Below are 60,948 nucleotides of genomic sequence, written 5' to 3'. Positions count from 1 at the left end.
AGGCCCCGGTCTGCGTGGGCGGGGCGGCCGGTCGCGATCGGCGACAGGCAGGTGCCAGGTATCTGGCGGGACTTCTGCCCTAAATCTCGCAGGAGCCAGACCGGGGAGGGGCACGACAGAAAAGCTCCAGGGCACTGCGAGGCACCGGGGGCTTCCCTAGCCTGCGGCGGTCGGGCGAGGGTGGAGTCCACCCCTGAACTGAATGTGACTGTCAGGGCGGGGTTTTCTCCCTGGCCCTTCAGGGGGTTCCTCAGAGCCTGGGAAGGAGATGGCAACAGGAAGAGTCTTTGGGAAAGGGAAGGCTGGGGATAAACTGAGACCCTGTAAGCAAAGGAAAGCCCTGGTTTTCTGCCTGAAGGTGACCGATTCTGTCATTTGTTCTGCAGCTGTGTCACCCCCAGCCTGGACAGCAGAGGACCTTTCCATTTAACCCAGTGGGCAAGTGCCTGGGGCCAGGCCAGAGCAATGTTGAGCTGGAGGATGCAGGGTGAGGCGGTGTAGGCTGAACCAACAGGCCCTGGAAGGGAAACTACTGTCCTTCCTCCATTACAGATTCGGTCTATTGGAGTAGTTGGTTAGTGAGTGGGCGGTTCCTGGTAACCCATGTTTACGTGTTAGCTGGACGGCATGAATGGGATGACCCACCTATCTCTACCACCTCTGGAAGCTGGCTCCACCCCAGCCCCTTCCTGACAGTACTTCCCCTTTTCCCCTCCATTATCACTAGCTCACCAAACACTTGTGTTCCTTTCCCAGACATAAATGGCACCCTGCAATAGAGCTTGCAATACCCGCAAGATATTCTAAAGGAAAGTTGCCCTGTTTGGAAACATGCTCCTTGCTTGTTAATGTTGTCACTCAAAAACAAAGACACCACCAAAGTTTTAGAATGATTAGGGGATGGGTGCCAATTATTTCTGCTCCAGGAAAAATAAAATGGACCAGAACACCCATTCCCCGACGCACTGGCAAGCTGCCCACTTGCAAGCAAAATCCTCTCTGCTCCTATCACCACAGCACCTCCCAATAAAAAATCCAAAGTTGAGGAAGGTTGAGAAATCAGAGGACCAAAATCAGTGTGCTGACCATTGTTTAGTATGGTTGGGATGGGGAAGCGGGGCAGTTGTAGATAAGTCCTTTGATAAGTTTCTGCTGACTCATCTTAGCTCTGACATTGGTGAAATCTGCTATGGTTTCCCCATGGACCTAGCTTCTCTTAACAGAGTACACTTTACACTGCTATGAGTTTTGCCTGTTTTCTTGTCTGTCTACTGAATTAGAGGTCAGATACAGTGTCAGTTTCATCCTTCTCATGTAAATTGGGTCATCCCTCCTCAAATCCTCCAGAGACTTTTCAGCTCAGTCTCCTTACCTGACCCTGTTACTGCCAAACCGCTTTCATCATGTTCCAGCCATGGTGATCTTGTTGTGCCTTATGCCCACCTAAGACCTTTGCAGCTGAATCTCCTATTTGGAATATGTGTCCTTCAGAGACACAAAGCTGACTCCTTGTCACCTTTGAGTAACAAAAATGTCACCTCAGACAGGCCTTTCCTAAGGCTCAATACAAAAAAACCACTGCACTCACCAACTTATAATACTCTTTTCTTTCAGTAAGTCACAATATGAAATTATTTATTTACTCATTTATCATCTATTTCTCCTCCTAGACAGTAAGCTCTGTTTCTGTCTTTCCCTCCCAATATTTTCCCACTGCTCGTCGCATGGGCTTGGGCTGCCATAATAAAATACCATAGTCTGGGTGACTTAAACAACAGAAATGTGTTCCTCACAGTTGCGGAGGCTGTAAATCTGAGCTGGAGGTGCTACCAAGGTAGGTTTCATTCTGAGATTCCTTCTCTTGGCTTGTAGGGGATGTGAGCTCTTGCTTTGAGCTCACTTGACCTCTTGTGCCTGCCTGTACTCAGAAGCACATGGTATCGGTTCTTCTTCTTTACCAAGTGCTATGGGATTTGGCCCTTCCCTTAAGTTAAGTGAGGTTAAGTTAACCAAGGTCGAGTGAGGTTAAGTCTTTGAAGACCCTGTCTCCAGTCCAGTCACATTGTGGGGAAGGGTTATTCATAATCAGTATTGGGGAAAAACATGATTCAGTCCATAACAGGTGTTTAATAAGAGTATAAATTTGTACCCTGTTGGGAATAATATGGCATGAAGGCGCAGTCAGCTGGAACACCTAAAAGGAGACTGTTTGGATCTGAAAAGGATTCTCCAAAGACCCCCTAGCGTGGGCATACGCAATGAGCACACGTGGTCTCCATAGACTGGATCCAGTCACGGGGACTCAGCCTGGCCATTTGAGAGCCACCACGACTGTCCTTGCTCTAGTGTCCCCTGACATGCTGTAGTCCCTGCTTCCCTTAGCCTCACCTGTTGGACTGGCTGTAAGGGTTTCATTCTAGCTAATAACCTGCCCTTGTGACAAATTAATAACCCGTGATGAATTAATAATCCTCCTTCAGTCTTCCATAGCTGATCTGGGGTGATTGTTATTGACTCAGTGGCCCCCCACATCAAAGTTACATTTCCAGTGCAGGATAATGAGAACTTGTGGTAGCAATTTTGACTCTAGGGCTGCTTCCCTTCTGTCACCAAAGGCAGACCTAATTATACTACCTTGCCAGGATCAATGTATCAACTAATCTGCATTAGAGAAATTTTCTGTAACAAGAATTAGCATCAAGTGCAAACTTATCATTACACGGTATCAGTCAGCTCTGGCTGCTAGAACAAAATGCCATTGCCTGTGTGGCTTAAACAGAAATTTGTTTCTACAAGTCTGGAGGCTGGGAAGTCTGAAATCAGGGAGCCAGCACACTCAGGTGAAGAGGTGAAGACCCTCTTCCTGGTTCACACATGGCTGCCTTCTTGCTGTATCATTCCATGTTAGAGAGAGGGTTAACTCTGTTCTTTTCCTCTTCTTTTAAGGGCACTACTGCCATCATAGGGGGCCTACTCTCCTTTTCTAAAAGAGCTTTTACTGAGCCTTATTCAAGGCCTTGAGTGACTTATCAAAAAAGGGGATTCTTATTCTTTCAACCTTTCAGCAAAAGTTTACTTTGCACCAAGCTCTATGCTTAGCAGCAAGCATACAAACACATGATGTAGGCATAGGCAAGGATGCGGGGATAGAGGAAGAGGAATGGGCAAGATTGTGAGAATTTGTGAAAATGGTAAATAATTGGATTGGCAAGATACGTTTGTACGCAGACAATTTTAAGTGTGCTTTCCAAGTCAATAGTCATTAACTCCGTGTGAAACATGACTGGTGTTGAAGACTTAGTGTGGAGGTATTATGTTGAAATTATATTTTTAATATGTTGGGTTAAGTAAATACATCATTAAAATTAACACTTGTTTCTTTTTTAAAATATGACTACTAGAATTTTTTAAATTATGCACACAGCTCACACTATGTTTCTAGTCAGTAACACTAACTTAGAAGAGCTGACTTTCTGAGAGAATTTTCTGCTCTGGGTAGGACCATAATGCTGAGGCCCCTTCTTCATCAGGAGACCTCCATCAGCCTCTTCGGGAGTAGAACCTGGGCATATGCTATGAGAGCCCAGAGGAAGATAGGATCCTGGGGGAGCTGACGCCTGTGGGGAACCCTGGCCAACAGAAGGAGTTAGGCAAAACAGATTACATCAACGTAACCTTCAGGGTGGCCTTGAAGGTGGCTTCTGTGACAGATAGACTAGCTGTAACTATTATAAAATTAGTCAATGTAATAAAGTTACACATTAAAAAAACTAAATCTTATTCTTCTCTGTCTGTATTTAGTACATTTTAAAATCTGCTTAGGATAAGGTTAAAGAGTTAACTATTTGATGGCCAACAGGCATATGAAAAAATGTTCAACATCACTTGTAATCAGGGAAATGCAAATCAAAACTACCATGAGATACCATCTTACACCAGTGAGAATGGCACATATTAAAAAAACTAGCAACAACAAATGTTGGCGAGGGTGTGGAGAAAAAGGAACTCTCCTGCACTGCTGGTGGGAGTGCAAACTGGTCCAACCACTATGGAGAGCTGTGTGGAGCTTCCATATGATCCAGCAATTCCACTCCTAGGTATTTACCCAAAGGACACAGAAACATCAATTCCAAAGAGCACCTGCACCCCTATGTTTATAGCAGCACTGTTTACAATAGCTAAGCTTTGGAAACAGCCCAAATGCCCAAAAATAGATGACTGGATCAAGAAGATGTGGTACATATACACCATGGAATATTACTCAGCATTCAAAAAAGATAAACACATGCAATTTGCAGCAACATGGATGGCGCTGGAAGGGATCATGCTCAGCGAAATAAGCCAGAAAGAAAAAGAAAAATACCGGATGGTCTCACTCATAGCAGGAATCTAGAAAACTTAAATAAGGGACCAGGAAAATGAATAACTATAAGAAAGTGAAAATCAAAATCAATAAAAAACTATGAACGAGAGACACTTTTGGGGGGGTGGCGGGAGGGGAGGGATTGGGGTCAAAATGGGGGGGTTGCAATTGTATGGGGAATATAAAAATAAAATTTATTTAAAAAAAAAAGAGTTAACTATTTGAATCTCAATTTATAACCTTAACATACTATTTTCTCAAACACTTCCAAATTCCTTATGGACAAGCAAAATTCTCCCAAGTCCTTAAGCAATTCCAATGATAACACTCAACACTGATCAAGTGCTTCCTATGACCAAAACAGAGTTCTCTGTGCTGACTCATTTTATACTTACATCAGTCTCATGGGGAAGGTACTATTAGTGTTTCCATTGTAAAGAAAATGGAAAGTGACTTTCCCAAGGTCATAAAATTCTCAACCTCCTACTGTCCCTAGTGACTAATGCCACTGGGGGTGACATCTGTCTAGCACTTTTGACTTCTAAGGGTGCTCAAATCTGTTCTCCCTTCATTAGGGTGAGAAGACAGTGGGTTCAGTGGGGCCCATCCTCAGGGGATCCCATAATGGGCCTGGAGACAGGGCCATATCCTTTAGATGCTTCCACTTCCCTTCCAGGCAACAAAACATGCAATCGTGGTGGTCTGTCCACCATGCCAGAGGGGCCATCTAACATTCTCCCTCTGGGAGGGAATCCCTTGGCCAAGCTACAGAGTAGAGCAGAGGTGGACCTGGGACCAGGACTCAGGCTGCTGTTTCCATCTTTAAGGCCAGCCAGGCCTGGTCACCTAGAAGGAAGGTGCGCTCTGTTCTGTTATGGCAGATGGAAGCACCCGTGTAGGCCAACTTGTGTGCACGGAGTGGCCTGGTCACTCAGTGTGGTAGTCTGACTCGCAAGGCCATCCTGACAGCGATGTAGCCTTGGGCCCGGTAAGCTGAGGAACCATGTCAGTCCTAGTGCAGGGTCCATGTGCTCAAGCCCCGCAGCATCCGGCACACAACGTCTCTTGAACGAATAACGGTGTCCTCCAACCATTTGCGTCAAGACCAGAGAAGGCACCTGGAGCACAACCCGAAGGGGCCTGCGCGCGTTCTGGCCGCGGCCGGCAAGCTTCTGGGTGTGCTGAGTCAGGGCGGGCGGGCTGGCGCGCGGCGAGGGGCGCAGGCTGGGGGAGCGCTGATCCGAGCCGGAGGCGGGAGAACAGGAGGTGGATGAGGCGAGGGGAGGGCACGGCACCTGGGAGGGGGCGCAGAAGGGAAGAAGGCCGGGGAAAGAGGACCGTGGGGGGCCGGGGCGTGCGGCGGCGCCTCGGGGAGGGGGCGCTGGAGGAGGGCGCGGCGCGCGGGCGGCGGGGGCCGCGCGGGGAGGGGGTGCGGCGCGGCTGACGTGGGCCGGGGTCGGCGCGGCGGGCTGTGGGCAGCGGCGGCGCGCGACCCCGCGTCCCCAGCGAGGACGAGCAGCGCCGCGCCCGCACCGTCCCTGACAGCCCGAGCCGCGCGCCGGAGGAGCGCAGCCCCCGAGCCGAGCTGTGGTCGGCCCCCGGCTCCTGCAGTGCCCGGCGCCGCGATGGCCGGGGCGGTGTGGCCGCGCCTCGGCGGCATCCTCTGGCTCGCCTGCCTCCTGCCCTTGGCCCCGGCGAGGGTGGCCGCAGGTAAGGCGCCGCGCGGGCCGACCCGCCGCCCTTCCCCTGCCGCAGCGCTCCGGGGCAGGTGGGGCCCAGCTCCCGGGGGGACGCCGCGCGCCCGGGCGCACCCCTCCTTCCGCCCCCCAGACCTCAGCGGCGCGCCGCGGAGGGGAATCGGGGCACCCGGAGCCCTGCGAAGCCCTGTCCCCGCTCCCGTCACCCCTCTCCTGGAAGTCGCCTTGCCGCTAGAGGGGTGTCCCCCCTCCTCCGGGGCTCCTGTTTCTATCGCCAGACCCGCTCTCCCCTTGGAGCCGCGCGCGGCGACCAGGGCATCCATCCCACCGCCTGGGGACCCCGGGGGTGTGGGGGAGCTCCGGGGAGACCAGGGCCGTGCGCGGGCAGGGCGGGAGGGGGGAAGATGAGGAGCGGTGGTGTCGGGCATCTCGCCACGGTCCCCCCAGGGGTCACGGTGAGGTTCCCCGCGAAGCAGCGTTTTCGTCTTAAAATAGCACCTTATTTGGAGAGTTTCCCCCACCCTCCTCTTGCGTGGGCTTAGGGGAAGATGTGGATTTACAGCCCAGCCTGCCATTTCCTCTCGGGGAGTGATTTCCAAAATGGACCCTGGGCACAAGGTTTCTCGCCTTGTGCCCGCCGGGTCCTGCGTTTCTCCACCCTCCGGCGCTCCCCGCCTTCCCAGCGCCAAGGCCACCGCCATCGAGCGAATTCATTTTGGCGACATCACCAGGACCCAGATTAGAGATTTGCTGGGGGACAGTTGGACAGTAATAGGAAGGAGGGCTTAAACATCCACCAATTTTCATTACGGTCTCCTCACTCCCGGGGAAGAACGGTAGAGAGAGAGGGATCGCGAATTTGTGATATAAAAGGCGCTGGGTGAAATGAAGATCTGCCCCTTAGGGATCAATAAGGAGAATTTTATGGGAATTGTGTTTGATCAGGGTCACATGTTTCCCCCTGGAAATTAATATAAAAACAGGATCTCTTGTTCATTAAGTGGCCTAAATTATCCCCCCAAAATGAATTAATTTTTGGGAAGTCGTGTAGTTCCCAGTTTGGCCTCTTGTACCTATGATATGGGCAAACTAGCTGGAAGGTAGGTTGGGGAAGGTGTTTTTTTCCTTACCTACTTCCTGAGGTCTGGGTGGGTCCTCACTGCCCCCTGCACTAGGGGTTGAAGTGAAAAGTCTACACGCTGGAACATTAATTAACACCAGGCGGCTTTATTCCAGACTTCAGCGGTACCCTTGGGAAGTGTTTTGGGCAAAGTGTGCAGTGTGAAAAGGCTGATGTAGCCATTTTCTAGAATGTCCATGGCCCTGCCTGCTCTGTTGTCATGGAAAATGTGCATGCCCCTGTTGCAGAAATAAATTCTAGCCTTTACCCAGCCAGGGGAAGAACAAGCGGTACTTCAGGAACGGTGAGGTCAGGAAAGCTTTATTACTGATGCATGAGGTCTCAGTCCTGGGTAGACCCATAAGGTTTGAGCACTGGTCTAGAGACAAAGAGTTTCTTTCATACGCTGCCAGACCTTGTTTAGATATGCTTATTAAGGAAGCAAACTTATTATTTACTTTACATTTCCAAGTCTATGACTCTTTAACCGGGAAAGATTTCTTTTTCTTAACAGCTCCCTTTCACCCCAAGCAGAAGTGCTGGAGGCCTGCTAAGTGGGGGTTCCTACCATGGTCAGGGGGAGGTTCCTTTCATGGGTCAAGTTTTGTGACAGTTGCCACTTCATTCTTTGCTTTGGCCCTTTCAGCTCTGGTCGCCTGTGGAACCCCTAAGCCTTGGCTTGCTCTTATTCTCCAAGGCCATGTCACCTGATCTCCCAAACCTATAAAGATGGATTTGGAGGGGAGGGGCACTAGAACCTTGGTTTGTTTACTTCATGGTCCATTTCAAACCTGATACCCCGGGCACTTGGAGAAACCTGAGTAGGAGGGGCAATATCACCATGGGATTGCGAATCTGCTATCAAAAAAAAAAAAAAAAATTGAGAAAAAGTGCCCTGGGCACCTCCTTGTGTGTGGACCCTGTGTTCTCCCTAGGGCTGGGTCAGTGTCTGCACAAATCTGGTGCAAGCACACTCTCTCCCCACCCCCACTTTATCCCTCCTTCCAGCCCAGCCCGGCTGCCCTCCTGATTCCATTCCCCTGGCAACAGACCTTCTTGCAGACATGGGCCCCTGTCTTTCTCACTGCAGATGCAGGGGTGGCCATTAGCATGCAGCCACCTGCTGGCTTGCCTCAGGCCAGAGCTCCTGGCCTGGGGGGGGGTGGGGTTGGGCAGGAGGGAGTGGGAGAAGGGAGAAGATGGCTTCCCAGCTAGCACCTCTTTCCTCACACTGGCCAAATGCTGCCTCCCAGCCATAGGGAGGGAGGACAGAGCTCAACCCTGTCTTGCAGATTTGCTCAGGGTTCAGCCAGCAATATTTTCCAAAGGGGACTTAGGAATCTCAGGTTCTTCAATGCAAAATACACGTTACATATTTTATGTATCTTGGGGAAGCTTCTGCCAAAGTGTCTAGAAAAGTACCTTTTCCAATACTAGATGGAGCATATCCCAAATATGGCCCCAAGGAAACGGATTCAGAATGGGAATATGTGACAGGGTGACAGGAAGGGTTGGGGCCCGAGTCCCCAGTGGGGTCAGCAGTGTTGCACACTGAGGACATACCTGCTTGGCTCCCAGTATTGCTGAGTCCAGCAGGTCTCTCCTGAACTCCCTGAGGCAGGAGGCATGTCCTGCATTTCTTGGTCTCCTCAGCATCTGTGGGGTGGGGTCCAAGGAAGATGCGCCATCAGTACCACCAGGGGAGTGGTTACATGGGCAGCCCCAGGTGGGCTGGTACCTCTGCACATCCTTCTCTCTGAGTGCCACTCAGCAGTTGCTGTGTTGAACACCTTTTGCTCCTTTGCTTCAGACTCATGGTGCAGAGAAAAACTTCTAGCTTGGCTAGTAATCATTTAAATGCAAATTAGACACATGGTTCCTTTTCTGGTGTCAAGCACTCTGCTAGCAAAAGAGCTTGCAGTGCAGTGAAAGAGCCTGGGAAATCTTGATCCCAATGTGGAGATGTGACAACTGTATGTTCCGGCTGCTGGGAGAGGAGTTCCAGGAAGGCTTCCTGAAAGAGGTTACATCCATGGACAGGTAGGTAGAAAGGGCAGTGGGAACTGACCACATGTGCAAAGGCCCTGAGGCATGTGTGTGGGGGAAATATAGGAGTTAAAGTGGCCAGCCACAGTACAGATGTGTATACCTGGGCTCCGTCCTGAGTCTGTTCTATGATCACAATAACTGTAAAAGAGAGAAATAGGAGCCAGCCAGCCTGTGAGGTGGCTCCTTGCCACGCCCCCTGATAAAATACAGCCTTTGTTTCTGGGCCCCTAGGCCTGTATGAACTCCACCTCACCACTGATGGCCCTGCCACCACTGGGACAGAGGTTTCCATAACAGCCAGCCTGGTGGCCAACGACAACGGCAGCGTGGTCCTGCCCTCAGACACCCACTTCTACCACTTCCATTGGATTCACACGCCACTGCTGCTCACTGGGAAGACTGACGAGGCTCTCAGCTCGACCATCCGTGCTGTGGGGAATGTGCCCGGGGACTTTCCAGTGTCCGTCTGGGTCACTGCTGCTAACTGCTGGATGTGCCGGCCTGTGGCCAGGAGCTTTCTTGTCCTCCCCTTTACAGGTGAGGATCTTTCTCTTTTGGTCCTTTGCTTCAGACTCATGGTGCAGAGAAAAACTTCTAGCCTGGCTAGTAATCACATAAATGCAAATTAGACACATGGTTCCTTTTCTGGTGTCAAGTTAACAATGGATCAGAAAAGCCATAATACCCACATCTGGCAGGCTTGTGCTGAAATGCACATTCTAAGCATATTATTGCTACTGGGGCTATAAATACGGTCCTTGGAGAACAGACGATACATGTGTCAGTGGTTATAAATTAGTGTAGTATTTGGTCTATTAGTTCTCTGTCCCCCCCCCACCTTTTTTCTCTTCCTCTCCCTCTCACCTTTTCCAAGAATTTCTTGCTCTCTTGAAGTTTGCAAATTAATTCTGAATTTATCTTGAGGAAATAAACATCCATTTGGGTAATATTATCTGCACAGGGATGTTCATTGCAGTGGTGTTTATAATAACAGAAGAAAATTTGAAAAAGCTAAGTATGCAACTATAAAAGGACTGGCTGCATATATTGATATAGTTTATGTAATGAATAATTATGACCTTTATAAGGGATTTGTTAGTCTTGGGGGACTACTCATCCTTGTAAAATTTCAAAAAGTAAAACACAAAATTCTATCATCAATTCGATCAACTGTGTTTAATATACATATACATCAACACCCACAAACTAGTGTGCAATTCTACAAAACGTCAACAGTGAATGTGTCTGAAGGATGGGAATTTCTTTTCTTGTCATTCTCCTTTTCAACATTTTCCAAATGAGCTTTGCTGAACATGCTTAACTTTCTGCTTTTGTTGTGAAAAAAAAAAAAATCTGCATTTAAATTTTAGAGGAGGGGCCTCCCTGGTGACACAAAGGGTTAAGTCTCAGCACTGTCAAGCTATAGACAGCCACTGCAGCATGAGTTTGATCCCCGGCAAGGGAATTAACCCACATGGCACAGCAGACCTCTCCTATCTTGCCCGCTGCTCCCCTCAGCAGTATATTTCAGTACATCTGCCTGTTCTGCTTCCTACTCTGTCTCTGGTGAATCATCTCAGCCCCTGCACCTCTGGCCTACAACCCAGTTCTTGTATGCATAAATAAATAAAGTAAATATTTAAAAAAATAAATTTATAAGGACCACAGGATGGTGGTCCTTACCCAGCCTGTCATATTGATGAGATGCATCAGAACTGCTAATACTCGCCTAATACTTTGGTATATTTCCCAAGAGTTACTTTCAAAGCTGTGCATTTCCTGCTGGTCCTAGGAATCTTTTGGTCAGAAAGTTCAGTGTCCTAGTAAGAGGAGGGCAGGAGTGACGCCATGATGAATCTTTACCAGTGTCCATGAAGTGGGTGACACTTTGGGAGACTGCACCTGCATGTTCAGTGACCTGAGGTGCCTTGGGCCCCTACCCAGCTCTGCCAACCAGGTCAGGTGGAAAGTGGCTGCTCTGCCAGCTGGCACACAAGGCCACTCCTGGACTCTGCCCCTTGGAGGACTCACCTCCCTTGGTCTCTCTCTCTCTCTCCCAGAGTTCCTGGTAGGGAAACTTGTGGTCACCCAGAACACCTCCCTGCCCTGGCCCAGCTCCTACCTCACCAAAACAGTTCTTAAGGTCTCCTTCCTCCTCCACGACCCGAGCAACTTTTTCAAGACTGCTTCGTTTCTCTACAGCTGGGACTTCGGGGATGGGTATGTTCTTCTTATTCCCTTTGCACCTTAAAGCCTTGGTTGTGGCTGATGGCTCCATCATTCACGCACGCTGCTCAGTGCTTTCCCACCTTCACTGGCTCTCTTGCTTGCTCTAAACTGTTGTTGAATGCCTGCTGTGTGCCAGACTTGGGGTGCATGGGGACATACAGCAGAGGAGATGGAGGTAGGTGGGATTGTTCTCCATCTGACTCTGGAGGCACTCAGCCACCTGATGGTAGGTGACAGGTAGAGCGCAGGTGTCCTGGCCTCCTTTCACCTTGGGAAGGGGGTTTGCACAGAGCCCAGACAGCCCACAGACACCCCAAGGTTATGCAACAGTAGTGCTCAGTGGAGCCCCCTCTCTCCACTTGGGTTCCCCCCACCTCTTGACTGCTGCTCTCATTGCTTTCATGGCTGACCCTAGGAGCCCATCTGGGCAAGGAGGGTACACGGGAAAGATTACTGAGCCTTTGATGAGCTTGAGAAACTGGTTTGTGAGCTTGAGGTTCAGGTGTTTCTCTGGAAGCCTAAGAAACTTCTGGTTGAAAGGAAGCCAAAATTTGGAATGCAGAAAATATGGGATGGAGTGGGAAGGAATTGAGAGAAGCATGTTGGGCCAGCCTCTTTGCTTTGGGAGACATGCTTGTCCCTCTTGCAGCACCCTGCTAAGCTCCTAGCAGTGGGGAGCACTTCCTCCAGGGAGGGTGCGTGCATGTACACACACACACACACACGCGCGCACACACACACGACCTCATGCAAATGTCACGATCAAATGGAGGCAATAGATGTCAGCAACTAGGGTATTGTCATGCTCCTCTGAGAAATGGGACCAGTAATATGTGACTCAGGGGATGCATAGAATTGACATTCAAAGATAGGGCTGCTGGCTCCTAGGCCAGGGCTCCAACCACCATGCCCTGTTGCTTCTCCAAAACAGATGTCAGGAAAGCCATCGGTGGCTTGTACTTTAAAAGCTACAAGTAACTTGCAGCAACAGAAGATAATTCAATGAATAGAATAGAGGATGCCGATACACACTGAAGCCTACATACATATTTTGTACCTGATAACAGTAGTATTTCTAGCCAACAAGTGAAGATAGATTATTTGGTAAATGATACTAAGGTAGTTGGTTAACTACCAGAGAGAAAAATAATCTGATTCCTAACAAAAGGAATTCCAGATTAAAAAATATAAACATAATGAACCAGGACTATATTGAAATTGTAGATGGTTACCTGCAGTTGGAAAATTTTGCAAAGGGGAAGCCGTGTCTAATAATAAAAATAAAATGCAGAAACTGTAAAGGAAAAAAAAGATGAATTTGGCATCATCAAATCTGAAATTTGACTATGAAAGTAAATCATATCAAAGACAAAGGTTAAACTGGGAATAAAAACATTTGAAAGACGTAGGATAGGTAAAGATTCGGTAAATTTCATATAAAAAACATCAATACAAAATTTCTATGGAAGACTTCCTTTTGAGGAAATTTAGCTAATTTATTGCAAAGAAAGAGCATGATGCTATGCACTTTATATGTTGTGTCATAACCTGTATGATCCTCTCCATTTTATGGATGAGAAAATAAGATTCAAGGTTATGTAGATAGGCAATCTGGCACGGAGATTCAAAACCAGATGCATCTTAACTGCGGTGTTCACCCTTCTCCCCATCCCTGGGCTGTGTCTACCTCCAGCATCCTGCCTTGCCCAGGTTCCTAGCTGGGGGAGCTGGGGGAGGGAGTAGAACACTTTCCTGGGAGGTGAGGGACCCTGTCTCTGTTCTCCGGAGGTGTTGCACCTGTAACTCACAAAGACTGCAGTCATGTTTGCTCTGAACAGCTGATCTTGAGCCCTGCCTGGCTCTGGGGGGTGCTACTTTGAGGACAGGTTTGCTTTTAGGCATTGGTGGCAGGATATGTCACTGCATAGCATGAGTCACTTCTGTCCTTGTCCTCTCTCCTCCCTGTCCCCTTACAGCACCCAGATGGTGACTACAGACCCTGTGGTTTATTATAACTATTCCATCACTGGAAACTTCACTGTGAAGCTGAAAGTGGTGGTGGAGTGGGAGCAGGCCAAGCCAGACGGGGGCATGGGCATTCTGCAGAAGACAGGTGACTTCTCCACCACCATGAAGCTGCAGGGTAGGTCTCTGGTTGGGGTTGCTACTGTCAGTTCAACTTCTGGCCCCTCGGGTAGTCCCAGACACTGCTGCTTCCAGGACTAGTGCTTGCACAGGTCAGAGTAACTCCACTGGGGTGCTGATCTGTGCTCAGATGTGCACACATCTCTCTTGTTGTGCCCCATAGCAGCTCCCTGAACAGTCTGTCATTACACCTACTTCCGAGATCACCAAGGGGCAGCACTGGGGTTTGAAACCAGGCCTGCCAATGCCAGAGCTGGTCTGTGACCAGGCACTCTGCTGTAGCTGGTGTCTCTGCTTTGCTCTGTCTTGCTCCCCATCGGCCCTGATAGGGCAAGGACTGTTCTAAGCTGGGGTGTCCTGCACACACTATGCAGGTGGGAATGACCAGCCCCACTCTTTGACTTTGGCAGAGGTGGTGCTTGGGCCGCTGCAGACTTCAGGTTATGCTGTGACTCAGGCTAATAGGTTGGTGCTTTCCACATGTGCAGAGATGATGGGGGAGGGGTGGCTCTCCTGAGCCCTGGGTCCTGGAATTTGAGCCCTGCCTGCTGCCTCTGGCTTCCTCCTTTGAGTTGGCTTCAACCTGCCCAGCACCTGCTGCTGCCTGGGAGGACCCCAGCGTGCTCCCGACAGACCTGCTCCCCATCTTTGGTGGGGGAGCAGTATAGTCATTGCACAGCCCGGGCCCTGGAGCCCTGGGTTAGCTGTCCTCAGTCACCAGGTTTAATAGGGTCCTCTCTGCCTTCCAGAAACCCTTCAAGGCATCCAAGTCTTGGGGCCCACCTTAATACAGACCTTCCAAAAGATGACAGTGACCTTGAACTTCCTGGGGAGGTGAGTGAAGCTCAGTGCACTGTGGCCCTGCCCACACTCTCCCACAGACCACTGAGCCTGCTACATCCCCTGATAGACCCCAGGTCTGGGCTCTGGTGGAACAACCTGCCATGCGGCAGCCCTAGGCGCAGCTCTCCTGGGGGTCAGTGGGAAGGCACGCTGGTCTTGGGGGCTGTTGGCGTCAAAGGCTGGTGAGGGACCACTCCTCTGAAGAGGCCTCTGTATGTGATTTCAACCTACTTCTAGCTCTCTGGAAAGCAAACTGTCTTGGTTAGGCCAGGCCTGACTCCTGACAGGAATGGCATTAGGCTGAGTTTATATCAGCGACGAGACATGGAGATGCTGGGTTGGTTCTCCCACAAGAGTGGGTGAAGCTGCAGAGGTCAGCGGTCAGGACCCAGCCCTCCAAAGACTCTTGTGAGAAGGAAGACTCTGACACACATGGGGACATATCAGCGAGGATGAAGAGCCATGAGCTGGGGGTGGTTTTAGAGTTTTCATGAGGCTTTGGAAGTAGGACCTTAGTACTTGGAGGGTCGATGAGAAACCCCTTGGGCTGGCAGCCATGTTTGTTGGAGTGGCTTGGGTTTACATGGGCAAGGGGTTGTGTGAGGTGGGAGTACTTTTTTGACATTACTAAGGTTCCTGCATTTTCCAACTTTGGAGCCTGTGTTGTGGCAGGTGCATAATCTGTAATCCCTCACCCCCTTCAAACTGATCAAAAGCCCACGCAAATGCCACCTTCTCCAGGAAGACTTCTCTGATTCCCTCATTAAAAATGCATTAACCTGTCCCCCGTGCTCCCACAACGGCACACAGTGTGCCGTTGGAGCAATCTCAGCCTCGGGCCTTGTATCTGTGCAAGTCCCTGCCTCATTGGTCTGCCCCCCTCTTAGGGCCTGGGGGCATCTCATATATACCGTAGTGTTCCCCAGACTAGAAGATATAAAGTAGAGGCCAGAACAGCTGGTGTCCCTTGGAAAGGAGGCTGAAGTTCACAGCGACCTGTTCTTTTTCAGACTTGGTCTGTGCTCACACTGCATGCTGAGACATGTCTGAAAAAATGGCCCTCTTCTCCTTACAGCCCTCCTCTGACTGTGTGCTGGAGGCTCAAGCCCGAGTGCCTCCCACTAGAAGAAGGGGAATGCCACTCTGTGTCTGTGGCCAACACTGCCTACAATCTGACCCACATCTTCAGGGACCCTGGGGACTACTGCTTCAGCATCCGGGCTGAGAACGCCATCAGCAAGACACACCAGTACCACAGGATCCAGGTGTGGCCCTCCAGTAAGTGACACCTGGCTTTCTGCTCCAATGCCACCATGCAGCAAGCCAACCACAAAAGCCAGTCAAGCCAACCACCGCACAAGGTGCTGCCACCAGTCAACTCTCCCCATGCCATCATAACCAACCCCAATGACATTAACACTGCCAGTAACTCTCTTGTCCCACCACCACCATTGACCAACTGCCCATACCACCACCACCAAACTCTACCAGTACCTTCGAAAACCCCAAAACCAGCATTCATCTTGATGCAAGCTGTTCTCTCAACACCATGTCAAAACCAGCACCCCTAAGTATAACAACAGCCAATTCAGCCACCGCCATTGAATTTGACCAACCCTAATGCCACATGACACATATGACAGTTCTAGCACCATCCACAGCCAGCAGCCAACTCTTTAATTTCTGCCAACTCCTGCCTGAACCACCCAGACCAATGCTGTCATTGCTGAACTGCCCCAGCCTCACCTAAAATCACTTCTCATCACCACCATCATGGTTGTTGGCGTCTCTCCTACATGTTGCCAGTGTGATCCATACCCCCAATGCCAGCAACCCCCTCTTTCACCACGCTGGTCCCCACTCCAGTGTCATGGCCTCCATCACAGCACCATTGGCACCACTAAAACCAGTATCCCCAACACCGACTGTATGCCTTTTAGGGCTGCTGTGATTCTCCAGGAGTGTGGACTGCTGGGAAGGATAATCTCTGATCCCTCATTCGTAAGGACACTGTGCCTTCTCCAAGCCATCATCAGGTCCAGCCACAGGGTTAACTGATGATAACATTAGACTCTACCCTTCATTTCCTGGGGGTACTCTTCTGGGAGCTTCCTTGTGTAGAGTAGAAAGTCAGACCCCAGAACCGAGGGCAGAGTCTCTCAGCTGTGTAGCCCAGTCCACCCTTCATGGTACAAAGGGGAAACCCTGCTGGCTGCACTTGTCCTCACATGGCCCTGCAAGCGACCCTCTGTCACTGTCCCCAGAAGCTCCCCCAACCCATGCTCTCTGAGCTCCAGAGCAGACAGTGCCCTGGTTGGCCTTGTGGGTTAGAAAGATTCTCTGACCGATGGGCATCTCTGGGGACACTGGGCCCTGGCCCCCAGCACCTTCTGAGCAGAGTGCCTGGGAATGCTCTTGACTGCAAAGAAGATGATGCCAGAGGTAATCAGTGCTGCCTTTTCTTGGGAGACACATCCTCGCGGTGTGACGGGGTCTGTGTCAGGAAGGGGGTGAGCAGAGAGGGAGAGGGAGCCCTCACCTCATCACTGCTGTGCGCCGGGCACAGTGACAGGCCTCACTTTGTCACATCCTCATGTCAGCCTCTTGGGGTAGCTTTAGTACCTGGCAACCTGGTCAGAGTCAGGATTCGAACCCAGAACCACCTAACTGACACTGGGCTCTTCCTGATCCCCCATATGGCTTCCTGACAACACAGCCAGTGAGTGAGGGTGGAGAGCTATGACAGCATTCACAGGGCTTCTTGGGTGTCCTCAGCATGGCTTCCCCAATACAAATCACCCAGGAGAAGCAAGGACGGAGCTGTGATGTCGTCTATAACAGAGACTCAGAAGCGGAAAGGAACTCCTGTCATGCGCTGTTCATTGAGAACAAATCACTCTGTCCAGCCACACTCAGGAGGCCGGTGGTCAGGGAATTTAGTGGTACCTCTTGAAAGTTACTGTGGGCGTATATTAAAACCCTCACATACCCCAGCTTTATTTTCCTAAAACCCCAAGTGTCCCTATTGGGATTGCCCAGTGGTTGCATGTACAAAACCTCTCTGGTGGGGTTTGACTAGTGCTTACACCAGCCACCCAGGCCCACAGCATCCCTCTCTCTTCCTCCCAGGCCTCCAGCCAGCTGTCTTTGCCTTCCCCTGCGCCACGCTCATCACCATGATGCTAGCCTTCCTCCTGTACATGGGCATGCGGAACAGCGCCCAGCAGAAGGACATGGTGGAGGTGGGTGCTCGTGCCGCCAGGTCTGACAGGAGAGGGGCTCTGGGGAGGCCATGGGGCCAGGTCACAGGACCCAGAGAGGGTCTGGATGTGAGAGCAAGGCCCTGGGGCTGGGGCCATGTGTCCAAGATGCATTTGTAGGCCAGGTCAGACTGTTGAGTTGGCTTCTTCCTGTCTTCCTCCTCCTGTGCTTGCCCGTAGCCTGGCATGTGCGCCATGAGCTGGCCAGGGGAGATTAACCGGGAGAGAAGCCCAGAAAGCAGAAAAAGCAAAGGCACAGTGAAGCACTCACTGTGTGGCTCCAGAGGGTATTCCTGTGCACTCTGCTGCTCGACAGCCGAGCGCCTGAGGCCACATCATGGGGGCTCTGGGCGGGCAGGCGGGTGATTGACCCGTGGGGTTTTGTTCACTGTAGGTGGCTGATTTTGACTTTTCCCCCATGTCTGACAAGAACCCGGAGCCGTCCTCTGGGCCCAGGTGCTGCTGCCAGATGTGCTGTGGGCCCTTTACGTTGGAGTCTCCATCTGAGTACCTGGAGGTCGTCCGAGAGAACCAGGGCCTGCTCCCGCCCCTCTACAAGTCTGTCAAAATGTACACCGTGTGAGCACCCCCCACGCCACCTCAGTGTTAATTGACTGTCCACTCGCCACTTCAGGCAGGGTGGTCTTTCCACCGAGCTGGCGGGGGCCACAGTGGGGGAAGGCCCTTTGCCCTGGCCATCCTTGTGTCTATAGTTCCAGCTGCCACCCCAAGCCCCCCTCAGTCACACCTTCTAGCTATGGTCATCTGTACTGTCCAGCCACTGCTGTGAGCCCTTCTCTGTCAGCCCCAGCCCACCTCTCGCCTTTGTAGAGGCCCCAAGTAGGACTCCCATGGCCCCTGTGGTCTCCAGGTACACTTGGCTGCCTCTCATCCATTCTTCCCCGGTTCTCAAGTTTGCCCTCCATCCGGGTTCCAAGTTTCCCTCCCCTAGGCTGCCCTGCGAGGTCAGAAAGCTGGGAGGAAAGTCACAAGTGATTAAGGATGCATCACGAAGGGCTCTTAAGAGAGGACAAACATGCACCCTCGCACCCAGAAGCACCCATGTGTCCCCGGCCTCTTACTTGGCTCCTCTGTGTTGCTAAGTGACTTTCTGGGACATACTCTGAATTGGAAGCAGAATGAAACCTGACCTTCCCCTCTTGGCTCCCACAGTTTCTTGCCCTGGCTCCTCCCTGTGTGTCATCTGTGTGGCTACTTGCTCCCTGCTATGGACACCCTGTCCCCTGCCCACTTGCTGCCAGGTGCCTGTTTATAAATAGGATCTTTTATTGAGACTATATTAAACTTCCTTGAGAAAAAGACCTGGCAGCATGAGTCAAGCCAGAGGGGCTGTGTGTTGTCACCCAGCTGCTCTCAGGGTGGTCTTGAGAGCGAAGCAGGCTTGACAAAGCCTGGGGAGGGGGCTGGGAGTGGGGGGCAGGTGCAGAAGGGGTTATGGGTGCAGAAAGAGACCATCACTGGGGCCCCATCCAACCATATAGGGATGCCAGGAGCAACCCGGGCCTGTCTGGGAAGGAAGTGGAGGGGTGTGGGGATGGGGGGGCTCTGTTGCTGCCATCTTTGCTCTTAGACTTTGTGTGGAAATCAGCATCTCCACTGTTGTGCCGCACATCCTCACGCACCGCCATCATTGTAGCCAAATAAAGCTCGTGTGCTCTGAATATAGCCAAGCATGTACCGTGGTGGAGTCTTTCTTTCCCACACATGGGCGTGTGGGCCTCGCAGGCAGCCAGAGCAGATCTCAGGCCCAGGGAGCAACGGCGTCTTGTTCTCTACCCCATGGATGCGTGGCACCTTGCTCTCGTCGGCCACAGTGGACTGGCTGTCCTCATGCTGCACCTTGGGCTGCGTGGCCGATGCTCAGCTGATCAGCCGCTGGGAGGGATTCTCACGGTGGGTCAGGTCTTCCCACATGACTTCAACGTGCAGTCACTTCTGTGACCCCAGGGGAGACTCATCAGAAGGAGAGGGAGGCACCCCTGGAACTTGTTGGAAATGCAGGCCCACCCACACCTACTGTAGCCCCACCCATACCTGAGGCAGCCACCTGTTTGCGCCAGCCCTCAGGAGTTCTGCACCACCCCGTGTGACAGCTCCGGTCTCCAGCAGGATTTCTTGAGCTTTGACACACATGAGAATTGCTGGGGATCTTCATTCAGGAGGTGAGGAGTGGGGCTTGGGATCACAAGTCTCTAACAAGATTCCAGATGCTGCAGATGCTGCTGGTCAGGGGGTCATGCCTTGAGTTAGGGAACTCCAAGCCTACACCCTCCCCAAGCTCCATTTCTTCTGTAAGGGGTTTGGGATCTCTTTCTTCATTGCCTCTGCTCTCCTCCCACCACCCACTTAGGGGATGGGCCCCAAGCTGGACCTGGGTGGGGAAGGACCCTGCCCCCACCTCTGCTGTACTGCCCAAGGGAGCCCCACTTTGATGAGCCCAGTCCTCTAGGGAATGTTCCTGAAGCATCAGTGGCATGAGTGCCCACGTGGTCTCCTCACATGTCCTCATCTCTTCTCATCAGGACACCAGCCACCTGGGGTTGGAACCCATCCTGCTAGCCTCATCTCACCTCAGTCACCTGTGGAAAGGTCCTCTCTTTACAGAGGCACATTTTGAGGTGCTGGGAGTTTGGATGCCCATACATGGATTTTGGCAGGACACAGTTTGACCCATCAAACTGTCAGATTTCTGATGTTAGACTTCTGGCTTCTGGAACAGGGAGCGAACAGATTTTTGGGGTTTTCAGCTACCCAGTTGTGATATGTGTCTTCATAGCCCTGGAAACAAACACCCTTCCCCACGTCCGTTTTGGCAGCTGTCTCTCACATTCTGTGTTCACCCAACAGGAACTTCAAAACAAATCTGGAATTCAGTTTTGTCCCCCCATCTCTGCTGCCCACCCCCTTCCCAAAACCCTCCCACCCCTAAGGTTTCCTCTTTGCCTACACCTGCCCAAGTCCGTTCCCAGAACCACACCGGGACCGTGTCCTCCTCTACCCACAGTCCCTGGTCTCCCCATTCAGCCCTTCTAGTGGCCCTGGAGGCCTCTTGAGACCGCTGTCCTTACCCCCTCCCTGTCCCCAAAGGCTTGGCTCCTGCAGGACATTCTTTCCTAGACATAGGGGCTCCCTTGCCCTTTTCAAACTTGCCTTCAAGGTGGGGTCAACCCCAGAGTGCTCGCCTCCCGTGCCCTTTGCCCCCTTAGAAAGCATTATCAGCTTCTAACACACTCTTTGTTTTATTGATGAATTTATCTGTCTCACACCATAGACTAAAACTGCCAGAAGGAAGGGCTTTTGTCTGCTGTGTTCACTGTTTCTTTTTCCAGCCCCTGGAAAAGTGCCATATTACTGAAGAAGGGAGAAAGGAAGGAAAATGCTCCCCCCTCCACTCCCCATTCATGATTTCACAATGCCTGGAATTGAGGGAAGAAAAGAGAAGATTTCAAGGAAAGGACTTGTTTCCCCCGATGGTCCAGGGGATCCATGGAGTGAGTTGTGTGCTTGGGTGGGAGAATTTGCATCTTCATTGTTGCAAACTCGTAATCAAATTGTGGCATTTCCACCCACTGTAAATATAGGCAAAACCCAGTAGGGTTGTTAGTTCCTGTGACTTCACCATCAGTAGAACCCAGACATTTTCACACCACGTTCTAGGTATTACGGGTTTCTCAAATGTCATCGATGCTGATCGTGTTTTTAACATGACAGCTATTAGATTGCCGCTGGATCTGTTTCTCTAAGCACACATGTTACAATCACTCTTTTGTATTTCAGTATTATTGGTTACCTTTGCCATCTTGTTATTCCATATCATGCTTTGAAAAACATTACTCTGAGACGAGGGCTTGATTTGACTGGAGAGAAAGCCTGCCAGGAAGGCTGTGAGGCTCCTGTAATTGTTCTCCAGAGAGGTCCACAGGGACATGTGGGCACTGGGGGCACTACTTTCTTCAGGCCAGAGGAAAGGATCCTACCTGAGACCCTAAAGTTCGCTGTTTTGGCCTCTGACCCAGGAGACCTGGCTGGGCTTTTGCCCTACGCATCCGCCTGCTATGCCCAGTGTGGCCAGCAGGTGACAGCCCTGTCCAGCTTTGCTTCCTGCTGCCTCCTGCCAGTCCCTGGCCCTTGGGCAGCACAGGGAACAGAGACGACACAGATGGCACAGGCCCTGGAAGCTGTGGCTCTTGCAGATATGCACACACCTGTGCACACAGGTGCACAACACATGGATGCTCTACTCACACAAGAGGAGCAGCCTACAAGGAATCAGCTTCTAGAATATTCAGCCCCTTCTAGGACAGAAGCATTCTTGTCTTTGGGATGTCCTTTCAGAAGACTTCTGTTCTGCCCCATCTTCTCCTTCCCTAATAGCTTCTCTGAGGCATCTGCAAGTCAGCCTAAGCCAACAGTTCCAGCCAGAAGAATAATCTAATTGCAGCTAAGGCAGGGAATGGGGTAGAGAAGCGGAGATCAATGGTCTACCTTGGCTCCCAGACCATGGGCAAAAGACTGTGTCCATCTGACTTTTAGTTTCTTTGTGTTTCACAATTTGTATTAAGAGTGAGCTCTTAAAATCAACACCCAAAAGACAAATAACCCAATTAAAAAATGGGCAAAGGATTTAAATGCACATTTCTTCAAGGAAGAGAATACGAATGGCCAGTAGGCATGAAAAGATGCTCAACATCAAAACTACAATGAGAGATCACTTCAAGTCCATCAGGGTATCTCCAATAAAATGAAGCACACCATACACACCATCAATGGAAAGCAGCAAGTGCTTGCAAGGTTGTGGAGAAATAGGATCCCTTGTTCCTATTTCTTATATACAGATGATGGAAATGTAAACAGGAAAATAATTTGCAAGTCCTTAAAAAGTTAAACATAAATTTATTAGAGGGCTCAGCAATTTCACTCCTAGGTGCAGATGCTAAAGAACTGAAAACACATACTCAAACAGGTAGGTAGGTGTTGGTGGTAGCACTGTTCACGATAGCCAAAGAGTGGAAACAAACGAAATGTCTGTCAACAAAAATAGACAAATTGTGAAAACTGCACAATGGAATATTATGCAGCTGTAAAAAGGAACGAAGCACAGACTATTTTTTTTTTTAATCCCCGCTATTTTTCCTAGCTCTTACCAGAACTGTGTGAGTGATGAGCAGCACTTGGCACACTCCTGAGATTCCCATTGGTAAGGGAACATTCCCAAGGGAACTCCTTACTCAACAGGCATCTTTCTGACGTGCTATGCTGTTGGGGACAATGTGGCCCAGTGGTGGGAATGCCTGGCTGCCATCCCTCCAAGTCTCCCTGGGAGTGACCCCCTTCTGCTCACCAGGACCTTCGACCTCTCCACCAGGTAATGAGAGCAGACACCCCAGACTCCCAGAGTAGGGCTGGGGTAAGGAGAAAAAGATAGGCTGCCCCCTGGAGATAATAGGGAGATGCTGGGAATTTAAGGTGCACTACCAATTTGGACCTGCTGCCTCTTCCTCAGCTCTGGGTGGCTGCCATTCCCTACTTGGTCTGGGTTCCCACCATGGTGACAGCAAGTGCACTCATCTCTATTTCTGCCTTTACTGACCAGCTGTGTCTCCTTTTCTCTGTGACCTGCACAAATGTGCATACATGCGTAATCATGTGCATGCATGCATGTCTGAATGCTACCCTGAGTATGTGGCGGGCCTCTGTGAATGAGGGGATAAAGCCCTGAGCATTATGAGCATGAGACTGAGTGTGTGGGACCCCAGGACTTCATGAGTGAAAGATGAGCTCAGTTGCCCCCTGCGGCGTGGGTTTAGAGACACCTTCACGTTTGCTGCAAGGGCCCGTGATGGCGAGCATGTTGGACACATTTCAAAATCATGAGAGAACATGTGTTGAGTTAACATTTTGGAGACTGTGGTCAGCAAATAGCTCTGGGTGCTGAGACCTTGTCAAAGGGGATGCCAGCTTTGCTATTTTCTTCAAGCCACAGAGTCAGGGTGTGCTCCCAGGAATGGGCAGCAGGGGGTGCTATAGTGCTGCTAAGAGGAAGTCAGTCACAGAGCAGAATGAAAACTACAATGAGAGATCACTTCATAGCCATCAGGGTAGCACCAATAAAATGAAACACACCATAAACGGAAAATAGCAAGTGATCACAAGGTTGTGGAGAAATAGGAGCCCTTGTTCCTATTTCTTGCATGTAGCTGATGAAAATGTAAAGAGGAAAACAATTTGGCAGAGCCGGAATGGAGCTTTGGGAAGTGGCCTCCTGGCTTGAGGGGTCACAGGGCCCTCATGGCTACCCAGCTGCTGCTCCCTGGGAGGGACAGGTGAGGCACTCTGACCACTAGGGGGTGCCAGTCTCTGAGGCTAGGAAGAGAGACAGCCCTGCACCTAGGTTGAAAGTAGAAATACAGGGTTCAAGCTTCCGTATCTTGAGTTCTCACAAATTCCCAGTGCCCTGCAAGATAAGCCAGGGCTGCCTGGGCACAAATCCTTGCTAGCTGTGAAACTGGACAAGCCATTTTGCTCTTTGAAGTCACTTTCCTTGTCTCCATTGAGGGAAGTAGCAGTGCCTACCTAGGGGATCAGTGCTATGTGCTCCTTAGAAAGTGCCCAGTAAAGATCAGCTGCTGGTGGGCCTCCTCGGTGGCACAAGGGGTTAAGCACAGCACCATGAAGCTATCCACAGCCTCTGTAGCACGAGTTTGATCCCTGGCCGGCCAGGGAGCTACTCACATGATGCAGCAGATGTCCCGTCTCATCCGCTGTTCCTCTCAGCAGTGTGTTTCAGTCAGTCTGCCTGTTCTGCTCCCCACTCTGTCTCTGGTGAATCCTCTCACCCCCTGCATCTCTGGCTTGTACCCCAGTTCTTGTATGTATAAATAAATAAATTTTTAAAAAATCAGCTGCTGATACTGCCAGTGCCAGCGCTATCATCCACCCAATCTACAGCTGAGGAAAGCGAGGTCCACGAGTCAGGGCTACCAACACAAAAGCTGTTTTGTAGCCAGATCCCCTCCATCTTGCAATAAAAACTCCCTTAGACTAAAAAATTAGGAGTAAGAGGCGCTTAACTGTAACCGCCCTTTGCTTTCCCTTATGATGAACTGTTGTTTCAAGAACATTTCTGAAAAATTTGGAAAAACTGATTCCTAATAACAATTCTCTGTGCCCCTCTGAGATAGGTAGTGGCATCGGAGACAAGCCTCTGCTGATTGCTGAGAACTCTACCCACTGGGAACGTCAAACTCCTTAGCTCCCATGGCCTCGACCGTCAGGCACCTCCTGGGACCTGGAAATGCAAAGCCCCAAATTTCCCCCACATTCCCTCCCTCCCTATAAAGTCACAGCACTGTCACCATTCAGGGAGTCGGCATTGCCAAGGATGCTGCCCGATGGCTGGGCCCCTTGGTGGTCATCTCAAATAGATGCCTTTGTGTAAAGATATTTCTTGTGCTTCAGAGTTTGGCGTTCTGGGTGCGAGCCAAAGACCTGGTTTAGTCACTTACAGTTCTAGAACACACTAAAACTAACTCAGATTTGGCTGAAGATCTAGTGGGCAGCATGTCCCAGGCCCTCACACAAAGTTCTAGAACCTTCCAAATCCCCAGAGCCAGAGATCTATAGTGGGAGAGGGGCTGCCTGTGACTGTGTAAGAAAGGCTGGGAACACAGAGACAGAAAGGGCCTGGGTTGGAGCCCCAGCTTGGCTGCACACAGCCACCCACCTCTCTGAGCCTCAGTTTCCCTGGAAGTAATGCCTTGGAAGTGGTTGGAAGTTAGGTGTGGGGATGTGTTTGAAAGGGCTTTAGGCCTGAGGCCTTGGCTCCCAGAGCAGGGAAGGCACAGTACACGTGCAGCCTTGTCCAATGGGGGCGCAGGGGGTGGTGAGTGGACGAGAAGTCATCTGTGGCCGTCAGAGACAGGGGACTTGGAGCAAGAGGGGTGTGAGGAGGAAGTGCAGGGCAAGGGCAGTCAAGGAGGCTCCATTTGGAAGGTGCAAAGCCCAGAGCAATGTCCTGAATGAGGGGACAAGGGCCACGGACCACAAAACCCCTCAGTCAAGGGGACTGGGCTAGGAGAACTGCAGAGACCAAAGGGCCCCCGCTGGGCAAATGCTGGCATGAGCTCCCCAGGGGACGAAGATACTGTGTGGTCTAGGAGTCCTACCCAGGACCTGTGCCTTCTGTTGGGGCCCAGTTTCAGGGGTCCCTACCAGCTCCGGATTTTTCCCAAAGTGCCAGGTGACCTTCAGAAGATTGTTCTCTGTGATTTTCCTCACAGCCTAGCCTACAGCTCTATCTTTAAAAATAGTTGCAGAAAAGCCCATTGCTTATTCAATGAGCTCTTTTGTAAAAAAAAAAAAAAAAAAAAAAAAAAAAAATACCCTGCAGCTTCAGGTTTGTTTAGTTCATAAAAGGCCCACTGCGATTATCAAAGAGCCAGCTCATTAAAGAAAAATAGGATTCTGGGAAGGAGTGGGAGAGGGCAAAGAGGAACCGGGTAGTGGGGCCAGGCAGGGCTGTGGCTAGTGGGGACAGGGCACGCTGGGGCTCAAACCTCCAGTTTCCTCAGAAACCTGGGGCCATCCAGCCCCCTCTCAGAGCCTTAGTCTTCTCATCTGTATGTTGGGGATACTGCTAATAATGCCCGGTCCTGGGAGATTCAGACTGAACAGGATATGTCCCTCTTGCTACTCCACCCTCCTCCACATCCTTCCCCCCAAACTTCTGGAAAGAATTGTGCCCACTCAGGTCTCGCCTGCCTCTCACTCCCCTGCTCATGCAGCCTGGCTTCCCCACCCACGTCTCCTCTGCAATTGCTCTTGCCAAGGTTATCTGTTATGTTCACAGAGCGAAACCCACGTGTGCAGCAAATATTTGCTGAGCTCCTCCTGTGAGTCAGGTGCTGTGCCGGCAGCTTTGGGCTCTCAGATTGTCAGGTGCTTGGAAGTGGTTTGTCCTGGGCGGCAGCTCATCCTCCTGAAAAGTGCAGGCCCTGTACTCTGCTCGGTTCCCTCCCACTGGCAGTGGCTGTGCCTCCTCTCCCTTCCTGGTTATCCTGGAAATGTGGTGAGGCCCGCCCAGTCTCCTTTCTTTCCATTTTCTTTAGGAAGAGGATCCTAGTTTTATTTGGAAAAGCCAGTCCCCCATGCCATTGGGGGTGGCTGATGAGCAAAATTAAAAATGGACATTTCGGGTGAAATGCCCACAAAGTCCTTTTACAAGGGAGGTAATGTCTCTCCATCCTGCAGCCACCATCCTAATCCAAGACTCCATCACATCAGATGAGCTTGGTGACAGTGGCTTTCCAATTGGGGTCCTGTGGCTCCCATTCTCCCCAGAGCTTCTAGAGGGAGCCTTCTGAGGTATCACTACCTGGCCCAGTCATTGCCCTGCTCAGGTACCTACTGTGGGTCTCTGTGACCCAGGAATGAGTTCAAACTCCATGTCCAGCCAACAGGACTTCTGTGCCCACCCCTGTGCCTCCCTAAGTCCTAGGCCTGCACTGTCCCACTGGTTGGAACTGGTTGAGAACGGCTGAGCTGGTCAGAGCCAGTTTGATTTGGTTCTACCTGGTTAAGTCAGGTTAGAGTATCTTACAGCAGACTAGGGAAGTGAAGTTAGAGCTAGTGGAATTGGTTGGATGGGTTTGGAGCCAGTTCTTGCCGATTAAACTGGAAATCCAATTTTTCAGTGGCAGTAGCCACACTTCAAGCGCTTGGCAGTCACCTGTGGCCTGCAATTGCTGCCATGGACACACCGCTGGGGGTCCCCTCAGCACTGTCCACAGTGTTCTGTGATGGGGAGAATGCTTATTGCATGTGACATGGCTTTGGAGCTCCATGGAACTGAATTTCTTATTTTGTGCAATTTTCATCTATTTTTTATTATTTAAATAAATTTCATTTATTTTCATTTGTTTCATTTATTGAAGAGCCTCATGCGTCAGTGGACACCCAGCTGGGAAGCTGATGTCCTTCCCCAGATACTGCTTCCTTGTCTTGGCCTTGGCGCCTCCTCTGCCTGCCCTTGCCCAGTCTTCCTTGGCTGAATCTTAACCATCCACTCACTGTTAGGTTACTGCCCCGCTTCAGAGGCCCCCCATTACTCTGTTTTGTTTCCATCCCGACACTGGCATTCTTTTTCAAAGATTTATTTTTATTTATTTACGCATACAAGAACTGGAGTGTAGGCCAGAGGTGTTGGGGTGAGAGGATTCACCAGAGACAGAGTAGGGAGCAGAACAGGCAGACTGACTGAAATACACTGCTGAGGGGAACAGTGGGCGAGACAGGAGAGGTCTGCTGCGCCATGTGGGTTAGCTCCCTGGCTGGGGATCGAACTCATGCTGCGAGAGCTGGCGATAGCTTCATAGTACTGAGACTTAACCCCTTGTGCCATCAGGGAGGCCCAATGATACTGACTTTTTTTTCCCTCAATTAATTTCATTGATTTTCGCAGGTGGAGGGGGATCCCCAGGAGGCCTGGGCCCTGGGTATCTTGTTCATCACTCTGTGCCTGGCATTTGGAACTGATACATGATGGGCATCCCATAATAATTTCTGAATAAAGTGCCAAATTGCCTGCAACTCTACTACTAAAGAGGTCTTTTCATGGTCCAGAATTGCCTTTCTTTTCCTATAAAATGCACATTCTTCCTTCACAGGTCAACAAAATACAGACAGTTTGGTAATAGTTACTATTTACTGAGTACTTGCATTATGTGAGGAGTTGCTGGAAGCACTTTAAAGCTATTAGATTATTAAATCCTCAAATAGATGTTACAACAGAGAGAGTAATTTTAGTTGCGCAGAGGCCCCGATAAGTTTAATAAGTTGCTTAAGGTCACACAGTGAGGGGTAGAGCAGGACTCTGGCAATCTGACTTGAGGCCACAGTCAAATCCAATAAGAGAAATGACTTTCTCTTTTGATATACAGTAAGAAGTGTTTCACATTGAGATCTAGTCTCTCTGTCTCTGTCTCTATCTCTATCCCACACACACAAGGTCAAGAAAAGTTTCACAAAGCATTACATTATTATATGTGAGACATTCTGGTGTGTTCTACTCTGTTCTATTTTACTGTATTTCACTTTTAAAATGCTGATTGTCAAACTGATTCATGATCCATGCCACTATACTATTTTCACAAGCATCATGTAGAGAACATTTCAAATACACAAAAGCAGAGAAAAGTAAGTAACGACTCCCACCATGAGCCCATTTCCCAGCTTCAACTGTTACCAGATTGTAGCCGATCTTGTTTCCTCTCTACCCTGCCTAATTCCTCTTCTGTATTAAGTTGTAACCACTCCCAGACCCGATTTCATGTCATCTGTAAATATTTCAGTTCTTGTCCTTATCTGCTAGGTCTGTGATAACAAAAAATATCAAACATCAAGTGGCTTAAAAGACAGAAATTTATTTTCTCACCCTTCTGGAGGCTGGAAGTCCAAGTTCTGGTTTCTGGCTTATCGACAGCTGCCTCTCACTGTGTCCTCCATGGCCGTTCTAAATGTCAGCTGGGGGAGCGAGCTCTCTGGTGTCTCTGCTTATAGGGACACTACCCTTATAATCTCATTTAACCAAATCACCTCTTCATAGGCCTCCTGCAAGCTGATTCTCCCTCTGGCTTCAGTTTCCCCTCTGGCCCCTGAGGAGTTTTGGATCAGGTTGCCCAGCACAAATATTCCTGGATTCCCACCACCAAAGTTCAAGTTGGGGGCACACACCGGCAGGCCCCCCGAGATTATATTTCTAGAAGGACTAAAGGGACTGACTGCCTTAGAGAGGACAGAAAGGGGAGCACATTCCTGGACCAAGAGGTTCACCAAGCTTGCAGATCCAGCAGATTCCATTTGGGGCAGTGATGGGGGCTGCGGGGGACAAGGGACTGGGGGTGGGGAAGGGACTGTCCGAGGGAAGGGGTCTTGGTGAGGGGCCTCTCGATTAGCTACGGCACTTGCTGGGCCAGGCTAGCCTTGCTTCAGATATGGAGCCTGGAAAAAGCCACCTCCAGCAGCCAGTCCCTGAGGCATTGTGAATGTGTCGCCTAGAAGACAGGGGCTGCTGGCACAGGGTGAGGACTTGTCACAGGGCAGATGGAGGCTTCAGTGGAAGCTGGAACTCAGTGCCAGGCAGGACTGGAACCATGTCAGCCTGCAGGAATCCCCAGGAGGTGCGGGAGGCTGGCATCCCTCCCGGACCCTGGCGGGAGGCCAAGGCCAATTTTGTTGAAATGGAGCAGGACAAGGTGACCCCGGCTGGCTGGGGGCGTGTGGGTGATGGAAGAGGCTGGATGGGCAAACACTACAAAAGGCTGACCCTGTGATTTCGGCTGCGTTCCCACACTCGCCCACCTGCTCACACAGGGGTGGCAGGTGCTCACACCTGTGTGGTGCACACGCAGCGGACGCCGCCTCTGCGGCCACGTGTGGACACACTCGGCGGCAGCTTACCCCACCTCAGCTTTACTACCGACATTTCCTGTTCCTAGAGGTGTTATCCTAGAAATCCCTTTCCGTTCGAGGATTTCTTGGATGCTGCAGCCAGTTTTCATTCCTGCCATGGAGTTCCTCCGCACTCCCTGCCAGGAATGTCTCTTTCTTCATTTATTTCAGGCGATGGAGAGGCAGTGAGAGAAAGAGCCCCGCACACATCTCCGTGGTATTTTCACCAACACGACAGCCTCCTGAGCAGGCACACCCTGGAAATCAGGGCCCCATACCTTGGAGGGGGGTATGGGACTAGAGTCCCCCCTCCCCATGGCAGGGGAGCAGAGTGGGGGTGGTGTCCTGGTAGCCAGTGCACCTCCTCTCTCCCCACCCTGATCCTCCCCCCTTCCCCTTATGTCCCATGAAGTCATAGATTTGGAGGTGGCTGGCTCACAGAGGTTTGTTAGTCGGGTTCATCAGCCATCAATCACACGCCAAGGTAGAGTTTTATTCAGGAAATGCCTGGGTTGAACAGTTCCTTCCTTCCAACCTCCAATTAATATCCACCAGGCCTCAGAATGTGATCTTATTTGGAAATAGGGCGTGTGCAAACACAATTAGTTAGAAGCCTCTAGATGAAATCATCCTGCATTTAGGGAGAGCCCTAAATCCATGACTGGTGAAGAGGCGAGGACACAGAGACACCGGGACAAAGGCCATGTGACACGGAGGCAGAGATTGAGTGACACATCTACAAGCCAAGGACCACCAAGCATCTCTGGGCTTCAACTTCTGTTTCTCTCAGAGCCTCCAGAAGGAACCAACTTTGCTGACACCTCAATTTTGGACTCTGGTTCCCCGAACAGCCAGAAGATAATCTGTTGTTGTTGGAGACCACCTAGATTAGTGTAACTTGTTATGGCTGCCTTAGGAAGTACAGCATGAAGGAGAGAAAGCAGGGAGCGGGAGGGGAAGGCTGGAGCACTGTTGGATTAGCCCAGGGGAAGGACTGGGGCGGGGGTTGGGGGGGAGGTTTGCACAGAAATATGCTCAACTGCTGTGCAGCCCCAGGGAGACTTAGGAGGCTCCTTGGGCTAAATCCATGGCCGTCAGAGTCTTGTGCTACAGGAACGGCCTTCGGGCAGTCCTGGCTGGGATCAGTCATGGGAAAGTGGCTTCTGACAACCACAGCCATGGGGTTTAGAGCCCAGCAGCTGTCGGAGGTTTCTGCTCATGTTCTCACAGCCACCTCAGCGCTTGAGCAAAGGAATGAACAGTGAAGGGGAGCTGTTGACCTGAGCAGGACTTGATAATTTTAGAGCAGGGACCTTACTTGAGGAGTGGAAACCAGAAGGAGCTATTGCAGTAGAAGCTCCCAGAAGGGAGAGGGTCTGTAAAATTGTCACAACCCCACTGCTGGTGAGTACAGTGCTGCTGAGAAACTAATCCTGAGGTTCTTAAAGCAACACAAATTAATCTGTCATAGTCCAGGAGGTCAGTTAGGGGACAGATCACAAGTCTTACCTATGACCCCAACTGCACAGTTCTGAACCCTCCAAGACCATTCTCTTTTCTGACACCAAGTGTAAATTTGAGGACTCCCAAGACCACTCTCAGGTTGAACAATTCACTAGAAGGACCCATATTCATGGTTATGGTTTATTTCAGCAAAAGGATACAGATTAAGTCAGGCCTGGACAGGGGTTATGGGGCAGGGTCCAGGAGGGTTAGACATGTGAGTTTCCAGTTGACCCCTCCCAGAACAGGTACGGGCAGTGCTAACATCTCCTAGCAGTGATGTGTGACAGCCTTCAGAGTATTGCTAACCAGGAAAGCTCCCAAGCCTTGGTGTCCATAACTTTTATTGGAGTTCCGCCAGATAGACGTGACTGATCACCCACGTGGTTAACTTCAGCCTCCAGCCCCTCTGAAGGTCAAGCTGATATTGTCCCAAATCCCTACCTTAAATTACTCTCTTAGGCTTTCTGGCACAGCTAAGCTCCCTAGGTAAAACAAAGATAGACTTATCAGATAGGACATTCCAAGAGCTTAGAGGTCAACTCCCAGCAGTGGAGGGCAAAGACCAGACCTTTCTTTGGACAAGGTTAATTCTTTACCAGCCAAGGAGTCTTGGACAAGATTCTAAACCATATGTACCTTAGTTTTCACATCTGCAAAATGGGTACACAGGCACCTTCCCTCCAGTACTGCCAGGAGCTCTGTGTGCAGTAGCTTCAATGAAGCCCCCAGCACATGGCTGGTGCTCAGAAAGTGGGGAGCAGTGCTGGGTCAGCCCATGCCTGACTTGTAGGTGATTCATCCCCAGCCTTGGGACCACAAGATCTAAGGTCCTGGGCTAGTGTGTGGGGACTCTTAAAAGGTAAGTTGACAATTTAGCTGCAGAGTAAGAGCTGAGCTTGTTATGCATGGCCTTTTTGATAAATTATAAAAAGCTCAGGCCTCATGCTGGGCATGGGGAGTGAGAGATGTGAGGCCACTGGCAGATGTGTACGTTTCATCTCTGAAGTGAGAGGAATTCTGGTTCTCCCAGGAGAGTGACACCTTCACACAGAATCACCAAGCAGGGCAGGGGCTGAGCCAGGAGCCAGGTGATCCCACCAAGGAGAAGATCCCACCAGGTGTCAACTGTGCCTTTCAGGGCACTTTGCAATGTTAGAAGTGCTGTGTGATGGGCTGGCAGTAAGGAGTCACCCTCATATCCTCCTTGAAGGTGTTTTTTCCTCTCCTTCTGGAGAAATATGCAGACTTGCATAGGTCTTTGCAGGAGTAGGAGGCCCTGGCCGTCTGGCAGGGGCTCTTTTGGGGAGCCCTCCCTGAAGACAAGCACCGGGAAGAAGAGTGGTGACGGCAGTGGGTGGTCCTTGGGTCTCCCACTTCACTGCCCTTCATTACTCTTCCTGTCTCTTGAAACATGCTCCCAGTGGGCTCAACCCCTGGTCTCCTTTCAGCTTTCATCCTCCCACCTGCTCCCCCCAGCCTTCTCATCTCTGTTGAAGCAACTCCACCTTTCTGATGTCTCAGGCTAAACCTTGGGGTCACTCTGGACTTTGCTCTCTCTTTTTTTAAATACCACATCCATTTGTCAAACCTTCACAATTGATCAGAACCTGCCTGTTTCTTCCCACTTCTATTGTACCCAGCCTGGCCCAAGTCATCTCCAGCCCTTGCCTGGGTTATTGCCATTGTTTTTGCCCCTACTCCTTGAGGTCTAGTTGTAATAGTAACCCATTAAAACCTAGGTGGTTATACCTCCTCTCTGCCCCAAACCTTCAAGTCTCCCAGTCTTGCTCAGAGCCCCTGACTGACTCTTCTGGACTCCCTGGCCTGCAGCAAGGAGGCCTCATGGACAGAGTAGGTCAAGGGTACAGGAAAGGACGCCTAGATCCTCTCAAGCTGGGGATGCCCATCCTTTAATCAGGGACTTGAGTAGGGATTGAACTCAGAAAGTGAACAGGCTCCAGTCCACATCTTCACTTCTCCCTACAACCCCTACCAGAGTGGGAACACCCCACAAATAATCAGAGATTTCCCCATGCTGGCTGCCATCTTGCTTCCAGAAGCACGCAAATGCACACACATGCACACACACACAGAGTTCTAGGTTCTTAATGTGATTTGATTCATAAAATCTACATAACAACGCACAGCATAGGCTGCAATGCTATCTCCAGAGGCACAGGATTTGAACGATACTCTCTTTAGTAACATTTTCAACAATAGCTAATGATTTGGGAATTCTGGGGACAGGCAGACACATGTGAAACCTTACATAGCTGGGCTTGTGCTCATAGGAGCTTAGTAGGTGCTGGGCTGTGGAATAAACTAGGGAGAGTGCCTTCAATGAGTGGCAGAGACTGCAGACTTGTGGGTGAGTCAGAGATGTCCCCTCTGTCCTTCAGTGTGGGGGACAGGATGCACGTGCACTCTCCCCCCGACTCTCCACAGCTGAGGGGCCCTCAGTTCACCTAGGCTCTTCCCCCCACCCCCGCATATTTTTTTTCACAACCTGCCAAGCCCTTGCCCCCCAAGGCCACCTGTCATGGTCTTCCAGTGGCCTGGCCACCCCTTATACAGGCTCCCCAGGCTCTCCCCAGGGACCTGCTTCCAAAAATACACACTGGCTGCAGTGTGTGGCTGAAGGGCAGGGCAGCTGGGAATTGGGGGGTGGCGCTGCCTGAGAGTCAGCTGGTTGCTCTCTGGGATGGAAATTTTTATCCAAACTTCCAGGGACGTGGCAAGGACCCACTGCAGATGCTGAGGTCCAATCACAGGCTCAGGCGGCTCGGACATCTGGTCTCCCTGCCTCTTACATTGTCAGCCCCAGCAATGGAGAGGAAGCTCTATCTTTCCCATTGTGAAGGCAGATCTGTGTGCAGGGCCATAAAACCTAATGCGCTGCCACTGAGAAGACATTTTAATAAAAGCCACTATCCACCCTTTCCCAGGCAGCCTTTTCAGATGAATAGATCGGGTGAACCTAATAAAGTTATAGGTGAATGGAAATTAGGTCTTTAATGGGTCCAGTAGCAGCCAAGAATCATTCACACTGTCTTTTCGTGAGATTGGGATAGAATTCCCTCTCCTTTAGTCCTTCAATTCCACCCTGGAGCAAACGTTCTCACAGCTGAGACCTAGAAATAATACATCACGCAAATCCTCTGATGGTCCATCCCCTTGTTGACCTCCTGGGCCCCCAGGGGGAATAGATTCCTAGCCTACCTCTGACCTGACCCTCTGGCTCTGCCCGCACATGGGCCCCTGCTGGTGATGAGGGAGAGGAACGTGGGCCAGCCGAGTGCAAAGGAGAGAAAGCTTATCTGGAGAACTGCTGGTTTGGCTACCTTGTCCTCAGTCTCCACCATGTCCCCAGCGGGGCCACACACTCCTTGATGGGCATCTGGAGAAAACCGTCCTGGAAAGTAAGCACAGACCTGAGGACACAGTGAGGCCACAGGCTGATGGCATGGCTGTGACCTCGGAGGCACCACTGGTGTCAGCTTAGAGAAGGCCGCTCCTCCAACGCATGACTCTGAGGCCACTATTCATCTCCAGCATGCTTCCTGTTGCAGTCGTGAGGGTGCTGGCTTTTCCTTGTCTCACTTCAGGGCTCTGATGCTCTCCTTCCCCCCCTCCCTGTCTCTCCTCCATGGAGTAGGCTGGGCCCCAGCCTGTGTTTGCTAGTGTCCGGCCGGTGGTGCTTCGTGCATTGTCATGAGGCCTTGCTTTGTGGTTGTTGGTCAGCATGGAGCCACCAACAGGGTATGGAGACCCTCCCCCAAGTCCCAGACAGCCCCAGAAGGAGGGTGGGTGCCTGTGTGTGGTTGAAGGCAGTGCCCAGGGCCCTAAGTCAGAAACTTGGCTAAACTAGGCCTAATCTTGTAAGTCAGGACCTTGGCCTGACCTTGACACCACCACACTGCTGCTCACCTTGGCTGAGTTTCAGAGCCCTCTTGGCCCCTTTAATATTTTCTTTACCCATTGAGTACTTACTTAACACAGGGTCTGTGGTGTTTGGGGAGCATGGTGAGGCTTTGCTATCTTTTTTTTTTTTTAATAGAGGCATGCTTTATTTATTTGTTTGTTTGTTTGTTTGTTTTGTTTATACAAGCACTGAGCACAGTCAGAAGCGCGGGAGGGTGAGAGAATTCACCAGAGCCAGAGGGGAGAGCAGAACAGGCAGAAGGACCGAAGTACACTGCTGAAGGGAGCAGCGGGCGGCAGGAGAGGTCTGCGCGCCATGTGGGATCCTCCTCCGGTGGCCAGGGAGCAGCCAGGGATGGAACCGGCACTAGAGGCCGCGGGCAGACTCGCAAACCAGCGCTCAACCGCTGCGCCACCGGGGAGGCCCGAGGCTTTGCTATCTTGCCATAGCATCATCTTAGTCCATTTGGGCTGGTGTCATAAACATGCAGTAGATGGGGGTGCGGGGAGGGAGGCTTAGAAACTGTGGAAATTTATTTCTTACAGTTCTGGTGACTTGAAGCCCAAGATCAAGATGCTGGCAGAGTAAGAGCCGATTCCTGATTCACTGACAGGTGCTCTCACTGTGACTAGCAGGGTGGAAGGGCAAGGGAATTTGATGGGGGTCTCTTTTATAAGGGTGCTAATCCCATCCATGGGGGCTCCACCTTCATGACCTAGTAACTTCCAAGGCCCCAGTGCCTCATCCCGTTACCTTGGGGGTTAGGGGAATTTGGGTGGGGGACACGCAAGCATTCAGTCTTAGCACCCTAGAAAGCACATTTTCTGTAAATTAGGGTGAAGGACAGTGGAAGCTTTCCTTAAAATGAACAAAAGGTAGCTGCACACAACTTCCCCAAGCAGCAGCTTTCACAGGCTTCAACTCCCCTAAGGAATCACCTCCCAGGCAGAGGATTCAAAGCTTCTTTGCTGATGACATCAAGAGGGGCAGAGGAATGAGTCAAAGCCCCTAGTGGGAGTATCTCCACGTTTCATGTTCATTTCTCAAGTTCATCTGATGAGCATCATCATGACAGGTAAACCCCAATCAATATTCATCCTTCAGCCTGGAACAGTGTGCCAGAGACTGGAGATGTGGGGATGAGTCAGACAGGAGCTCACAGCTGAGGGCGGGAGGGGAAGGTGACATGGACACAGGTACTCAGTGCCCTGGAGGGGGAGGTGAGCTGGGAGCCAGCAGGGGCCCCTGGCTGTGCAGGGGAGAGAGATGGAACTCACAGGAGGGACTGGGTCTGAGTTGGGGGGATCACTCTGTAAGGCTGCCCACAGAAGGGGTTGTTCAATATCCTCTGCATGTTGAGAACTTCTGGTCATTTAGATTTGACCTTGGAACCATCTGACCTTGGAACAATGAAGGGACAGCCTGCCAGGCAAGCTAGTGGCATGGACAAGATGCTCGGAGGAGGTCTGCAAGTTGCTTTAGCAAGACTGTTTTCAAGCACTGTGGCTACTTGTGCAGCAAGCCAGTTGGGGAGCAGGCAGTGACCAGGCAGTGGCATGGTGACCCTGACTGCCCGGGACATGACCCAGGTGCTGACAAAATCCCAATGCTGCCACCAAAAAACTCCGATTTCATTGGATTTGGCTTTGGGATTTAAACAAATTTATTCCACTGGCAAAGTTGAATGAGACTGATTCAGAAGTCAGGAAAGCTGGCTTCTGCTTCCAGCTCTGCCCCTGTCTGGCTGCTGACTTTGGGGCCAACCTTCCTCAGCCCAGTTTTCCTGTGTGGAGATGGAATTACACCCACTATTTCTGTTCTGCATCATCGGGAACACTGATGCTTCGTCACCCCTCGCTAGCAGACATGGGTGTTCCCACCCAGGAAGCTGGGGTTTTAGCCTCCTTCCTTCACCTGGAGACTGCAATCCCTGGCAATTCATGGGATCCCTTGCCTGCACCCCGCTCCCGCAGCCTGAGACTGGCACCTTCCCGGCCCCCCATCCCCCATGACACAGCTCCCAGCCACTCTTTTTTTTTTTTTTAAATAGAGGCATGTTTTATTTATTTATTTGTTTTTGTTTGTTTGTTTATACATGCTTTGGGTACAGTCAGAAGCGCGGGAGGGTGAGAGAATTCACCAGAGCCAGAGCGGGGAGCAGAGCAGGCAGAAGGACCGAAGTACACTGCTGAGGGGAGCAGCGGGCGGCAGGAGAGGTCTGCGCGCCATGTGGGACCCTCCGGTGGCCGGGGAGCAGCCGGAGATCAAACCAGCGCTGCAGAGGCTGCGGGCAGCTTTGCAACCCAGCGCTCAACCGCTGCGCCACCGGGGAGGCCCCTAGCCACTCTTCACACGAGGCCTGAGACCTCCTCTATGTTCCATCTTTAAGAACCTACTTAGCACTTGAGGAAGGGGTGATGGGGCTTTGGTGCTTTGTCCTACTTCCCGAGCTTGCTCAGGCTCCCCTGCAGCCAGGGGCCCAGGATGCAACCCAGGGCAATGAGCCTCTCAGGTCCTCTCCCCAGTTTCTTGAGCTTGTGGCTTTGGGTTTCCCTCTGGTGGTCTGTGGCCTGGAAAACCAAACCCAGTGACCCCCTGTGGGGGGCAGTATTGGTTGCCATAGAGATATTTTTATCTCTCAGCCAGCTGATGCCTGATGACAGGGCCAGCCCTGCTGGGCAGAGTTCTGCATTCAGATGTGGTCCCTGGGGGGGGGGGGGGCGCGGGGGGGGGGGTGGAATCAAATCAGGGTGGTCATGTGACACAAAAGGGAGGCCCGCTTTGCACCAGCAACTACAGTCACGGTAACCAAGATGTGCTGGTGCTGACCCCTGGCTGGGTTCTAGGTAAATGCCTCCTTGTGTTACCCCTGCCACCCTGGGAGGTGGGTGCATTGGAGGACAAGGCGGCAGTCAGAGACCCCGACTGCTGTGGACATCTGGGGGACATGGCCCCTGAGCACCTTCAACTACCCCACATAATGATGCCCTGACAATGATTTCCAAGGTGAGATGTCACCTGATGATTGTTAAAACAGCTCTGGGGGTTCTTGGGGGGAGGGTTTCCCAATCCCAAGCCTCAGTCATTTGAGAGTGAGGCAAGGTTGAAGGTTATCCGAGGTGGCTTTTTCCATAGGTCCAGCTGTGCCCTGACCTGGTGAGCCTGGACCAGCGGGCTCCATGCCTCCCATTAGAATCCACTTATATTCCCGCCTCACCCTGGCTGGGCCAGCCCTGCCTGGGCTCAACACACTTGCTCTCCTTCCTCATTGGTCAGGGCCTGCCCAGGGCTCACCTCTAGGTGGGGCAAATGAGGGATGACTTGGGTCAACTTGCTTCACTGCTCTGCGCCTCATCTTCTTCCTCCCCAAACTGAGGCTGGTGGGGACTGAGCCACTTCCTAGAGAGATAATGAGATGAGAAACAGCTCAGTAAGGGGTAGATGCTATCAGAGCTCAGAAACCTAGTTATATGATTATTCAGACTGCGGTGTTGATGACTGACTGCTTGTGGCTGCTGGACCCCTGGAGGTCCAGCAGGGAAGGGCCTTCTTGCACTTAAGACTTGACCACATGTCTATGGTGAGGATCCTGCTGTGGCCGTGGCCAGGGTCAGGAGGGGGCATTTGTGCGGGAAGATGATTTTCAGATTTCTTTCTGTTGTCAGTGGGCTCCAAGCTGGGAGCATTGGTGGTTTTGTGTGCCTCCACCCTCCCACCAGCATCCCCTGGAGGTGGTTAGCACACTGGTGATGAGCCTGAGCTTTGGGGCCTGGCAAGCCGGCCAAGTCCTTGCTCTGCCACCGCATCTGCCAGAGAGTGTCATAGCAGTGTCGTGTAATAAACCTCTAGAATGCAGAGGCTGTCCTGGCGAGAGTTTATACGCATGCCTGTGGATCTGAGGTCATTGGTGGACTGGAGCCAGGCTGGGCTCAGCAGGTTGGCTCTTTCCCCACCTGCAAGGAAAAGGAGGGGCTCAGGTCTGCTCTGAGTGTGTTCACTCCAGGCTCAGGTTGCTGGGCTATGGCTTCCTGGGGAAGTCCTCCTCATGACCGTGGCAGGGCGGGAGAGGGAACCCCATCAGGCCAGTGCATTTTGAATCTCTGCTCCTGTAGCATCTGCCTGTTTTCTGATATCCCATCACCTGGTTGAGCCCAACACCCCCGGTGGGGTAGGGGAGTAGTAAATATGTGCTCAATAATCCAAATGATCTGGGTCACTTAGCAGCTGGGGAACTTGGGCACAAGCTACTGTCTGTGATTCTGCTTTCCCTTGTATATAAAGTGGAAGACACACACAGCGTCCACTCGCTGTGAGCAGGAGCCAAGACAAGCCTGGAGGGTGCCAGCCCAGTGGCCACACGGAGTGACTATGATTGATTACCTGGGCATGTGCCCCGTCTAGCAGGACCAGAGCTGCCCATGAACCCCAGAATGCCTGTCCCTTATTTGAGTGGGGGTGGGAAGGGGGAATTTCTTCACTGTGTTCTAAACAGATGTTAGTACGGTCAGCTCAGGCCCTGGGGCTCACTGGGTTTGCAACTGTGAAATGAGTGGCTGAGTCCTGACAGCAAGGGTTTCTGAGACAGACGGGAATTTTCCTGGAATGCCCCCATTTCTGCTTTGCTCCTTTGTTCCATGCCTTTATTTTTCCCTCCCATGGTAAACTCCATGAATCTGACTGGTTTTTATTTTCTGAGAACGAGGTTCTCCATTTTTGGCTCTTGTGCAGAAATACTGCTTGCAGATAGCATCCACTGATGCTACCATTAGGAACCTGGCCCACTGTGCATGTTTCTAGAGAAAGAGCACCTGGGAAGTCAGAGGTAATTTACCAGATGCTCAATGCAACACACATTTGTAGCTGGGGACCAACAAACCCAACTGGATGCTTCTTTGGGAGCTGGGGACGCTGTACCTTCGTTTCTGAGCCCTGGCTACACCTTGATTTCTGAGCCAGGGCTGCCTGACCTCTTGGTCAGGACTCTGGCTCATATCACATCGGTGGAACCCTCTGTATATATTCCTGCTTCTCTGGCCCATGGGCAGGGGACCACATTTCATGCATTGTATCCTGGGCAGACCATTGTCATCAGTAAGGGAACAGCAACGACCCTCCTACAATATCACTGTTCCCTCCAGGGGGTGGGGGGGATGTCCCAGATCCTTGGCAGCCTCAGCAGGGTGCCCTGAAAACCTCAGTTTCATAACAGGGTGACAACTGGGCAGCCAGCTCCCATGCCCAGAGGTGTCAGTCTTCTTGGTCTGGAAAACTAGAAGTCGGCTTTTAAAAAAAAACCAACAACAAAAAATACTTCTGCTGACAGCTTGAGAATCCTGTGATTTATACGATTAATATGAGAAGCAACATCATTATTCTGTTAATATATTATTCATTTCACTAGTGATCTATTCTCTCCACATCCAGCTCTGAGAGTCAATTTTCCCTCCCTGCTATTTTAATAGAGTCGCATTTTAAATGGCGAGAACAGTACATTAAACATGTATAAGATGTAATCTCATTTAGAATGCTCTCTTCCAGTGGATCCGCCTCATAAGCATAAACACAACAATGCTGCCTTGTTTTAGTGGAGCCACACGGTGGGGAGCAGAGAGCAACGGGGAGCAGAGAGCAACGTTGGGCTCTAATTAAGGACTAAGTTAAAGCTTTTGATTTGGGTCTTCAGCTCCTGGGCAAGGGTAGTTAGCTCTGTTCTGAGTAATGTTGAAGGCCCCACCTTCTTGATGTGTCCCTGCCCCCACCCGGGCATCCAAGCCCCTGATAATGTGACATTTTGGGGAAGAGGATGGTGGACTCTCTTTAAGAACATCAAACCCTCATCTTTTCTTTAATTAAAAGGCACTTGGGGTGGCTTGGGCCTGCCTGTGAGCTCCACCCCTCCTTTATAAGCCCTAAGTCAAACCATTGTTTGAGGATAGCCTGGCACTTTGCTGGAATCCTACACAGGCCTTTGGAACCAGCCTGCGTTGCTGGGGAAGACTTTTCCATGCAAGGTCAGAGGGGAGATGGACAGCAGCTTTGAATCTTTGGGACATTGTCATTAACGCTGTGATTAGGAAGATGGAGGGGCCCACACACCTGGTCTTGACCTTGAGCAGCTTCTTCTGCAACCCAAAATGGTGACTCACCCCAGCGGGAGATGCTCTCAGGTCCAGGAATGGGACTCTGGGGGTGCAAAGATGACAGCTGTTATTTTGAAGCTGCCATCAAAGTCTTTCTTGAGGTTGGAATGCACAGAAGACAGAATTTTGGCAGGTTGGTTGGTGGGGGAGGGTGGTCAGGCGGCCGTTATCACAAGCAAACAGGCTGGAGCTAGTTTATAGAGGGCCTCAAACTACAGGTCAAACAGCTTGGAACTGCTGTAGGCAATGGGGAGCCACTGCAGGTTTCAGAGCTGAAGAGTGACCAGGCAGAACTATACAGGAGCACAATTCAGAATCCCATGGCTGAGCGAGGGGCATTGGTATTCAGGTACCTTCTGCAAATAGCTCAGGGAGAAGATTAGGTAATGGTAGTATTTCTGGGCTTCCTGTGCCATGGGCAAACTCCTATTTATCCTTAAAGACCTTACTCAGTGGCCCCTTCTCCAAGACTCCCCCAACTCCATCCTCTGTTGCCCCTGTGTTTTGTGCAGCCACCCCCCCATGGGTGGTGACCAATGTCAGTGCATGAGAAAGATTAAATGACTGTCTCAGAAAGAGCTGGGATGGAGCCCAGCTGTGGTTTGAGCTGCCTTGGAATCAGACACTCAGACAAGGCTACAAGTCCAAGTGCTTTATGTGGGAAGTATCTTGGATTGCCAGCTACCAAAAAGGAGTGAAGTATCAAGTTACCACTAAAGGCAACCGAAGCTGAAAGCTTTCCAGAAGTTGTGGGAGACTGGAACACACACTTGGGACTTGCCCTCCCCGAGGTGGGGAGCTGGGGCACTGATGTGACCACACTCTCGGCAGAGTTTTTGAGGACTGCTGTTGGGGACTCTGCCCAGCAGCATGTCCAAGAGAAAGCCCTCAGGTCCTGTGATGTGGGGGCTGCTTCTGGGAGCCTGGTGGCCTGCGGGGAAGTGGCGAGACCTGAGGGGACACAGGTGTGGTACTGGCAGCCTCTGTCACAGAACCTCCATTATCTGCAGGAAGTATATGTGTGTGGCCACAAAGCTGTGAGCTCAAAAGTGCAGGAGCTGGGCCACACGCCCAGACATGTCCAGTCCTCTCGGTGGCGTGGTCACCACAAATCTGGCCCCTCCAGCAGGCCCACTTACCTCTGCCTGCCAATCCAGCTCCACTGCCTCCTTCGGTCATGATTTAGCCTGTCAGGAGCCTGGCCTGGAAAAGCGTCTTGGATAGCAGATACCAGTGTCTCACCCATGCCAGCAAACAATCTGGAAATGGCTTCTCTACCTTCCTCATGCAAGTCTGCTTCTCTGAGAAGGGGTCCTCTCTGCACCCTGATAGTTCCCAGTGTTTGGGTGGCACACTGGAGGCCAACCTTGAAAGATGTCACTTCTCCCCTTCCAAGCAGGAGTAACTTGTAGTGCAGACCACAGTCGCCCATCTCATAATTACATGCCTTCTCACCCCCCGCCCCTGCCCCATCCAATACCCACTTGGGATGAGCTTCTTGGGCCATGGACCAGATGAAGGAGATTCTGGCCTCAGTGCCCAGCCCGGGGGCCTATCACAGGGCAAGCGAACAGTGACCTCCCTCAACATGCAATACCAATGCCCTGACTAGAGCATCCATTCTCATGGGGTGACAGCGCCCCCTAGAGGCAAAACTTAGTTCTGGGAGGGGGGCTTGGAAAAAGTCTTAGCTATTCCAATGGTTTGTGGGCATCCACAGTTCAATGCTACCCAACAAATTGTACATGTATTTCCTATTTTATTTATTAGATACTTAGTAGTTATCAAATATTTTAAATTTATTAAATACTTGGAATTTAACTTCATGGAGTATGGGGCAGTTAGTTTAAAAATATCTGAAAGGCTCCTGGGAAGATAATGATGGAAAAAAGGTTGAGAAATGCTGGACAAGAGGGGAGGCTGCGTGCTGTCAGCTCAGCTCCGTGTCCATCCGTGGCTCTGCATGAACCGCATTACACACAGTCTTTGGAGAGCATTCGGGCTGGGACCATGCCTGCTCGATGCGGTGGGGTGTCTGTTACAGAGGGGAACGGGGTTTTGCTGACCTCAAGTTCCCAGCATTGGAATGAGTGGGCCCCCTAGCCCTGGGGGGGGGGACCTCAACAGCTACCCAGTTTTTGGAAGAGGTGACCCTGGATTTGTGAATTTCTCAAAGATCACAGTCTGGTGCCAAAAAGGTAGGCGGGTTAAAATAGCTCCTCCTCTCACTGTTTCTCCAAAGTCCCTCGGTTCTTCTTGTGTCCACTGCTGGAGCACCAATAAAAGAGTCCCCACCCTCCTACCAACCCCTCCACAGGAGCAGTTCAGTTCTCCTTCCCAGCAACTCGAGCACTTCATAAACTTTGTTGCTTGCCCAGCAAACTAGCAAGAAGGCCTGGAGCATCTCCCTTCCAGCTGCATCCCAAAGTAGGGACACACCCCTGAAGTCCTCACTGCCCTCGTCCTCCCCACTCCTGCTCCACTCGAGCTCAGCAGCCAGGAGCCACCAGGTGGAGAGAGAGGGTTGGCACCCACACCTCTTGGCATTCTGCACTCCTCGTCCTCATTGGGCACCCACAGACCTGCTCACAGTGGAGGTCCTGCTGCCTTGAGTGGCCATCCCACTGTTGATGGTTGACTGACTGGCTCCCCACTGCTGGCCCAGAAGCAGGGTGGCTGACGGACCTGCCCTGTGGTCGTGATGTCCTCAGTTCAAAGCCTGGCTCTCTCTTGTGGGCAACGCAGCCTCTGGCAACCACCTCATCAACTGCGTGAGAGAAGAGTCACCCAGGATGAGCAGATGCAGTCAGGGGCCTGTGCGTCTGCAGACAGCAGCTGGGCCTCCCTGGGGTGGGCTCTGACCCACATGGAGGAGTCAGAGCCTGGAGATGGGGCAGAAGGGAGCACTACAGGATGTGGTGACAACGTTGTGAGCTAGCCTGGGAGCTGGACCATGCGCCACGATACCGGCAGCTGACTCACCAACACAACTAGGGGTCCAGGGAGCATCTGGAAGGGGGCCTTGTCCCTCGATCTATCAGGGTACTGGAGTGGATCCAGCCTCCTCTGGAGGCGCAGACCCCTGCCTGCCTATCTGCTGGATGACAGTGAGCTGGGAGAGGCCTGTAGCCTGGAGGGGCTCTCTATCTCTTGCTTTCCTGATTCCCACATGGACCCATTGTGTGATCCTGGGCCAGTCCCCAAACCTCCCTGTACCTTGGGGAAATGAGCACCTGTGCTGGGTGGCCTCTTGGGTTGAACCCCTTGATCTAAGGTCCCTGACGCTTCCTCGCTGTCAAAACATTGTCTATGGGGCCCAGCGCAGAGACCTAACACTGGTCTCCGGAAGTTAAGAACCTGAGAGGCAGGAGAGACCCCTCACCTTTGTGGTCTGCACTCTAGCCCCCAAGCTGTTGGGCTTTTATTCTAACTTCCATCTCTCTCCCCCCACCCCACTATTCCTACTCACCACTCCCCTATTCACTCTCTCCCTGTCACTTCCACTCTACCCTGTTAATGAGTCCCAAGGAGATGCCATGTGCCAGGCCTCCCTTTCTCTCCGGCAGATGAGGGGTCCCAAGCACCCTATGTGTGACTTTGCTAAGTGCCGCCCTGATTCATGGTTTCCATGGCAATGGCACTTGCCATAGCTGCCTTGGCTCATTACCAGGGCAGGCGACAGCCGTGACAGTCAGTCAAACCGTCCAGCTGTGCTCACAACCAGAGGGGACACGGAGCCGAGAGGGGTGGCTCTCCTGCTTTGCTCTCTGGCCACCCAGGGCACAGCCTGGAGCTCAGGAGGGCCACCCCATTTGCCTGGACCACCTCAGCAAGGATGTTGGAGTACAGGAGGGGCCGTGCTTGGGACCAGGACCCAGGAGGAGGCCAGGCCGTGCTGCTGCCTTGCTGTGCAAACTTGGGCAGGACCATGTGCCCTTTGGGCCTCCATCTAAGGGACTGGCTGGATCACAGAGCTGCTGGGCTCTCTGACTCTCCTGAGAACAGGTGTTTGCTTGGTGTGGAGGGGATAATGTGTGCATTTTCCCTTTCTCCTTCACAGACCCAGGCTAGGTGTGGGCTGAGGGCCCCTTCCTATGACCCTGAGGAGGTCAGCACCCAGGTGATTGGGCAAGTGACCGCTCTGTGCCACTGATGGTTCCTGGGGGGAGCCCCCAGCAGAAGCTCACAGTCCGGTGCCCTGGCAGCTATGATATTTTGCAGGTCTCAGGGGTGCTGGGCTGGTCGATGGCCATGGGTGTCCACTTTATTCTTGTTTCCCCAAGATTTCACCCTCATGAACAGTGCTCTGTTGAATGCTAAAATTTCCCAGCCTGCCTCTGTGCCAGTAATGACCTATTTGTGGGCCTTGCTTCACTTGTACTGTGGGACCCCACCCCTGCTAAGGCCTCAGTGTTGCTGGGAGTCCTCAGATGCTCCATTAAGGAGTCATTTGCTTTGCTTGCTAAGCCTTGAGAAGTCCTGACATCTGTTGCCTCCTTCCAAACCCAGAAGCACCATTAGGCTAACAAGCCCTATATCTCAGTGATCCCCCACAGTAGAGATTTACTTCTTGCTCACCCCTCAGCCTAATGTGGGCCATGTGGGTTCTTGGCTCCATGCAGTCATGCAGGGGCCCAGTTTCCTTCCATCGAACAGCCCCTTTCTCCCTTGGGGCCTGGAATTCAGGAAAGGAGGGAATGTGGAGGATTTTAAGGGTTAGACCCCTAGTGGGTCAGGTTATAGGGTAGATTAGTGGGGGTGAAGTGCTTCACTGTGGCCTATCTGAACCAGTCTGCAGGGGTAGCTGGGAAGTGTAGTTCAACTGTGTGTCCAAGAGGCACACAAGAGTGTGTGCTCCAAGCGCTGCCAACATGTGGGGGTTCTGCATAGACCTGGAGGGGAGGGTCAGAGAAAGGGTGCAATCCCTGCAGGAGGAGCAAGAACACCTTCCTCCTTTTCTTACCACTGGCTCTTGGCCCTGGAGCCTGAGGCTGGTGCTCAGCAGTCAACAAACTTCCATGCAAACTGTCTCCTACAGGATTGGTGCTACCAGCCTGCTGCCCTATGGGACTCAGACCCTGGGCCTGGGGTTGGGGAGGCAAAACTGAGTGGTGGATCCCAGATTGACTGCTGCAGTTTCCAAACCTATTCCTGGACAGGCTTACCTGTCCATTTCCCTCCCATCAGCCCACCCCTCATGTCAGATCCCACTGGGCCCCCCAGCCAGGCTCCAGCCCAACCTCATCCTCCTCACACAGAAAATGAGTCCTATTTCTGCCACCCCCTGGAATCAATCAGCATCCAGCTTTGGATTTGAGCCCTGGTCTGTTTGCGCAGTGTGGGGGCTGGAAATGAACATTTCTCCCAAAATAATAATATCAACAGCAACCTAATTCAAACCAAGCCTGCGCCTGCTGAGAGCTTTCAGGGCCTCCCTGAGAGGTTTGGAAACTGGGCTGAGGTTTGTGGGGAGAACCAAGTCTCTAGGAAGGACAGACCCCAGTCTAGGAAGCAGGGAAGAGGCTGTATTGGAACAGTGTAGGGGATATGCCCCCTGCTCAGGGCCCTCGGGAGCCACTGCCAGCCACTGCCTGTGAGAGAGGAAGTGCCTGCCTGAAACCTAGTGCCCTTGCTGGCTGCTGGCCTGCTGCCCACTTGGCTTTAGGCCATAAAACATGGGTGGGGACCCTGCCACAATTGCCAGGGGTTGCCCAGCTGCTGTTGCTCACTGTGCCCCGCTCTGAGACTGGCTCTCACCTCAGTTCTGGAACTTAGCAGCTGCATGATGTGGGAAGATTAATGCAGGTTCAAATCCTGGCCCTACCTCTTCCTGCTGTGTGACCCTGAGCCAGACTCTCACCCACTCATGGGCTCATCCATAGAGTGAGGACAGTGGAAAGAGACTGTCTTGAGGGATTAGAGGCACATGCAAACTACTCCCTGGAAAACCTCCAGAGAGTGTGGCTAGTGTTGTCATGGTGATGAGATTTCTACAGAGGACAGCGAAGGCTCCCAGGGCATCCCTGTCATGCTCCCCTTCTCTACCTTCCTGCTGAGAACAGGACTTGCCTCCCCCAGATTATTCATCTTTAGAAAACCTTTCCCAGCTTCAAACTCACCTTTCTGGGGCCTCATCTATGAAGTGAGTGGTGGGCCACCTCAGGCTCAGTGGTAACAGGGGGCATATCCCAATCATCACAGGGCCTTTGAGCAGAGTTCCCAAAGCTGGCTTTCAGGCGTGTAGGATGGGGACACTTCTAATTTCATGATCTTTCCAGGGCACTTGGGAGTGGCAGCCAGGGGACATGAGGTATCTCCTTCCCGTCCAGTTCCAATGCTCCACATCTTCAGGACATGCTCATTCTCCAAACAGAGCTGCAAATGCTCACTGCCATGGGGTAGCCCTAATGACCAGCCCACCCCATATTATAAAGGAGGAAACTGAGGCACAAGGACCATGAGTAGCAACTATGGCCTTAAAAAGGACAGAGAGTATCTCTGATCTTCCCTGAGGCTGCATCTGGTCCTCAGAGCCCCTGACCCATACCCAGTGTCCTGTCCTGTCCAACTCTGTCCCAGTAGTGACTGGTCTTGCTGACAAGCCAACATAGCTGGACAAAAAGAGCAAAAGCAGCAACTCAGCCTCCTTGTGTGGCATTGACCCTGATGCCTCTGCAGGGTCCTTTTCTCTGATTAAGCTCATGTGACAGGTGCTGGAGCTCTCTCTGCCTGGTGGTTTATTGACACAAAGTAGGTCTCTTTCCAGGACTTGTGGGGGCAGAGGTGGGGGAGCTGCTCAGCACTTGGATACCTGGGACAGCTGGGACTGGATACCCAGTGGGTCATCTTGTTCAACCCAGGGAGAAAAAAGCTCTCTTTGTTTTAACTAATTCATGTTTGTTATAGTAAAATAGATATAATATAAAATTTACCATCTTAACAACTTTCAAGTGTCCAGTTCAGTGGCTTCAAGTTCATTGGGCAACCATCACCACCATCCACCTCCAGGACGTTTTCATCTTCCTAGACTGAAACTCTGCTCCCATTAAAGAGTAGCTCCTTTCCCCTTCTCACAGGTTCCTGGCACCCACCCTTCTACTTTCTGTCTCTGTTGGACTCCTCTAGGGACCTCATCTCAGTGGAATCAGACAGTGTTTGTCCTTCAGTAACCATTTCATTTCACTCAGCACAATGTCTTCAGGGTCCATTCATGGTGTAGTATGTATATACATATCAGAATTTCCTTCCTTTTTAAGACTAAATAATATACCATTGTGTGAGCATGCCACAGTTTGCTTATTCATTCATCCACTGATGGACATTTGGGTTGTGAATAATGCTACTAAGAACAGGCAAACATCAGTTCGAGACCCTCTTTTCATTTGTTGGAGGTATATACCTAGAAGTGGAATTACTAGATCATATGTTAGCTCTATTTTTAATTTTTTGAGGAACTCATCCACTTCTTATGTGCATTACCATTTATGAATTTGCAAGGGAGCCAACTCCATGCAGGGCAGAGCCTAGCATTTCTTCCAGAAAGCGTCAGCTGCATGGTTTGGGGGTTGTGGAGGTGGATGGGGTCTGTCTGCCTTCTTGCTTTCTTCAGGCTTTGCTGGCAATAGCTGACACTTTGATCTCATCAAATTTCCAAGGGAAAGGAGAGAGGAGATTTGATGGGGAGGCGATATGACGCAAAGGCTCCTCCAGAGAAATCTCAAGGCGTGGAGAGGGAGAGAGATGGAGGAGGCTGTCTTTGTTCCACCGTGTATAATTCAGGTCCTAAAACGTCACTGCATATCCTGGTTTCAGCCATTGACCCTGCCAGGAAGTGCAGGAATTGCAGCTCAGCTGGGGTGGGAGCCCAGTCCACGGTGTCTGAGGGTTGGCACCGTGCGTCCCGAGGCATAGACCTGTGCAGAACGCATATAGATGAACGGTCAGGTCTCAACGTGATGGCGCTGGTACCCAGGGCTGGGGAAGTCTACTGCTATTCAATTTTTGAAGGTTAACAAAAAAAGCTTGCTGGCATTTTTGTTGAGGAAAATGACTGCCAACCTGCTGATGCTTTTGGAGAAAATTTTCCAATTGTTTCGTGTCGGTTTCAGGGATGACAAGGACAGCTATATGGTGGGAATGAGGTCCAGCAAAGGCCTAAACACCCTACTTTTGACCCAACCAACTTTGTAAAGCCAGCCTTGGCTTTGGCTTGGACAGATTGTAAAAATCTGTGGGGAGAATGAGACAGTATCAGAATAACAGTCAGGAGATGCTTTTATTTTTTTATTTTATATATAAATTTTTATTTTATTTTTTTTAATATTAAATTTTATTTTTATATTCCCCCATACAATTGCAAACGCCCCATTCTGACCCCAATCCTTCCCCTCCCGCCCCTCACCCCCCAAAAAGTGTCTCTGGTTCATAGTTTTTTGTTGATTTTGATTTTCACTTTCTTATATTCATTTTCCTGGTCCCTTATTTAAGCTTTCTAGATTCCTGCTATGAGTGAGACCATCCGGTATTTTTCTTTTTCTTTTTGGCTTATTTCGCTGAGCATGATCCCTTCCAGTGCCATCCATGTTGCTGCAAATTGCATGTGTTTATCTTTTTTGAATGCTGAGTAATATTCCATGGTATATATGTACCACATCTTCTTGATCCAGTCATCTATTTTTGGGCATTTGGGTTGTTTCCAAAGCTTAGCTATTGTAAACAGTGCTGCTATAAACATAGGAGTGCAGGTGCTCTTTGGAATTGATGTTTCTGTGTCCTTTGGGTAAATACCTAGGAGTGGAATTGCTGGATCATATGGAAGCTCTATGTTTAGTAGGTCCAGAAATCTCCACACAGCTCTCCATAGTGGTTGGACCAGTTTGCACTCCCACCAACAGTGCAGAAGAGTTCCTTTTTCTCCACATCCTCGCCAACATTTGTTGTTGCTAGTTTTTTTAATATGTGCCATTCTCACTGGTGTGAGATGGTATCTCATGGTAGTTTTGATTTGCATTTCCCTGATTACAAGTGATGTTGAACATTTTTTCATATGTCTGTTGGCCATTTGCATTTCCTCTTCAGAGAAGTTTCTTTTTAGTTCTTCTGCCCATTTTTTGACTGGATTATTTTCTTTGTTGTTGCTGAGTCTCATCAGCTCTTTGCAGATTTTTGTGATCAGTCCTTTATCATTAGTGTTGGGTGCAAAAATGTTCTCCCAGTTGGTGGGGTTTCTCTTTGTTTTTGTTATTGAGGAGACGCTTTTAAATCACTACCTGCCTTGGGTGAATGTAGCTGACCAGGTAACCTGGTACCTTCCTGTTCCCACCCCTCTCAGGCTGCTGGGAGTCCCTGTACCTGGTCCCAAGTGGGCTCCAGAGAGCTGTCCTCCTGCTGTTGGTGCAAAGCCCTTCCTGGGAAGATAGTGCTGAGGGTCTCTGGGGCTGTCCCAGGTGGAAATCTTGCCAAAAGGTTTAGATCAAAAAAAGAAAAAAAGTCAGAACCTAGTGCCCCAGGACCTAGTGGACTCAGGCCCAGGAAGGTGTTTGAAATGCATGTCCTGCCTGAGTGCTCTCCCTTCCCACCAGTAAGGTCAGTTGGGGCAGCACAGACAGACAGTGACACCAGGGCTCCTGGTAATACGAACAGGAGGTTCTGCTGACATTCCCCCACTGATTGGTCATGGGCTGCAGCCACAGGCCAGGGGCTCCTGCCAAAGGCCTAATTTGCCTTGGAAGCTCTAGGGAGATTGTAAGCCATCTCAGCTGAGCCAAGTCAGAAAGCCAGGCTTGCACAAGACCACAGACTGACTGACTTACGCATGGGAAGAATGGCTAGAAGCTCAGGAGGGCTCCCTAGTGGAGAGAGGGACTGACTGGGAAAGGTGGGTGGATGCTGAGGTGCTTCCTGCCCACCCCTGCCGGCTCCATCACATGTTCCATAAAGGACCCCCTCCCCATGGCCAGTGAACCTCCTTTGCTATGGGTGGCAGGCTCTCGCAGCAGCTCGTTTGTTCTGGGCTGAATTGTGTCCCCTCAAAATTCTTATGTTGGAAAGTCCTAACCTCCAGCACCCCAGAACAAGATGGTGTTTGAAGATGGGGTCTTGAAATGAGTGCGTTAAAGTGAAGTTATCATTGCATATGACTGGGGCACCTCTAGGAAGAGATCAGGACACAGACACAGAAGGCCTCCTTGGGAGGACATGGGAGAAGACACTGTACACACACCAGGAAAGAGGCCCCAGAAGACCCACCCCTGCCAATTCCTCGACACTGGACTTTAGCCTCTAGACAGTGAGAAAACAAATTCCAACTGTTTAAGCCACTCAGCCCATACTTAGGGCAAAAAAACACATTGTTTAAGCCTCAGAACAGCTCAGTGAGGTAAGTGACAATAAGAATAGGGAGTGAGCCTTGGCGAGGGCTTACCTTGGCCTGGTAGTGCCAGCTTGAACCAGTGTCTGTGTTTCCCCTGTTGGCTCGGGCAGTCTGTTTCCTTCTTGGGATTGTTCCAGGCTGGAGAGGGGGCAGCTGGATGGGCTCTCCCTCCACCCTGACCTGTGGCTGTGGTTTAGTTTCTCCTCCAGCTGTGCCTGAAAGTGCCATTTGTGTCCTGGGGTACTGACAGGGCTGGGTCAGTGTCCCTGCCTCCGATCCATCAACCGCAAGCAGTAGGAATGATAATGGGGCAGCTGGCCCCTGTCAGAGCCAACAGTGCCTTATAGGGAAGTAGCAGCTGGAGGGCCCCTGGAGAGTACTGGCCACTCGATGTGGGCCTGTGGCTTGGCTCAAAGCCCGGGGCCCGGGCCAGACCAGCCGTGGCACACCCCACCACAGCACAGACGGGGCACATCTGCAGTCCAAACTGAGCCCTATGCTGAGAAATGCCAGGCCTCGGGTTACTTGCTGTAAAAGCTCCAAGGGCTTTAAAGCCCCACTGATGGAGATTTCTGTTGGAGTAATTTATAGTGCACATTAGTTTTAGGGCCCACAGGAGTCACCCAGCATCCTGGGCGTGCACTAGCATCCACCATGGCTCAGGAGCGCCGAGCATCTGTGCACACTTCCCAGGGACCTTAACATCCCATCAGTGATCAACGCCCTCCTGTGACGAAGAGAAAGTGAGGAAATCCCTCCCTTCTTGCGCATGTCACTCACTGTTTTTTTCCTGAGTTGCCATCTCTGCTTCTGGGAGACAGAGTCATGACATTCGTGTTCAATGAGCAGTTGCTGGGTGGAAAAGTCAGAGGTGGTGACTTCCTCTTTTCTAAGAAAAGAGGAGTATTGAACATCCATCACATGCTCACGTGTGTGAATTGCAGGCACGCACGTATACGAACACGTGGTGGGCTGGGCGTCAGATACCGCCATGTTTGAACGCCGGTTCCGCCACCTACATGCCACGTGTATAACCTTGAACAAAACTGACCTGGCAATTTACTTAAGCAAAGAAAGTTTTATTGAAGGGACGGCTTTATCGGAGGGACAGATGACAGTTGACAGGAGGAGCTGGGCTGGAGGCAGGGAGCTCAGGAGGGTCAGGAAGCAGGGATCCCCATGATGACCTTAGGTTGCTCTATCCTGGGGGACTTGCTCTCCAGGCTGCCTGGCACCCTGGGGCGTTGGAGGACAGTCTTAGGGCAACTGAGGCCACTCATCACCCTAACTCTAACCTTTCCCCTCCATCCCTTGCTTCCTCCTCATTATGTTCCTCCTTCCCTGCCCATACTGAGTTAGGGGCCCCTCCTCTGTGCTCCCACAGGGCCCCAGACTTCCTGTCATAACACCCACCCTGCTGTATTGAAGTTGCCAACTTAATCATCTTCCTGTTGCCTTGTTCATTGCAGCATCCCCCCACCAAGCATATGATCCAGATTAGCTAATAACGTGTGGTCGGGAAAAGAGGGAGCGGATGATTCCATACTAAACAGCCCTGACTCGCACTGAACATCCCCCCTCCCTGACGATAGCCCCACACCCTCAAGGGCAGTTCTGGTTCTGGTATCATGCAGGAACAGGGGATTGTATGCAACAGAATAAACAAATTCTGAATATAGTAAGTTCCTTCCTCCCCAAGTTATTAGGTGGCTCTGGGGGTAGCTTGCAGAGTTGAAGGGGAAGTTCCCCAGGGAGAATCTCCCAGCAGTGGGATTCGGATTTAGGGGAGGAGGCACCCAATCAGCATCTTGGTTAAAGCAGGTGTGGGTGCTATGATTGATGCTCCCGCTATATCCATTTCCTGGGCCTATCATTAAAAATATCGCCACCGAGTGGTTTAAATGCCAATCTGTATTGTCTCACACTTCTGGAGGCCAGAAGCCTGACAGCAAGGTGTCAGCAGAACCAAGCTCCCTTGGAAGATCTCCCTCCTGGCTTCTGAGGGCTTCTTGGTTTGAGGCAGCCATCACCCCAGTCTTCACAAGGCACTCTCTGTGTGTGCAAATGTCCTCCTTATAGGGATATCTATCATATTGGATTAGGGACCCTCTCTACTCCAGACCTCATCTTAGCTAAGGACACCTGCAGTGACACTCTTCCCAAATTAAGGTCACACACAGAAGTGCTGGGTATAGAGCTGCAACATACAAATTGGAAGGGGGGGGGATCATGATTCAACCCATAGCACCCACCAAGACAGACTCCAGGGGGTGAGATGGTCCCTCACAAAAATGAGGGTGCCCATTCCAACAGCTGCCCTGTTAACCACAAGTGTCGAACTAGGGGATCAGGCCATGCCATGCAGATAGTGGGGAGCCATGTGTAAACAAACAACCTTGCTCAGCTGTAAGAACCGATGAAGAGAAAACAACAGACCCAAAATGGAGACACCTGTGCCAACCTCAACAGTTACTGCCTAACGAAACTGTAGTTTCTACTTCCCCAAGAATGTAGTCCTAGCTGGTGAGTATGAGTTTCCTGGTCAGCCCTCTTTGCAGTCCCCAAAGTAAGATGAGATAGTCTACCACAAGACCCACTTCCACCCCTCTGCCCCCTCCAAGTTACTTAAGCCTGAAATAATTCCATCTTCCTTTTTCTTGCCTTTTTTCTGCCTCTCAGAAACCTGTTTTGTACAGCTTTTCAGCGCCCCTTTCTATGTGCCAGATGGGCTGCTGTTCCATTCATGAATCGTTCCGTAACACCAAGCAGATCGTTAAAATTAACTGGGTAGGATTTTTGTTATCTAATAGCACATAGACTCCCATCAAGCACCCCAGATGTACCCCCTCAGCATGTACTCACTGAGCACATACAAAATGCCCAGCGCTGGTCCTGGCACATGGTGAGAGTAAAGACAACAAAAGATAAAACTCCCCACCCTCTTGGTCATTCTACTGATAAATCCCCAGGGACATCTGTGGGTCCCCAACCTTCCTCACTGCTGAGGTTTCAGGGCTCAATGACAAGCTCCCTACAATGCTTCTCCTGGGAAGACAACCTGCCAGGAGGTGTGGTCCCCACCCCCAACCCCATCAGTCTGCCTTCCCCCTCCCCCTGCATTGCTTTGTCTCTGAACTGAAACAGGAGGTGAGTTTATCAGACACAAATTGCTCAAGGACCTCATTCATTTTGTGCAGTAATTAAATAGAAGCTGTTTGGAAATATGATTATAGATTGGCCCATCAAAGCAAATTAAATCTTTGAAGAGTAATGGCCTAATTAAGCTTCAAGATTCTGCCATTAAAAAAAATCCAAATGCCCTGTTGTCCCAAACCAGGAAATAATAGGGGCCCAGCTGTGAAAGGCATCAGGGGGACATTAACACAAGGTGGTTGTGGATTCTGAGAGGATCCTGGGTAGAGCGTATAGCCCCACTTATCAAGATCAACCAGGCCAGCTAGCTTTCCACCCTGTATTTAGTTTTTGGTTCAGAGTCTTCATTTTCATGGAGATTTGTGTATTAACTATCCCACCCCCGGCCCCTCCCAGTCCTAGGGCTGTTTCCCTTTCTTTCCTTTTTCAAGCCGACCCCACACATCTGTTCCCTTTCCTCAAGACCAAGCCTGCCTGCCCAGACTCCCCAGCTCCGACCCCCTCACAGAGTTTCCCACTGGCCCAAAAGTAAGATGGATGGGGTCTGGGAAGTTCTGCGGTGTTAGGGAATGTCCCAGTTCCCATCCCTGTTTAGCCCCAGCTGTGTAATGGATTCCTGTCGCCTCGGACTCCCATCTGTTCAGCTTCGGAGGCGGGGCTCCCCAGTAGAGATGACAGGTGATTGAGGGGAGGCTGTCCAGCCAGGGGGCCAGCAGAGTCCCAGGGTAGACCCCCATCCTAGATTCACCTTGGCCAGCCTGAGGCCTGCCTGGGGTCTTCAACTACTACACAAACATGTTTTTCAGTTTGGTCTATTTTTTAACTTCATTTACCCTTCAACTGGGTTAGAATTTTATTAGGAGAAACACCTGTGAGGATTAATGGAAGCATAAGGAAAGGTTGAGGAGCCAGAAATCATAGCTCAAGGGACCCCTAGAGAAGATGAAGAGGGTTGGAGAGGAGGGATAGATGCCATGCCTCCTGAGGGAGCCCGGGTGATGCTGAGCAGGAGACCTTAGCCCATTCTCACACCCTGGCAGAGGCAGTCACCTTCTGGGTCCCTGAGCAAGGCTGAAGGGGTCCTGGATGAGTCCTGGTTCTCACAGGGTGAGCTCTTCAGGGAGAGTCTCACATGGGTCTCATCCCTCCTGGGGACAGGTCCTCTTGGGTCTCAAAGAGCAGAGCTGAGTGCACACTGTGGCCACCACCAACTCCATAGTTAACAGGTCTAATGATGCTTGTTCGCTGCTAAAATAAAATTTTGTATCTCCATTTACCATCTCTGTTCCCCACCTTGGTCATAACTTGCTGACTACAGTCTCCTTCGGGGGATACAGAATCTCTCCTGGGGGTGTTGTGTGGATTGAAGTCACTCCTCACCATTCATTCACTTGTTCATTCATTCATTCACTCACTCATTTGCCAGTGCTTCCCATAACCCAGGCTTGTGTCAGGCACTGGGGTGGATGAGCCAGTCTAGGGCACTGCCTCCATGGAGCTAAAGCCTAGTTGAGGAGACTGACAAAAATGAAGCCAAACAATTTATAAAATGGTTAGCAGTGTCATGTCAAGAGGGATTTGTGGTGTGTGTGCATGAGAGGTGGGATGAGAGAGAAGAGACATCCTGCTTGGGACAGGGGGTCCTCTCTGAGGAGGTAACATTTATACCCTCTGAGGTTCAAAGGATCAGGAGCGAGCAGGTGGTAAGGAGGGGATAACAGTCTCCAGCAAGAAGCCTCCCCAGCCTGGAGGCGCTGAACTACCAGCACCCCCCTCCTCCATGTTACATCAGGTAAGAAGATGTGACTACCACTCGTTTAGTAGCAGCTTGGGAAGGAGGCAGAAATACACCATGCAGATGACCTCTGGTGATAAGGCACACTCTGATTTCAGGACCATTTAGATGTGGGGGGAAACAATCCTAGAATCGAGGAAATAGAGAAATTGAAATTCCCTCCATAGGGGGTTGAGGTGTGGACCTCAGAGGACATATCCGAGTCCTAACCCCCATTCTCTGTGAGTGTGACCTTATTTGGAAAATGAATCTTTGCAGATAGAGTTAAGTGAAGGAGCTCCAGATGAGATCATCCTGGTTTAGCTGCGTGGGCCCTAAATCCTATGACAGTGTCCTTTGAAGAGACAGATGAGGGGAAGCCACAGACAAGGGGGAGGAGGCCATGTGATGATGGAGGCAGAGATCGGAGTGATGCTTTTACAAGCCAAGGGGGTCAGCAGCCACCAGAAGAGAGAAGAGGGGCGTGGAATGGAATCTGCCTCCGAACCCCAGAAGAGATCAACACTGCTAACATCTTGACTTTGGATTCTGGCCTCCAAAACTGCGTGGATGAATTTCTTAATTTTTAGCTATCTAACTTGTGGTAATTTGTTATGGCAGCCACAGGGAACTACTGCAGCCTTCAAGACTGGGGGTACCTTCCCAGAAAAGTGCTCCTTAAGCTATAAGCCAGGGAGGGAAGCATGTCTCCAGGCTCAGAACCAGCCGTGGGGAAGCCTGGCAGCACGTGCTTGGCCACAACGGGAAGTCCTGGGGGAGCAGCCAGCATCCAGTGTGGCTCACAGCTCCCTGGAGGGCAGACAGAGCCAGGAAGGGTCCAGGAGACAGGGGCCAGGGGCCAGGAAGTGGCCTGGGACTGTACCTCCAAGGCGCTGTCCCTGCACTTTGCTCTTCCTTTCTCTTGGTAACAAAGACCATGGTGAAGATCATCATACCGGACATTGGTGGGATCCCACTATGTATTGGTGAATATGTTCCTGATCTCTAGAAGCTTCACCCTAACCCAGCAAGGGGTGAGCTGTGCAATCCTTATTTGACAGTCAAGGAAGTTGGCCACAGAGACATCAAGCTACTTGCCCAAAGTCACACAGCTGGCAAGAGGCAAAGCCAGCACATCCTCATGGCACTGCCAGGGGTGTTAGGCGTCCTCTAGTGACCTTGTTCCTAGACACCTTCCTTCCCCTCCACGGGCCTTAGTCACCTCACTGGAAGTGAGGGCGCTGGACTCAAGCAGGTTCGTAAGCAAGAAGTGCCCCAGAACCACTTGGGAACTTCAGCAACTTTCACCCGGGGCTCACCCTGTGATCGGGTGGTTGGGTTGGGGGGGGGGGGGCAGGAACATGCATTTTGTAAAGATCTTTCCATCCTCAGGGTTAGTCTTGAGAATCTCCAGCCAGGAGACTCCTCTGATCCTCCCACCACCCCAAATTCCTCCCAGTGGCAGCTGGAGCAAAGGTTTGATTTATTCATGTTCATTACCAGCAAGCTTTGCAGAGCCGTGGGGAGGACGAGGCGGCAGGCCTGGTTGCAAATGAAAACCAAACACATTCTAAATTATGAAATGCACAAAAAACCCCGGAAACCCGGCTCTTTCATTCAGATCCGGAGGACTGGAAGCTGTATCCTTGGCAACGCAGTTTGAGAAAAACAAGTCTTTCTCCCTTCCAGCCTGGCATTTAGATGACCAGGTTTCTGTCCTGGGATGGCAGGCTGGGCTCGCTTCAGTCTCCTGCTCCCACGCCACCTCCGGATCAACCTTATTCATAAGTATTGATCTGTGGAGCTGGAAGCCAGGAGGGAAAACTGTGGATTCCAAGAAACTTGCATGACGCAGCGAGAAAAATGCAGACCTGAAGGTCACGTTGATGTAATTTCCGAAACAGTTGCAAACTAATTCCCATTCCCCAATTTCCTTAATCTTTCAGATAAATGAGCCCTATAATTACATCTCCTTTCGAGGTGTCCAACCACAAAAACTCTAAAGCCTGGGAGGTCAAACAGTTGCTTTGTCATCGCATTATTCAAAGGTGACAAGGAACACATTCAGGATAAATTTTGCTTTACATTTAATTTACTCCACATTGATTTCATCAGTGTGATTGAAGCAATTACCTCTGAGCTAATTCTTAGTTTAAAAAGAGACCTTAAAAGTTACATGTTGAAGACTTGGGGCCTGGCAATGGACTGAGCAGTAGAGATTGAGTGTCTAGCTGCCATTTGTCTTCATTGCTTTCAGTTGTCACCCCCCAAAATGTAGGGAGCTGGGGGAACCTACCAACAAATGGGGAGCAACTCCACTGTCCACAACCATGGGCTGAGACCACCATGTGCGGGCCCCACTTCACAGGGGCACACCCTAAGAGACTAGAAGGTTGTATCCTGAGATGGGTGGGAGCTGGGGTCCAGTGTCTCCCTTGGGAGAGGTCACAGGTCACTGTGATGTCTCCACATCATCAATGAGGAGAGCAAATTGGGCCCCTTGGTGGACGCTCCTTCACCCTCACCCCATTGTGGCCACCTCATCTGTTCCTTCTGCAGGGACTTCTGAGCATCTGTCCCATGTCCAGCCTCTTTCTGGGCCCTTGTTTGCTGACAGACACACAGACAGGTTTCCCTTTGCTCTGCAGAGAAATGTTGGGAGTGATGGAGGAGGCTCCAGGGCCCACACAGAAGACAGATGTGATGCACAAAGGGTGAAGGATGGAAGGACATGAAGACTGACCAGGACACAAGGAGAGAACAGCTTGTAAGACTGGGTCCTGGCCTGGAATACACCCTTTCCAAGAGCTGGGGTGCCTGTGCCTGTGTCAGCTTACTGCATTATGTAGGATCTCTTTCCCTGTTTCTTATTCAGCCCTCTGTATTTCAGATCCCACAGGGGAGGGGTTGGGATACTCCTCCTGCTGCATCAGAAAGTGGGGTGTGTTGACTGCAAGCGGATCTCCTGTCCATGGGGACAGGCACACTGTACTGCCCTCCTTTTACTGTCTGTAGACATGCAGCCCTTGGGTCTGGTGGGGTGTTACCTGTTCTCAGAGACCCGGTCACTTCTTGGCTGGTGCAAATCTGCCTTTAACCTTGGCCACTTCTCTAAGAAGGACACTCTCATGGACATTAGCTGAGTTTCCCCAAAGGCAGAAGGGGTCCTCCAGGTGGGGGAGAGGCATCAGCCAGGCACGTGGGGAGCCCAGAGGGGGCTGGTGAAGGGCAGGTGTGCTAGAGCAGGATCTGGGGACCTGTCCCTAAGTCAAAGCTTAGACATTTGCTCTCCAAATGTCAGAATCTCCAACATACTCCAGAGATTGTAGGAAGCCACAAGAGCTTGAGAGAGTCCCTGCTGAACCAACTTGCCCCTCCAGGGGTCACCTGACCACAGCCATGCCCCAGGGAGTGGACACCTGCCCTCTCCACTGCCCCAAGCAGAGGCTTTGTGATGTTTGGCCTGGCCATGCAGGGGTGGCTGGCTTGACTCTGGCCAAGGATGTCCTGGGTAAGGCTTGCATTGTCCTCAGGGGCATCTTCAAGTCAGGAAAGGGGTAGCGAGGGTGGGGGGGTATTCCATCTACAGGCCTGGGTGTGCATGGGACCCTGGGCTGTAGTTTTCCAGAGGTTCGAGAGAACATTGGAAACCTGGGGAAAGCATCCACTGGCTGTGAAATATGGGAGAGAATGGTAATCAATACAAGTGTAATTAAACATCTACAAAATGTCACCTTATGACTGCTAGTTAGTGGGGACCTGGCTTGACTCTTGTGCAGTTGGGGATCAATGGCATTTAATGAGGGACATAGGGATGAAGTGGGATGGGCCCCTGTACTCATTTTCTGGGACTGCCATACCAAGTCACCACACATGGGGATTTACTCTCTTACCATTCTGGAGGCCA

The 60,948-nt window shown here is 51.1% G+C and overlaps 1 protein-coding gene across 3 annotated transcripts; it reads left to right on the top strand.

The window, feature by feature from the left end:
- Positions 1 to 5,970: 5,970 nt before the first annotated feature.
- TMEM130 (transmembrane protein 130) lies at positions 5,971 to 18,289 on the top strand (the record flags this gene model as incomplete). 3 transcript variants are annotated; one of them, XM_084249499.1, is made up of 8 exons in its annotated part: positions 5,971 to 6,073; positions 9,461 to 9,766; positions 11,290 to 11,449; positions 13,435 to 13,601; positions 14,353 to 14,437; positions 15,522 to 15,724; positions 17,576 to 17,688; positions 18,101 to 18,289. In XM_084249499.1, the coding sequence occupies 8 exons, from the start codon at positions 5,989 to 5,991 to the stop codon at positions 18,287 to 18,289; spliced, it is 1,308 nt and encodes a 435-aa protein (XP_084105625.1). The 3 variants fall into 3 exon arrangements, with proteins under 3 accessions (XP_084105625.1, XP_084105623.1, XP_084105624.1); XM_084249497.1 differs by having other exon boundaries at positions 5,989 to 6,073; positions 18,137 to 18,289; XM_084249498.1 differs by lacking the exon at positions 9,461 to 9,766 and having other exon boundaries at positions 5,989 to 6,073; positions 18,137 to 18,289.
- Between the last annotated feature and the right edge of the window lie 42,659 nt (positions 18,290 to 60,948).

This window comes from Talpa europaea, assembly GCF_964194135.1.
Source record: "Talpa europaea genome assembly, chromosome: 12".
Classification (NCBI taxonomy): Eukaryota; Metazoa; Chordata; class Mammalia; order Eulipotyphla; family Talpidae; genus Talpa; species Talpa europaea.
Note: the sequence above shows the minus strand (reverse complement) of the source record. Positions and strands in the feature narration are given on the sequence as shown.